Source organism: Mesitornis unicolor, unplaced genomic scaffold, assembly GCF_000695765.1.
Source record: "Mesitornis unicolor isolate BGI_N332 unplaced genomic scaffold, ASM69576v1 scaffold30772, whole genome shotgun sequence".
In the NCBI taxonomy this organism is placed as follows: Eukaryota; Metazoa; Chordata; class Aves; order Mesitornithiformes; family Mesitornithidae; genus Mesitornis; species Mesitornis unicolor.
The window spans coordinates 5,699-76,627 of record NW_010167661.1 but is presented as its reverse complement, the minus strand read 5'-3'; the positions used below and the strand labels follow the sequence as shown (position 1 = coordinate 76,627).

Sequence of the window (70,929 nt, the reverse complement as noted above, 5' to 3'; positions counted from 1 at the left end):
GCCAGAGTATATGGTAGCTTTTGGTTTTGTTTGAAGGAGGAGGTTCTGTTTGATATAGTACGTATTTTTGAAAGTTTAGGAGATTATAGTGAAGTCGTTGCATGTGATGACTTGTAAAACAAACCTTATCAAAGCAGAGATCTAACCTTTTTTAGGTTAAAAATGTTTTATTCAGAGCTAGACAATATTCTGGTAAGAAATCAAAATGCTAATCTGAAACATGAAACTAAATAACTAAAACCTTCCCTTTTTTTTCTTTTATTTTAGCAGCTCCACGAGACTGTGAAAAGAAAGCTTGATAGCGCTGCTTCCCCTCAGAATGGAGACCAGCAGAACGGCTACGCTGATGTATTTTCTGTGTCCAAGAAACTGCGTCGTGATGATGGCCTTGGTGGAGTGAGTGGTTCTTCCAATGGAATGCCCCCTGTGTCTCCGCTCCATCATCTTGACAAGAAATCTGGCAGTGGAGATACCTTACAACTTAATGGAAAACATCCAATGGGGCTAGATGGCATCAGCAAGAAGTGTCTTCCAGATTCCAGCCTGCAAATGAACGGAGGTGGTGATGCTGATGACTCATTTCCTCTGAGTCTGAACAAAGAGCTGAAGCAGGAGCCCGTAGATGATCTTCCATGTATGATTGCTGGAGCAGGGGGTTCCATATCTCAGAATAACTTGATGCCTGATCTTAATCTTAATGAGCAAGAGTGGAAGGAACTTATTGAGGAGCTTAATAGATCAGTGCCTGATGAAGACATGAAGGATCTCTTTAATGAAGACTTTGAAGAGAAAAAAGATGCAGATTCTTCAAATTCAGCTGCACAGACTCCATTGCCACAAGATATTAACATAAAGACGGAGTTTTCCCCAGCACCCTTTGAACAGGAACAGATAGGATCTCCCCAGGTTAGATCCACTTCTTCAGGCCCAGCATTTATTGGTCCTGCGTCTGTACCTGTAAGCACCGCTTCTCCAGTGGTTGGTAGTTCTCAGGCTATGTTTCAGCCTTCCAGTCAGTCAATGACTGAAAATCCTAATCAGCCCATGATGCAGGCATCAAACCACTCTCAGAACGTCCAGAGGCCTCTCCCCAATGTGTTGTTACCTGGGAAGGGCACAGGAAGTGCCAAAGAAATGTCTTCTGCTCATCAACTTCAGCAAATTGCTGCCAAGCAGAAAAGAGACCAGATGTTGCAGAACCAGCAGCAAGCTTCGCAGGTCCACCAAACAAATCAGATGTCTACGTGGCAGCAGTCTGGGCCTTCTCATAGTCCCTTGGCTGTCCCATACAGCATGGAAAATCCCACCAGCCCATCGGTTTACCAGCCAGACTTCAACAGTCAGAAACTCATGATGCCTAATATGGGAAACAAAAGCTCACCGAGAGCTGGAGGCAATTACCATGTGAACATTTTGGGTCATCAACAAAACAGCTTGAACCAGAACCCTGTGAACAGTCAAGGCTCTATGCTAGACTACGGGAACACCAAACCTCTTTCACATTACAAAGCAGAATGTGAGCAGGGGGTCACAGTACCTGGTCAGAACAAGACTCCCATGTTGGCATACATACAACAGCGCCAGCAGCCGCCGCTGTCTCATGTGAGCGATGACCAAAATGGGATGATCCTGTTGAAACCCAAGTCTGCAAACATTGCCTACCGACTACCGCACAGTCAGGTGAATGTTCTGGGCTTTGTTACCTTTGTTTAGTAGCAGATTTAAGGTTTCACAAGAGGGTACTGGATAGGTAAGGATAGAGTAGAGATTACTTGGTATTGTTTCAAAACAGTTGCCACATGATTTTAAAGAAGAAAATGATAAAATGCAATGAGCTGAGACAAGAATCAAGAACTCTAGTTTTCTGCTGGGGACAGCTTTTAATACTCTGTTCTAGGTTATGTGGTCATGTGTGATTTCCAGCTTAATATACTTTGTGGGTAACAAATCATGACACACTTCACAGAAACTTCTGCTTATAAAGATAAATAGATGCTTTGAAACTTTAACCTAAAATAACTCATGTAAAACTGTAGTGTTAAACAGCGTTCTCAAAGAAGCTTTGATTTCTTTACATTCTTTTTAGTCCCTGACTTGTGTCAGACTTGGCTTACTATAAAAAGACGTGCCCTCGGTTGCTGCTTTTTTGAAGAGAGATGGAAGTAGTGGCTGCATTCCTGATTTCTTGGGTGTTCCTTGAGGCTTTTCAAATCTAAGAATTTGTTACTGGTTAAGTCTCTGGGGATTGGGGAAGCATGGAATAGGGGAGAAATACGTCTTTAAGAATGAATAATATTAATATTTGTCTGCTTCAAGCAATATGCTTCAGGTTTTCCTGTAAAGGAAAATTCCAGACTCTGCTTTTTTTGCCTTATATGTGACTGGTACCACAGATATCCTGCAGGTAGAAATTTATGTAGTGGATGGAGGTACAGACTCGTTGGGATTCTGTAACGTACCTGCAGTGCACGTACCAGGGGGCTTGTTGAGAAAAAAGGTCTTCGTTACAAGGGCAAAAGCTCCGCTAGCAAAAACTGTTGGAGACCCAACTCTAATAATATGTTTTCTCAATAAAAAAACTGTTAAAAAGGTGTGATTAGTCTGTGATAAAGACCACACTGATGCACACAAAAAAAAAATCCAAGATCAATGCGTACTTCATAACATACAAAAATTAATCTCTTTAAAAACTAGCAGAAGTGAAAAAATAGCAACATTTTGGTGGAAGAAGAAAGGGAAGGGTAGAGATGATTGTGTGTGTCACATCTTCCCCTTGCTGAAAACACGAGTGTGACCTTCTGTCTACGCTGCCGTGCTTGCGCTGAATCAACGGAAATACTGATGAGTGCTTCTGGAGAATTTCTCTAAAGCTTGCACTTAGAACAACGTAGCACAGCATTACCTATATTTGTCTCGTGATTTCTTATGAAACTGCAGAGAGTGGGAACCAACAGCCAAACCCATAAGCTGAAATCTAAACTTAAAAGTAGTGTGTGTTTGCATAGTTAGAGATGAGGCTGAGCTGTGCTTAACTATGATAAAAATTGTCACATTTCGGATGGATTTGCTGGTACAAAGAGGACAGTATCAGAACTTGAATGGGAATCGTTCCATGTTATTTTCACTTATCCCAAGTTCCAATCCCCCTAAAAAAGCAGACTTATGAAAAATTACTAGCAGGCATATCTGTAGTAGTATTTTTCCCTGTGGAATGTGGTAATGATTGGATTGCTAGAAAAATAAGACTTAATTTTGATCAGTGATAGCCTTCTTCCCCTTCACCTGCAAATAGTAAATACTCTGATACTTAAAAAAGCAGCTTTAGGAGGGGAGGCATAAACAGTTGCTGAATTAAATGTTGACAGAAAAGGCAGGATTTAGATGTTTTATATAATGAAAATTCAAAAAGGAGTGTTTGAAAAGCTGCTACCAAAGTAAACTGAAGCTGGTGTGTGTATAAAGTGCTGTTTGTAACTGGCACTGTTCTCTGGCTGAGCAGCAGCACACAGAGCTGTGCACACCTATTTGAGCTGGGCTTTGGGAAGTACTTGGAGACTGAACGTTGTGGAGCTTCTGACCTTAACACCGAACTCTCGCTTCTCTGTTTGGCGCTTTATAGATGAGTTTTCATCAGCCAAACTGAGAAGTGTATCACACGTTGTCTTTTCTGTTAGAAGCTTCACAAGTGAAGAAGCTATTCCATAAAGATGACAAAGCACAAATAAGCAATAATTAACAATTTCTAATTTTTAGACATGTGTTATAATTGCCCTCTCTGTGTAGACTTTGTTTATAAAGTCTCTCTCCTTTATCCTGTAAAATGATAAAAATAGCACCAGTCATGGTCATCACTATGAAAGTGCCTTTCCTTGTTTGTGTAACTGCATGCAGTTTCTAAATTCTGGAGGGCTAACCTCTTTGTTTTCCTATGTTCTGCAGGATCAAAACCCTTCTCCGAACGTTCCCCGCGTTCCCGTTTCTGTCCCAGGTGCTGGTGTGGGTGCCCAGGCTCCCAACGTCTCTATGGCAGGTAACCACAGCAACCAGCCCTATCTCAGCAATCAGCAGCAAGCAGCAGTGATGAAGCAACACCAAATGCTGATGGACCAGCAGAAGCAGAGGGAGCAGCAACAAAAGCACTTGCTCATGGAGCAGCAGAAGCAGCAATTCCTAATGGAGCAGAGACAGCAGCATCTTCTGGCAGAGCAGGTGAGGGGGGCCAGCAGTCTTCTTCTCTTTGCACTCATTTGCTTTGGATGAAACAGCATTTGAAATTTTGTCAAACAGTTATCACGTTACAAAATAGGAGATGTAAATTACAAAGCACTTTGGTATCATAAGTATAATTTCTGGTTTATGTTTCTATGAAAGTAACCCAAGCATGTAGCGTTTGATTGCTGAGACTTTTTCTGTTGCTACAAGGCACTGTGATGAATGAAAAGAATAAATTAGGTAGAGTTGAAGACTGTGAAAATACAAGACAATGCCTACATGGAGAGGATGTATCATGTCAGTGATGGTGTAATTCTTTGTGAAAGAAGAAAGGCAAATGAAATCAGAGCAAAAATAAAAGATAAGGTTGGGATACTGTCGGTGTGTTCTGCAGAGCTTTAAAAATGGCAGCAGTGAGTAAGGGGCTCTAAGCTCATTGTCCCTTCTGCCTTTCTTCACTGTGAAATCTACAGCAGTTCATGTTTCAAATTTTAAAACATCTTTCACTTGTTTATTTGTGCAAAATAATTAGACATCTGCATCCAACTTGCGTCTTATCCTGCCAAAAGAATTTAATTCTGCTGTCCCATCAGACTGCCGAAAGCTGCTTTAACCTCTCTCAGGGAAACCAGCTCCTTGTGTGAACCTTTCTAAGCTTTAAACCTTTTGCAAATGTTTCGGCTGTGCTGAAACATCGGTGCTCTTCTGCATTTTAAAGAGTCCATGCAGGCATCCTCCAGGCACTGGCACTGTACATACAGAGAAATTATCAATATCTGATAACGGAGGAAGGGAAAGATGAATTTTCAAAGAATGTTTGAGACTTTGGAAAAACCCGATATTCAGATCTTCTGGAAAAAGTGTGATGATCTGTACTGCTGAAAAGTTTTGTCTTTAAAGATAATGAGGGGGAAGTCACAAGAACTGTTTTATTTGGGGATAATGGGGAAAAAAGAAAAGCTGGTGGCTTAATTAAAAAAAAATGAACTGCATCTGTTCCTTAGAATTAAAAAAAAATAAATTTTAAATGCTCTGGAGTCCTTCAACTCGTAACAGTTGAAAATATGTAGTTTCTTTAATTTTCAGCACTGTTAGAGGCTGAACTTTAAAGTTGGGAGTTGTTATCCCGGTAGACAGGATTTTCACTGTAATAATAGTTTGGAAAATAGAGGTGATTAGAGAAGGTCAGGTAATGGTTGTGTGAGAGGGGGACACCTTAACTTCTGCTACAGCAACTCTTGCTTTATTTAAGAAAGAAGCAAATGATACAGTTTGCTCTGAACTGAAGATACCTGAAAGCCCATTTGAGAGGAAGGGTGTAGTGGAATCTGCAGAGTTGTAGAGCTCTGGCCCTGCCAAGTCCTAGCAAATGGCTTTTTTTGATCACCTGGAGTCTCCAGTTAAAATCGAGGACTGGATTGAGGTGACAGAAAAGCCCCAACATAGATAAAACATAAGATTGTTTGGCAGTGTTTTAAAGAGAATTGTATGATGTTGGTAAAGATACTTTTTTAAAATATTTGGGTAGAAATTCAATTTGGCCTAGGGGAATATTGGGGTGGAAATGTACCATCAAAGACTGAAGGACAAAGAATGCCCAGATCATCTATAAAATAATGTGTTCTGTGTGAGTGCTGTGACCTGTACACTTACATAAACAAATACAGTACTTTTTTAGTAAATCTTTCAGTTTTTGATGACTCGTATGTGAATATCAAATGTCAAAAGTGACTGATCGTTACTTTCCCAAAATGTTAACAAGCAGGTACTCTTTGAAAGAAGGTGGGGAGAAAGGAAATACAGGGCATCTGCATCCTGCCTGTACTTCTGCACCACTGGTGAATGGAGCTTATCAGAGCTCTTAAAGCTGTGGCACAGTAGCTGTCCTTAGCAAAGCGATGGACTCGCAGACTCTCTGAGCAGTGGGCTTGCCTATTAACAGGGTGATAAGTAGCATATCTCAAACAGGGTTGAAATAGACTTTATCTTAATACCTATTTGCTGCTGCTTAGCCAGTACCCATTGCTGTAGTAAATATCAGCATTATGAAAGTATTTTATTCCTGTCCTATTATGGTAACTACAACTAACTTCTACAACCTGCGTCTCTGTGTAGTGATACTGGGACTCGGATCCCAAATACTGAGTGGCTTTGCGTTGGAGCTGAACAGACTTGGAGACTGCATTTGCCACGTGTCTTGGCCTTGTGCTTCCCAGTCAAGCTAGATCTTGGTAGCACTCTAATTTGATATTTATTTCTTTGGATGCAGAAGATACTGGATGTAGTTTTACAAAAAAAATTCGGAATCGGCTGATCTCTTATTTTGCATGACAATTTCAGTTTCAGGTAGCTTCAGTGCCATTTGCTGCAGCACCAAAGCTTCCTTTGCATTTGGTGTTCTGCATTTTTTTCCTTTCTTTTTTTTTCTGAGCCAAGTTCTGCAATTCTTTGTTTGTCTCAGAACTGTGGCATTTCTCGTTGCCTTCTGTGGTCAGCCTCTTTTCAGGTTTGACTGGTCCTGCAAGTAGCAGGTCCTTTCTGTCAAGCAGCCTGCCCTCTTCATTCCTCTGCATGCCTGAACAGCCGCTTAGTTGTAGACATGTGAAAAGGAGTGAAAAGGGCGGTAGTAATTTGTATCTGCCTGTTCGTGACATTGCACTCATCTCTTCTTTAAAAGGCTTGTGTCTTTTCGCAGCACTCTTGGAGGGGAATTTCTGTCTGCTTCCGTACCCTGTGCAACTTTAGATGTAGTTGTGTGCTGTGTCACTACTTCATTATCTCAGAATTTCAGTCTGGTTGAAGATATCTATGGAAGAAGAGCCAGAAATGCTGTGCCTGATATTGTTTCATATTGTAAAAGTAGCCTGTTGGCTGTTCGCACTGTCAGGATCTCTTAGTACACGTACATACACTCTTGACATTCTCGTCAAGACTTTAAAGCCATTTTGCCTAAAATTTTCCTAATAGAAGATTTGCTTGCTTTATTTTTCAGATGTTTTTTATTATAAAGTAGGAACAGGTTGAATGTGCCTTTGAAGAGGCAAGGTTATTTTGAATCATTAGCAGGGTTTGTTTCAATTGATTGGTTAAGGAAATTGTTTTGAACAGTCATGACAAAACTTGTGTAGCTTCTGTTAGAAACATAGTTCTCCAGTTTTCCATAACCTTTTAGGAAAACCTGTGGTGTATAAAAGTTTGGGTTTGTGTATGGTTTTTTTAATTTTTGGAAACAAGGGCTAGAAAATATTTACACATTCAATTTTTATTTTTATTTTTATGTGTAACATTGTTAATATTTATGACTTGTACTTTAATTTCCAAAGAGAGGTCTGGAATAAATTGGTGTCTAAAGATCAAAAAAAATTACGTGTGAATTATTTTATGCACACTCGTTTTTGTTCTTTTTGTACCCGTTTGTTTCTTCAGAGTATCGCTAAAAGTGCCTGTTTGTTACTGGTGAAAATCTGAGCTGTTAGTCTTTTAAATGTGTTAAGGGCTTCCGACATGCATTGCAATAACTTCTGTAATGCTTGCGGTTGCCCTCTTGTCTCTGAGTTTCTGATCTTGTCACTCATCCGATTAAACTGACTGTGTTGGGACCTTGAGAGCAAAGGTCTGAAGTGACTCTAAGGCCTCAGCGACCCCTTTAATTACCAGCTCTGCATTGTAGTGTGCAGATAGCTTGTTTTATCCAAGATAGTCACCCTTGGCAAACGCTCGACTTGTTTTCTAATTGTCTTGCATTGGACCTTTCCCAGGAGAAACAGCGGCAGCAGCAAGAGCAGCAGCTGCAGCGGCATCTGACTCGACCACCTCCCCAGTATCAGGATCAGCCACAGAATCCATACCAGCAACAGGTTGGGCAGTTCACAGGTGAGTAAACAGGGCAGTTGAAATAACGGCAGAAAAAGTACCAGGAGTAAACAAGGTGTCTTCAAATTTCCTGGCTTGGATAGCTTTTAATTAATTTATTACAACATCCTCCCACGTCACTGTGCCTTAAGACTTTTAGATTCAGTTGCATATTAACAGCTTCCCCTGTCCCAGGTATCTAGGACAACTTAAGTTTCTTATTCTTAATATTGCTTTGGAAATGGGTAAAATTCTTGAGTACCCTCATTGTTCTAAAGGCCTTTCTGTACTACCATTTCCCTTTACAATTTGTAAATTCCCCTTAGCTTTCATATATTAGGACTCAGCTTTGTTTTCTGAAGCCTAACATCACTACTTCTTGTATCTATCACAGGCCCTCATTAAAGAAAAATAAGTGATAATCCATCTACTAGGATGAGTTTAAAATGCTCTAGTTTTATCCCTGCTATCTTTAGAAGGGAGTGTTATTTGATTTCTCTGTTACATGTTAGTGTCGTACATGGGGTTTTTTGTAGGAGCAGTAGCTTGGTATACCTTCACTATATCAGTGCTGGTAAGTAAAAGATGTTGTTGCCACTAAGCTGAAGTATCTTCCTGAATATGGAAGAGCTAGAGAAGAGTAAAAACTCATCTCCTTACCTGAAAAATTACTTAACTGGGCATCAAGAAGCCACTTGTCTTTTTTCATAAACCTAAAGTACAAAAGTGCTTATTCCTTTCCTTTTGTTACCTTTACTCTCTGTGCTCCCTCCGAAAGAAATACTGAAAGAAAACGATGCAAATAGAAATGCAGTACCCTCACTCTGACAGTGTGTGTGACTATGCAGTGTCTGGCTGGTTTCTAGCTAGTGTTTATGACTGGGTTTTGTTACTCAACTCAAAAAACTTGGTAAGGATTGTGTGTTACACAGTGGTCAGTAGCATCCTCCGTGTTGCACTGGAACATTTTTTTTTTCTCCTGCCACTTTTCTGCAGGAATACAGTAGCACTCCTGTTAGAAATAGAGTATGTTTTTGCTATAATGAACATCAGCATTATTAAAACTATTTTTTCCTTGTTACGATGTTTGTAACTATTTTTGCATCTTAAATTCTAGTATGTGTACTACCTCTTCACTGTGCTGTTCCAGTAAGACTCTTTTTGCTTTAAGTAGGGGACTGTTTTTTCTACAGGAATAAACTTTTTTACTTAGAATTTGCAAAAACAAAGGACTCTTTGATTTGCTGAGAAGACTTATTTTTGCAAATCGTCGTGCTTGGTTATCAGCATTGCATATTAATATAGTGAATATTTCATTGTGGAAATCCAAAAGATAATGGACCAAAGATTTCTGAAAGTTAAATGAAATAGAAGAAATGTTTGGAATTGTGAAAACACGGGACTGGAAATCCTACAGTTGTACTACGTGAGGTACACGGTGTATGCACAGAATAACTGGCAATGTGCGTGTGCAGTAAATGGTACTTTTGAACAGCCTACCAAAATGTGGACGCACTTCAAAGCATGTATGTATACCTTTGCCCACAAAGAACTATGAGACACCTGCCTTTAAAGTCTTAATTTTTTTTCAAATTGATGATGCTGAACTCTTAGAAGTGGTATTCATATTTTTTGGGACTTTGGCATATCTGTGTTTGAGATCAAGGTGGAAGTGCTAACTGGAGCAACAATTGGTGCTCTTTAATTAAAGTGCTGCTGTCTGTGTGGTGGCTGCATAGGTTGGTTTATATAAAGGCAGCTGCACCTCCTTTCTGGATTATAGTGTCTACAAGCCTAGCTTGGTTCTGGTTGAACTGAGATATTTAAGGTACAAAATATTTCTTTGTATTTCAGGGTCATCTTCAGCCATGCCTGGGGTCAGTAATTTAGGACAGTCCAGCTCCAGTAGTCCACGGATGTTTCCTCAGACCCAGAACATGATTCAGATGGGACCTGGACACAGTTCTGTTCCTCCGCTCCAGTCAGGCTCCAGTCAGCAGGATCGGGGTGTGACTCAGTATACCAATATGCAAAACATTCAGCGAGGGGGATTATACAACTTGGCGTCTGGTATGACACAGATGGTTCCCCAGCATGCAACTCAAAGTGCCAATGGACAGCCACCGATGCAGAGACAAGGCAGCTTGGGCCAGGGTGCTGCCGTTCCTGCTGGGTATGGACAGAACACCTTAGCAAACTCGAGTATTTCTCAGCAGCACAATAAAGGTGCACTGAATCCAACCTTATCTAAGCCACAGATGGCAAGAGTACCAGCTGCTATGGGGGCTCAAAATCCATCTTGGCAACACCAAGGTATCCCTAATATTAACAGCCAGACACAAGCAAACAGTGGCTTAGGACCATTTACTGCCAGCTCCTCTTTCCACATGCAGCAAACTCATCTAAAGATGGCCAACCAACAGTTTGCCCAAGGAATGCCTCAGGTAAGCCTAAGCACCAGCAGACCAATGACTTCCATGAATGCTGCCGTCTCTGGGCAGATGTTGTCATCGTCTTTAGGTGCACAGCAGCGGACAAACCCACCTACGCAACAGCAGGTACCCTCACAGCAAGTCTTGCCTGGCATGAACCAGACTGTTCCAGATCTGAATGCTTTCAACCAGAATCCAAATCAGCAAATGCCCAACAGAGGTAATCTGCACTGTAGTCAAGGGTACCCTGTGAGGACAACCAGTCAAGAGCTGCCTTTTGCCTACAGCAGCCAGTCAGGCAGTAATGGACTTCAGAGCTTAACTGGGGACACAGATCTGATAGACTCTTTGCTGAAAAACAGGACTTCAGAGGAGTGGATGAATGACTTGGATGAGTTGTTAGGAACCCATTAAAATGGGGCTGGGGGTTTTTTAATGATTTCATTAAATACAAACAACACTTGGACCAAAAAACCTGTGACATTGAGGAGTCTCGCAGGCATTAGAGGGAGATGGTTGGGAAAGGGACTGGAGCTGCTTCTCAATGAGTGTTGATACATGGTAGTGCCGCACCAAGCAGGTCTGCAGGAAGAGTGCGCTTTATCCTGGGGTCTCTAAGGAGTCGCACACTTGAACAGGTCAAAACCAATTATGCGTATCCTAGCCAGCCTTTTGGAAACCTCACTTGCAGTGTTCTAAAATTTTTTTATTGTTTAAAAATAAAACAAAAATCCAGAGCAATAGTGCAGAAAGCAAGCAAATAGTTGCACAAATTGTGTTTAAGGCTTAGTCTCCTGCAGCTATTACTTGCAAACGTTATTTGTTCATAGCTTGACATGCTGTTCTAGTACTGTCCATCAGACTTCTGACTTTTTATTTGAGAAGGGGCTGTATTGCACCTGAGTATGCTTGCAAAATGTTTTGAATTGTTTCTTTTCCCCATTGCTGAAGCATTTGCCTGTACTCTCAATAAGCAAGTGATGTTTCACGGTAAATACTTCTAGATGCTGGTAATAGATGAAAGAAAGTATTAAAACCTGGCCAGTTAGTCTAGGTAGTCGTCTTAATAGATTGTAGTCTTTTAAGCTGCAGTTTGCACTCTGTTGTAGAGAGGCACAGTTCTTGGCTTATACCTTGCTGTGTTTAAAGGGGGAATTTCTTATGGGAGAACTTTTAAACTATAGTAGGTTTAATGTGAATTGTAAAGCCATTTACTTTGCACCTGTTACTTCATAACTTATTTCCAAAGGTAGTTGTATTTAAATGAAGGCTCTGCTTCACGACAGCTCATCTAGTTTTCTTTGTTGTAAAAAGTAAAACTAACTTTTGAGATCAGTTCATTCTCCAAAGTTAGCAGTGATGCAGTGAGCACAAGACTTTGTCACTTCAGGAAAAGAATGAGAAAAAATAATTTGGCTGAGAGGTGGGAAGTCCTTAACAGCAATAATAGCACAGGCAGCCTGGGAGAATACTTGTATCAGGGTTCCTCCAATATGGAAGTCTCCCCCTTTAATTTTTTTTTTTTAATACCGGGTTACGAGTTTGATAATCTTTCTATAGACTGGTGGATTTACTTCTTTAGTATCCCTTGAAGCAGGTGCTGGTTCTTCAGCTCAGCCCAAGGAGACCTCTTACCCATATGGTGGGGTCAGTCCCACGAAGGACAGAAGCCACAATGGGAGCAGTCAGTGTCCCAAAGTCCTTAATTTCTACCAAAAAAAATCCTCTGTCCACCAACAAACCATCTTGCCTTAACCTTTATTTTAACATGAAAATAAAAGTTCAAAGCTTTTGTTTTAAATGCACAAATACCTCTTCCCTTTTAAATCCACTTTTTTTGGGAAACTCCCTTAAACTTTCTAATCGAACCCAGCATTGTGATTTAAAAGCAATTTCCTTCGACACAGACTGGCTTCTTCAGGAGTTGTCTGCACTGCAGAGATGTGTGAGAGGGGTTTTTTCCAGAGTGGGTGAAGGGAAGCGAAGGATAACATTGATTTCAAAGAAGGAAAGTATTTTACTGTATCTGCAGCTCCTTTATGAGACAATTTGCACTTTTAAAAACTGCTTTTTAACACTAATACTTTAACCCTTTCCAAATATGCATGGCACATGGTTTGTCCAGCACACTTACCTAGTGTGGATGAATTACGCTCTGTTGAACAGATTTGATAGTGTATCACGTTGAACTGTTGGTGAAAGATGGGCGTTGATCAGTGGATCCCACCGTTGAGTGGTGGATCAAACTTCCCTGAGCCAGACTTCATCCCTCGTAGAGCTTTTGAAAAGATAAAGATTGTCTTTGGATGGGAAGACAAAGGTGTTAGTGACTTTGGTTGGTGACACTTCTGATATTTTCTAGAATTAAGTAGTTGAGATGCAAATAACTGATGCTAACTTTTCTTATGCTGGCAATCTAAGAAAAGAGCTAGAGTTTGGTCTACTGTTAAGTCAAAAACTGGTCCAAGCTAAGTGTCATTAGAAGAGTATAGATATAAACTAGCGATGGCAGGGGAAGGAGTGTTTGCTGTATTTTTATTTTTAAGGCTTAACTTTGCACCAGTGTGCCTTCCCTTCCTGTTAGGGGTGCTTGGGACCTCACAATTTCAGGTGACATCTTCCAATGTCACTAGTTTTTTCTCCCCCTTACAAACACTTGAGAGAAATAACAGGGTAGTAGGATTCAGCTTTTCTTTCTTCCCTGTTTGAGTTGTGGTGAAATCTGCTACGTTTTCCAGTAGGTTTTGCACACAAGCTTTGTTCTGAATAAGTCAAAATACAGTCCATCCGGTTGTGATTTCTTGACTGGAGGAAAAGAACATCTGCTGTTTGCATTATTACTACCAAAAAGGCAGTCCAGCTAAATGTGCAGGAAAATGCAGATGTGTGCTTTCCTCCGCTGTTTCTGGAAGCTGAGGTGGATACTGCCCTGCTTGACCAGAGGGTTTGTTCAGGAAGGTGTCGAGATTTGGTGACAGGGCCTTTTCATGGTACTGTTGAAGTAAAATTAAGGGTGATTCTAGGAAAACTGGCATATAATGCCCATCAGTCGTCATAAGTGAACAGGATCCAAACAGCATTTAACCTGATAGGAAAAGCAGCCCTTGCTTCTGGTTTCAGTCCCTGCCCTCATCATGCGATCAGACTGCTGGAAGTACGGTGTTGCTGTAACCGAGTTGAAACAGTTCAATGGAAATGAAAATACGGTTTAGACCTACATAGGTGCATGGGTAGGGCTGGGCTTTGCCTTCATGCCCTTGAACGTGTAGCTGTCTATATATGCACTTGGGCTTTCCATTTGCTGCAGCTTCAGAGCAATAAAATGTATCTCCCCTGAACCGTACCCAGCCGGCCGCCCATGGCTTTATTTATGAACTGCGGTTCCGGCTGGGGAGGAGAGGTGGGAGTGTCACTGTGCAACATCCACTGCCTTCCAAAAACCACGATTCAATTGAAAAGGGTGCTCAAAATTTTGTTATACACATTTCCTTTGTGTAAATAAATGTTTACAATTTTATATTAAAGATTTGAATAAGAGTTAGATCTTCTGACTGTATATTTTTTACTTTTTATAGATTTTAAAACTATAATTCTTTATATATGTGTTTGGGGGGTATTATGGTAAGTTTTATGCTTGTAAATGGAGAACAGTTGAATTTGATGCTAACCTTTATGAATTTTTGTCATTGAAATGTATAAAGAGTCCATTAATCCCCTTATTCTTTTACAACAATTACTGGTGCACACCAAAAAGAAATCCTTCACTTCTGTTTTATCATTATAAAATAAATATTTTGCTAGTGTATTAAACGTAACATGGTGTGACTTTATACATTTGTGTGAGCCGAGCAGAGTTCAGCACTGTTCCGAGTGAGACGGTTCCCTTTCTTCCAACACAATTTTGGTCAGCGTGTTACTAAGGCTCAAATTCTTCTGCTGTGTTTTACCCATTCTTAGAGTTTCAGAAAGTCCAATGAAACAGGGCAGGACTGGATAAAGAGGCCTTGGAAAACTTAACTTTGAAAGCAAGGCTTGATGTTACACCCGCAGCTTCTGGACACTTTCAAAGAAGTAAGTAATTTTTGTAATTTTAATGCAGTTGTAGGCCTCAGGCTGGGGAATACGATTGCTGAGGTGGTTGTCACTGGTGAAAAAGCTGTTAGTGGCTCACGTGTGCAAAATTTGTCAAGTTACAGAAATATGCTCAGATTCCCTCAAAATAACAGGCATTAGGGGTTCAAACCAGTTTCCTTGAGACTCGTAACAAGACAGATTATGTTTGATATAGGCAGATGGCACACAAAAACCAAACCGAGAAATGAGGAGCTCGTACTGCAAGCATGAGTTAGTGTTTCTGAACAAGGAACAAAATACTGACAGCAAGTTGCATGAAGATTTTGGCTTAAAGCTTGTCTGGTCCCTAAGACACTGTGTGGAGCTGGTGGGTTGAAGAGGCTGTGGAAAATAACGGCAAACCAGGTTTTTCAGACCCTGCTGGGATGTTGAGCCTCTTCGGATGGGCACTGTCCATGTGTGCTGGTCGGAAGAGGAGTACAGCAGGGGTCTGGGGCTCCATCTGTGCCCGAAGGAGCCTGCCCTCGGTGGCGTGTGTCTGCGTGTCAGGAGGTTCTCGTTAACGGGTTCTTACTTGACAAATTACTCAAAATCAGCCATTTCAAAGCAGTTCTCTTAGTGAATCATGCCATTTGCAGCAGGCCCAAAAATGCAATTATTTATGTAGCATTTCCTGCTTGTCAAGCGCGCCTTTTAACCGATGATATCTGGTCTTAAGTTCTAAACCAACATCTCAGATCTCTCCAACCACAGATTTAGCAGTAGCGATAAAGAAGAATTTGCAAAGCGTGACAGATCTGCTTCTTGCGAAGGCTGGATTCATTTTACATGTTACTGTAACTTCAAGCATCAGCCTATGTAATAAGAATTTTAATCGGCTTCAAACATTGAAGGATCATTCTCTGGGCATTGAATTTGGTGTGTTATTGTATAGCTGCCGTGCTTACGGCCTCACCTCAGCGCTTTTGGATTTCCTCACAAAGTGCCTCCTGATTTATCTGAGTGTATGTCGAGTATATTCCTACTCTACAAGTTCTGAGTTGTGTTTGAGGGGAGGAGGGGACACAACTTCAGAAGCTTATAAAGAACCCAATGTAATAATAAGGAGCAGTATCGGCATGAGCTGCTTCTAGCCTGTGGGGAGCTGTGAAGTTACTACTTTATTAACTCCTGCTTTATTGTCCTATCAAACGTGCTGCCCTGACCAGTGAACTTGCTGTGTCACACTGAGGAGAGGCTGTGGGAGCGATCGCTTCTTTGTGGCGTTGTGCAGTGTCTGCACTGAGGTTCTGTGTGTGACTGCAATGGCTCAGCCGTATCCTGTCCCCCCTTCATGAGAACGAAGGGAAATCCTTAGGTGATGATGAATTATACTTTTTTTTTTTCCTCTTCCATTCTTTGGTTTAAAAATCTTTGGAGTTGGAGAAGTCTTTTATCCATATTCTGTGTTTTGGAGCAACTTTAACTTTTCAAACTGATGCATATTTTGCTTTTGTGGACTGGGGAGTAAAGTTTCTCAGGGCTGAAACACTGCTGTTTTTCAAACTTTACATTTCACCTTTTAACTGCAATATCAGTATAACATTTCTCTTTCTACATCCTGTGCTGCCTTCCATTCGGATCTGAGAACTTTTATTTTGTATGTCAGCCAGGAAAAGGTTCATACTGCAGAATTTGAAAAACACCGGAAAACTACAAAAAGTGGCTGAGAGCTGGAAAAGAACCATGCTCCATTTGGTAAACTGACAGTATTGACTAATAGGATAAAATATCTGCAGGCTTTTTAAAAAATTCAGAATCCAGTAACAGAATTAAGTTATTCCAGCTGAAATCTAGAAAATCTTTCATATGGTCGGCTCCACTCCTTGGAATAAGAGCAGGAGGTCAACCCAGTCATTTGTAAATGCTTGTTAATTTTTACAACCTCGCGCATAATTTAGATGCTTTACAACTGATTAAACCTACCACTAAAAGGGCTGCAAAAATTCCCATCATCTTTCAATTGCTGGCAATACAGAATTCTCTCATGGTACAAAATCTGTAAATACAATTTGAAGAAGTTCAGAGTTTGCGCAGGCAAAACTTTTGCTGTAGCACAGCTCAGCAGAAGGCGCTTGTCTCGCATGGAGACTTTGTGATGGCTGCTTTGGGAAAGGGCTGTGGCGTGGGGAGAGTTAAGGTGGGGCGGAGGAAGCGCGTGTGGTGTGTGCAGGGCAGTGCAGGGCTGCAGTGGAGCTGCAGGAGGGGGAGGGTCAGAGAGCAGCTGCACCCATCACACCTGGTGGGGCTTTGGTCCACAGCCAGCACCATGAGAAACCAGATCGATCTGCTGGCCACCGTCACGGTTCTGGGAGTCCTGGAGCAAGGTAAATGTCCTTTATGTTATGCTCAGTAACATTAATCTAGTTATGTTGGACTTTGTGGAACTGTGTTTTGCTTGGGGTCTCCAGGGAGTGAAAGTTGCTGTTGTCCAACATGGTAACATGATGTTTGGCTGTTGACAGTGTCATGCCCAAGTATGTTTGTTATTTAATAGGATCCAAGATAACTTGCAGACCTCAAAGCCAGCATCCTAGAGGGTAATTAAATTTGAGTTTTCCTTTGAAACTTAAAACAATTTCAACAGTTAAAATGTCTTTAAAACATTTTCTTTGATTGAATTTTAGGAGGTAATTTGTAATTAGAGTGGCTGGCAAAGTAAAGGCAGGTTAATAAATCCGCTGATGAAGAGGTCAGTCTACAAACATGCATCGTATCTGTATGGAAAAGAGCATCATGTACGCGTGTATTTCTCCTCTGTGACCAGTATTTTTTTGTGCTAAGTTCATATAGCTCAGCTGCACGGAGTGGATGACAGATGAGTTGACAGCACACAGTAATCTGGAAACTAATGCGAGCCCCTCTGGTCAGAAATAGATGCAGACGTTTTCAGAGAGGCTCAGCGACTTCTTGCGATTTAAACAGATGTGTTTGGCTTAAACCGTTTAGAAAGAAGCAGTCCTGTTGCCGAGCTCTGCCCAGCTCTTGTGTTTAATTGTGGGTCCTTTGGGCAAAGATCTCTCCCCTTCTGGGCTTCAGGAGGGTCATGGAAGGGGATGCTTCCTCTGCATCCATTTTATTAAAATCTTCACGTCTCTCTGAGGGAAGGTTGGTTTGTTGCTTTAGCTTGGTTTGGTTTTTTAATTTTTATTACTGAATTAATTCACCGTGGAGCTATTACACCTTTTTGCTTACAAATGGATGTGAATCCCTGAGCAGCCTGAGGTATTTTTAGCCATCAGATGATAAATCTCTTAATGTAAGCATTATTTAAAACACACATATGCTACTGGAAGAATAGGGTTCAAGATTTCAGAATTATCAGTATTCCTCTCAAACAATTTACAGAGAAATATCAGCAACTCAAAATGCAAGATACATTTTTCTTATGTTTTTTAGTTATTAAACTAAGTGGGGATGGAGGGAGTGTTTGGTGCAAACAGGGAGAATCCGAGGAGAAATTGAAATTGAGTTATGGGAATGTGTCTAAGCTCTTTCCATGGGGAAACCCTCTAGCAAATTCCTAGATAGCAGTTTTGTCTCAAATATATTTGTTTTATGAAAACTTCAAGTATTTTTTGAAGGTTGCAGCCTAAGGCATTTTACTTTCCTGCTATGCAAACTATATGTAGGTGTGAAGCCAGCAGATAAATAGCAAGAATTGGCACCCTCTTACCTAGGTTAGATCAGACAAAGTAGCCTCTCTCATAGTCTCTGCGTAGGAAGCCATGGAGCAGTTACAAAATACTGTGTGTTTCCTTTCTGCCAGGAAGAAATGTGTGTGCTAATGCCACCTTGATGCCGAGCTGTGCAGCAGCTTTCCTTGCATATTTTGAAAGGACTTTATGTAGAGGTTACAGGTCTGAGACCCTTCTGAGAAGGCAGAGCACTGAAACACTGTGCACCATACGTACACATACTCTTCCATCACGTCCTGACGTAGGAGACAATTTAATGGCTGAGCTTAGTACAGTGTTAATTGATTTATATTTTTACTTTTGTCTGGATTTTCTGGACACCCGCAGTTTCCGCATTCTTTCAAGTAACTTCCCCTTTTTAATCCAGTTACGTTCAGTTTAGCAGAGCTCGGAGCGCGGCGCTCTGTAGATATGTGCCCCTGCGCCGAGCGCTGTACCAGAGAGCAGAGCAAGTCTACCACAGTTTTGGGTTCCACCCCCTCCCCGCCGCCTTTTTTTGTTTTCAAAGGAAGTAAAGCTTCTGCGATGTCACTGTCTCAGTCCCCACAGAGCTTGTTTGCCCAGTTCACTCAAATGTGGCAGATACGGGCTCCAATTCGGTTTGACAGGTTTGTGGACATAGTCAAATAGAGAATGGAGGTCTGACTGATGCTTCCACTGAGGAGCAAAGCACAGGGAGAGCCCAGCCCCTGTAAGCCATGTGGGAATCCACCCGGCTGTTTAACCCCGAGACGTGAATCGCAAAAAATGAGTTTGAAAGGTTCTGCGGGGAAGGTTGAACTCTTTTACCTACGAGTCCATGCTGAGAAAGCTGATGCAGTGTGGGTTTTTAAAACATCTCATTCCAAGAGCTGCTTTTGGAGGGTGATTCTACATTCTTAATGCTTTGCCCATGCAGCAGCAGGTCTGGAGGAGAGCTCGCTGGCCTCCAAGAGGTGAGATCTCGCTCCTCTTGGGTGGTGGTTTTATGCATTATCCATTGCTAAGCATAAGGACTTTTCTGAATGTGTGCTCCTGTACACAAGCAGGATGTTAAGCACAAAGTTGATGGAGAGGTTGAGTCTGAAATGATTCTCGCTATGTCCATCAGCCCTGAGGATGCTATGTTAGGAAGGGTGCAGATGACACAAAGCAGCATGAAGAGCATTGCCCAGTAGAGTCAGGCTCACACCATAAGCTAGAGCTGCGCACGATGCAGTAACTTCAGCTTGGTCCATTTTTTGAGCAGCGGCTGGGATGAGACCCTGAGAGCGTTAAATATCTGTGTAGGAGATGTGCATAGCTGGTGTGAGGAGGAGGTAATGGGATGGGTCACACTTTCATCATCCTTTTACCAGAGCTCTGGCAGCCACCGCTGACTTGAGCAGTTTGTTACTGAGCCCGAGCTGTCTGGTCTCACACAGGGGATGCTGTGCTGCATCCTGCCGGGTCTTGGGGAAGGACCATGTCCTCACCCTCAACCATAATCAATGTGCTATGAGTGAGTGGAGAGAACATGCTTGTTCCTCCCCACCTTTTTCTCCTAGCACCTCTCATTTAGAGCTGGGTCACTGCACACACCGTGGAAGACGCTGGAACGCGTGGATGCTTTCCTAAATGAACGCCTATGTGTACTTAAATGGATATTACATTGTGTAATATGCAAGTCATACAATCAGATTATTTACATTTCTTATTCCCTTTTATTCCACATATGTTCTAATGCTTTTCTGCAGGCACAAATGGATCTGTCTTGTCTTTAATCTTGCAACATCTGTCCCTACTTTCCCTTCTCTGTCCTGCTGTTTTGCTTTTATCTTCTTTGTTAGCACAAGACAGCACAAAGCAGTCTTGGCTTCTTGTCTCTTTGTTCAGTGCTCTGGAAATGTTGCTACATTAGGGCCTTGTTAATCCAAGTGAATCACTTAGCAGCACGCTGCCACAGCCACTAAAGTAATTGGTGTTATAATTTAGTTTTCTCCTAATGAAAATTCTCATTTTCAATCAAGGCAACAATGTAGTAGCACACCTAAACATAAACAGTTGAAACATCAGCAATCACCTGTGTGAGTAAAAACTTCCATCAAGTAATGGCACAGCCAGATCTTCATGTTAACAAGTTTTCATAGTTTTGTAGTGATTTTCGATGTCCCTCACAATTGGACAAAGGAGCGATGTAGCAGACACTAAGTTAGGACCTGGGCCCAAAGTGGGCAGGGGCTGATAGCAGCCACTAGCAGAACAACCCCTCCTTGAACTGCTCGAGCCTCAGGACCACCCTGCAGGAATGAAGTGGAAGAAATCATCACCCATTTTCTTCTATTGCCATGATTGTGAGCGTCTCTAATTGGCTTCATGATATCCCAGCGCTTCACAGTTCGGCTGCTGCTCTGTGACATGGGGCCATCCTCGTACAAAAGCTGTGCACCCTCTGGGTGTAGCAGGAGGTGTTACACATTATTCCCATCAGCCTGGCTGAGGGTGCACTAATGCTCCAAACACAGAGTGCAGGACTGAAGAAGAACAACGATCCTGTGGTGGGGTGTGGACTTGGCGAGGTTTCGGTGTGCGCCGCTGCCTTCCTGCAAGGCCTGGGCGTGTTTGATCTGTGGGGCAGCACCCAGGGCTGCGCTGCTGGGTGAGGCCATGCAAAGCTCTGCGGGGCACACTCTGCCGGGGTAACCAAATCTGAATTTGAAGTACAGGTGTGAAATAAATGGCACATTTATTTCAAGCCATGTGTGATAGCCCTTGACTATGAACCTAGACGGTATCAGCTCTTTTCCTCTAAACGCTTGATTCCAAGCTCGGTAAGGTTTGGTTGAATACAATGCTGCTGGACTGTTACCATTACCGTGTTATTCTTTTTTTTAGCGTATTTTGCGCTGCAGGTGATCTATGCCCGGCGAAAGTACAAGATCTCCCCTCCTGAGACAACTGGCCACCCTGACTTTGAGCGCATCTTCAGAGCTCAGTAAGATTTTGACTTTGTGGTAACTCCATCTTGATAACTTGAGTGAAATGTCACCAGGAAAGACTGAAGTTGTCCTCAAGTCACCTTTTCACTTACTGCTGCTGACACTGCATGTGTATATATATTAAAAACCAAAACCAAACCAAACAAAAACCAACAAAACAAAACAAAAACGCTTTATGTGCAGAGGTCTGAGTTTTGGAGCACTTTGCTCTGGCTGGAGTGTCTCTATCCCCAATAATCCTTCTCCTGGCATCGTGAGAGGCTGTCAAATTACAAATTAGTGGCTGTATGGAAGAGGTGCTGAGCATTAATGCATTACAATCATTAAATTTAATATTAACGTTGGCTACAAATTGTGACAGTAGCTGTATTAATAACCTAATATTTGCTTGTATGTGTTTGCTGATGAATTGAAGCAAAGGGCCATGCTGGCAGAACCAGCTATGAGGCCTTTTTAATCTTTTTCCTTTTTTTAAGCCATTGTACTGTGAAAGTCAGCACTCGTGGGCCCATGCCGAGGGCTGTTTCTTTTTGCTCTGTTCCTATAGAGAGAGCAATGTTGGAGCTAAACTGGAAGCATTCACAGATCCCTTTGGCTTCCAGCAAGCACCAGATTCAGTCTTTCATCTCAGTTGTGCTCTTTCGTAAGCGATTGAAAGGAATTGGCTAGAGGAGGTTTGAAGGGTTCAAGTGTGGCACTAAATCCTGAACAAAGCAGCCGCGTTTCCTTGCCAGCATGCAGGAAACGTTTGTGGAGTGACAAAACCACCCGCTCCGGTCCTTTTGCCGTGCAGCAAAAGGCCAGCCCGCGTGGGAGGCGTCAGCCTGTGCTAGCTGGTAGCTGTTGATGAGGCTTTTAATTAAATACTGGGCTGTGCATTACCCGAGCTGTGCTGCGGTGTGCCGGGAAGCCCTCTGCTGTGTTCTGTGGAGGACGTGATCCCAGGGATTTTGGGTTTGACAAGGTATTTCTTCATTGGGGGATTTTTTCCTCCCTTCATTCTTTTCCCTGTGGAAAAGGAGACAAATGGATAATTTGATTTGATATATTTAAAAAAAAAAAAAAGAGGAGGGGGAAGAAGTATTGAAGTATTGATTTCTTACTCACTTGTGGAAACCTGGCAGCCTCTCCTTGCTGAGGCTCAAACTGCATTTGCAGCAGAAGATGGTTCAGACTTTTTCCAGCTCCCAATCTGGCTCTCTTTCCTGAGGCTTGGTAAATTTTTGGCCAAATTTAAGATTAAATTGCCTAGGAAATGGTAAAATGTAGAAGAAATCAAGAAACAAAACTACTGTCTTTGATAGCACAGCTTTCAAAGCAAACCTGTATTTTTGACACTAAAAGAAAAAAGGAGGACGAAAACCTGGCTGCAGAGCTGATCACTTTCTGCTAAATTTGACCTAAGAGAAGGCTTCTTCTTGGAGTATGACTTGTGCAACACCCAAATTTGGGCTGTGCTCTCCTAAGGGGAAAAGAACGCTCCTTGAAAAATGCCAAGGACCTTCTGCCCATGCAGAGTTCCAATGGGTGCCTGTGCAGGCACCGAGCGTGGGGCCAAGGACGGGACCTGTCAAGGGTCCAGCAAAGACAAATCTCTACCTCGGCCATGACTCGTTGTTGCAGGGTCCATGTGAACCTGAGTGAGGTGAAGGCTCTGTGTTGTTTGGGTGCTTTTCTTCTCTAAAATACAGGTAAGAAATAAAAGGTTTTGTTCTCCAGAGCACAGCACAGCAATGCCTCTTATCGGCCCCTTCAGTTTGCTCTGACGTGCATTTCCAGCTCACCGGGTTAACTGATCTCAGATGAACGAGGATGCGATTTTAACTCTCATCTCTGGTTCTCACCAGGGTGAATTGCTCAGAGTACTTCCCCATCTTTGTCTCGCTCCTCTGGGTTGCTGGCATCTTCTTCCATCAAGGTAAGGGGCAGAGGGGGACCCCAACCCAAACCTCATGCACATACCAAGACAACCCCCCAAATTAAATCCCACTGTGACTCAGGCACGTGCCCTCTGTTCCTGTGGGGCTGTTATTCAGGGAAAGCAAATATCCCCTTTGGCTAGATGGACTGAGGAGCACCCTAATTCCAGTGTGCATGGAGCTGCTGGTAGCAGCTGAGCTGGTTCCTGCCCAGAGGAGAGGTTTTGTGGCATTGTCAGCCCACGCTCTCTGGGGCAGAGAAGTTTGTCCCTTACAAAAAGGGAAGGAACTAAGACCCATTTAAAGTCCCACAGTATTTTAGGACTCAGTCCCTCTGCATTGGGTTGTTGCAGCTGTGCCCCCATCTGCAGGGGGAAGTGGGAACATGGGTGACTGAGCCTGGGCTGCAGCTCTGGCAGGGTCCGGGGACTCCCAGCCCCACCAGGACTCGTCTTCTGTCTCCCCCGCAGGTGTGGCGGCAGCGTGTGGGCTGCTGTACCTCTACACCCGTCTCCAGTATTTCCAGGGATATGTGCAGGCTGCACAGGGACGGTGAGTACTTGTCTGGGGCTGTGGGCACCTCAAACCGCCCCAGGCAGGCTGTCTGCAGGATGCGGCCCGTGGGGCAGGTTTCATGTCTGTGGATGCGACTGAAGGCAGATTATCATCACCTTCTTCTCCTTTTCCTGCCCCTATGTGCTCATGGGTCCACCAGCTCTTCCTTGGCTCAGTCTCTAAGCGGGATGGGGGACACCAAGCCCCCCCAGCACACTTCATGCCCAGGGTTGTCTGAAGGGTTCTGACAGCATCTTCTCCCCATGCAGGTTGGGGCCACTGTACGCCAGCGCCCGGCTGCTCTGGCTGCTGCTGGGGCTGGCAGTGGCTGGGCTCCTGGCACATTTCCTGCTGCCCCACTCTGTGTGGACAGCACTGCTGGCATGGCCTCTCTGGCTGCTCAGCGCCTGGTGAGCGGGGGCGCAGCTCTCCCAAAATTCACCGTTGGTGTTCAGCAGAGGGAAGGCAGTTGCATGCCATGGTCAGCAACTGAGGATCTCCCCAGCGCTGCACTCACCTTTCCAGGGAGGTGGATGCGGGCACTCCTCTGCTCTCAAAGCTCCATTCTTCAGAGATGCTTCCCCTTCCAGAAAGAAAATGCTGCCTGGCCTGATGGCCTGGTCCCGTGCTGCTGGGCTTCACTGCCAGGTTTTGTAGCACGGGCTGCTCTGAAACCTCTAACGCCTTTCACTGCTGTAATGAGTTATGTTGTAGGCTCAAACCATGGATATACAACAAATAAATTCCTTTTCTCATTAGAAATCACCTCTGATTGTTAAAGGTACTTAACATTAAGGGTGTGAGAACATCTGAGGGTTAGGGGACTGGTCTGCATGGGAAAAGCTGCTGCGATTAAAACAAGCTTGAAAAGATTGGTAAGCTTGTCTAAAACCATTACCAATTTTTTTTTTGGAAAAAAGCCTGTCTCTAGGCCAAATGCTAATGTCTGCGTTTGGCACTGACTTTAATGATCTTGACTTGGACCTGACTTCACTTATCACTGATCTACCAGTCGGACTTTGACCTCTCTCTGGATTTCAACCTCCACTGCAAAATCAGGGTTCGCAGGTAACTAAAGCAAGCATCAAGCAGGCAGCTCCTTGCTAAGCTGTATGTGGGTATAGCTAAAAAAACCACAAAACCAAAACACAACACAAAACGCAAAAAGACCAAACCAAAACAAGTCATATTCTGTAAGAAACACAACTGTTCCACAATTGCATCCTCCAGTGTATGGGTGCCCAAGTGCCTTCCTTGCTATGTGACAAGGAAAGAGCCAAACAAATTTATTTATTTATTTATTTATTTTAAGAAATGGTGAGGGTTCCTGTGGTGCTGGAGGAAAGAAATAAACAAACCAAAACAACACAACCAGTCTCCCACTGGGCTGCTCTAAGTGCTTTCCTGAGCATGAGCAGTGCTTTGGGGTTATCAGGTGCTGGTGAGCACGGAGGAATGACTCTGTGTAGGGGCTACAGCCGGTCCACAGCCCCCAGGACCACCCACCCATTCTGGAAAAGGGAATGGACAAGCAGAGCCAGAGCAAGGGTCTCCCTGCTGCAAGTGACACTCACTGCTGCAGTAAAGGTTTAAATTTAGCTTTTATTACAGTGCACATTATTTTATATATTTATATATAGAGAGATGTACTTGAAAAATCAAATGTATCCAATAATAAAAAATACAGCACATTAAAGTAGTATAATGCATTCCAGTGTATAGCTGAAGAGACATTGGGATTTACACTAATCCCTACTATTTCTGAACTGGGCTACTTCTGCTTCATTTTTTAAGGTTTTTTTAATTTTTTTTCCAAAAAATTCACACCAATCAATAACTGAAATAGTTAGTTATTTAAAAAGGTGGTTTCTGCACTCAATCTCAAGGCTTGAAGACACTGGAGACTTCACCGTGAGTTAAGGGGCTGTGTTCAATGATGGCAGGCACAGTGTGGCGTTTATTTTTTGTTTTGTTTTCCCTGCCATACTCATAGCTCCAACCCCTTCAGATTCGTTCCTCCTCTGTAGAAGGAGGGTCCGTCTTCACTCTTGCTTAATCCTCAGCTATGGCCAGGACCATTGCCTGGGCGGAGGTGAGGCAGCCCTCGGTACCTGGCCATCTCCATCCCAGCACGTCTGCGAGGTCGGCCGGCGGGACTCAACGTGACCAAGCCCCCTGCACTGTCCCCAAATACAGCCAGCGACTGCCCTGTCCTGGGCTGAAGGTCCTTTTAGTCCCCACGTGTGCTAAAGCTTATCCCGACCCCAAACTGTCCCCTGTGTCGGTGCAGGCCGAGTGGTGGGCACGGCAGCCGCAGGCCTTGCCGCGGGGAGCAAAGCTGGCCCTCTGCACGGGATGCTGGGTTTTTCTGATTTTTTTGCTTTTTGCTCCTCTTCTGGAGAAGACGCTGTCCCAGTGGCAGTGCCGTTTGCTGAGGCCTGTCGGTGCGTGTGCCGCTGTCCTGGCGCCCGGGCGAGACGCCGGGGGGAGAGGGAGCAGGAGAAGAGGCAGCAGGCCCAGAGAATCCACGCGTGTGTCCACCCTTCCTCACACCCACGTCACTCTGCTTTTTTGATAAAAATCTGAAAGGAGAGAGGGCCGGGATCAGGGGAGGTGGCGGGGAGCCGAGGGCTGGGCAGGGTCATCCCTCTGCCAGCGAAGCCCATCTCACCTCGCTCAAGATGATCCACACCGGGGAGTCGGTCTGGATGGACAGCCTGATGGCCTCCAGCGGCCCGAAGGACGGGTCCACCTCACCCTCTGCGATGCCCTTGGAGAAGGAGCCTGGCAGGGAGAGCACAGGGGTGATGTGGGGATGGTTCCCTGGCAACCAGCCCTGCCAAGGGACCCACCAGCAGCCATGGCAGCCCCTGCCCACAGCTCCCCATCACGGGAGGGACAGGCTGAAATCCAACAGCGTGGCCATCAGCACAGTGCAGAACGCTGCACTGAGAGGAACAAAAATTCAGCTAAACAAAATAAAATGGGGAGTATTTGGCTACACACCAGTGCTGTGTGGAAAAGGGCAGAGGGGTCTGATGGCAGCACTGTCCTCTAAGAGACAAATTCTGGCTCAGGATCCATGCCATGGAGGCAAGTCTCACATTCATAGCACTAGCAAAGTCTCTGCTTGTTGATAGGTCTCATTTTTGAGTGATTTATTTATTTATTTGAAAAATGCAACTGGGAGAAACCAGACAGCATGCAGAGGAATGCTATAAAAGCTGTGAATGCCAGGGATTTTTTTTCCTTTGTCTACTTAAAATAAAAAAAAAGAAAACAGTCCTAGCAGAGACTCCAGGGCTTTACCACACACCAGTTGGTCCCCATAGGCTGCAGTCACTCATTCCTGTCCAAGAGCATGACAAGCACTAAACCAAACTCAGGCAGCCGGAGACTAAGTCCAAGCTGTAAGTGGTATGAGTACTGAGACGGGCTGTGGAGGGAGAGCACCAAATCACCTGTGGTGCAGGATTTTAGCAGCAGGTTAGGCAAATGGATAATCCGGATAATTTGGTCCCAGCTCTGAGCAGAGACAGGCAGCAATGTAGGACTGAGAATCACCTGAAGAGGACACCTCGTCTAAGAGGGGAGTGAGGGCAGAGGAGACAGTGACAATTAAATCCTCTTCCAATCTGGCTCCTGGCAAGCAGAAATTACTCTTTGCCAAGCAAACAGCACTAAGGGTCTCGATTCACTTGAAGGTGAGGATATGGGCTGCGTTATCAGACCCAGCAAGCAGCTCCCACCCCACACCCTACTGTACCTATCTGGATGTAGCCATCTGGCGTCCTGCGGTACTTGACAGCTGTGCCTCTTCCCTCCTGCAAGGCTTCCTTATCCGACTGCAGACTCTGCGGGAAGGAGAGGAGCTCTGCACAGGACCAGTGGTAAGAGCTCCCAGAAGCCAAAAGTCCCAAGCAACAGCAGCAATCCCGGAGCTGCTCGTGGCATCTCATCCCCTCGCTTGGTACCCTGAGCCTCATGCCCCAAAACAACAGGATAGTTGCTGCACTCAGGCTGCTGCTTGCACTGCACCGTCCTGGCTCCATCCTGTCCTCTCAGCCATCCCACCCATCTGAGCATCCCTGCTCCCAAGGTGGTACCATGTCAGGTGTGACACCCTGCCTCCCAGCCAGCACCTCTCCAAGGCACCTGAGTCTTGTAATGATTCTTCCAACAGCCTTAAGAAGTTCTCTTCTCTGAAAACTCTTTCACTTCCCACTCCATCCCCGTTTCAAATCTCAACAAAACACTTACATCAAACGGCAAAACTTCCACAGTTGTATTGAAGAGTTTGTCTTCTGGGTGCTCGATGTTCCCGCTGCGGAAGAAGAACCTGTGACCAAGCAGGAGACAGACAAGAAATTCAACATGAGCCTGAAGAGCAAAAGGAAAGTCTCCATATGCTCCAGGCATTCCCCACATTCTCCCCGCCTACGACTTCCCCATAGACACTGGCCTTTCGATGTGGAGTGGTTTGAAGAATCTGAATCTGATGAAGTCTCCGGCGGTGGGAGTGAAGGCCCAGAAGAAGTCCTCCCGCAGGTAAGCCTTCTCCAAGGTGAAGTGCTGGTAGGTTTTCAGGCTGGTGCTCACCTCTGCAGGAGGGTTGACGTGCTCTTTCCTCAGGGCCTGCTTGCCAAAGTCCTTGTCCTTGGAGGGCACAAAGCAAAAGGGCAGAAAAGAGTGATGAGCTGCTCTCGCCCATGAGGAACACGGGTCCCAGCAACAAGGCACATAATTCAAAAGCTCTCTATTTGCCCAGCACGGGAGCACAAGGGATGGAAGTGATCTGGGGAAGGCAGCAGACAGCGCAATGCGTGGCTGGATCCCAGGAGGACACAGCTTCAGGAGACGCGGAGCAGAGAAGCACCATTGCTCTGCCGTCTGATCTGCCACCAAAGAGCCTTTCATTGTCCAAGCATCCCCAGATGTGTGTCCCTGCCCCAGGAGCTCTGCAAACAGCCCTTATACCTGCAGGGAAGGCAGCTGGGGATTGGACAAAACTGGACTGAGCACAGCCCAAGGCTCACGTCTATGGGTCCCCCACATATAGCTGTGGGAAACTTGATTTTGTTGATGTTAAAATACTCACAAACAATTTAAGCTCTTAGACAGCAAGCTCTAGTTCACCTATCAGCAAATCCCAGGAATAAGGAGGAGAAGGAAGCCAGACCAACACAGCAGTCATCTCTCCAGGGTTTTTCAGTACATGCTTCAAAATCACTTGCCCAAATAATGGTAAAACTTTTCCACTGTGAGGGTGACAGAGCCCTGGACCAGGCTGCCCAGAGAGGTTGTGGAGTCTCCTCTGTAGACAATCAAAACCTGCCTGGATGCGTTCCTGTGTGACCTGGTCTAGGTGATCCTGCTCTGGCAGGGGTTGGACTGGATGAGCTTTCGAGGTCCCTTCCAACTCCTAATATTCTGTGATTCTGTGATTTTAAATCTTGCAGCAACTCTTGGTACATCTCACTGCCATGTTGAGAAGTAGGAGCCACATGAGCTCACTGTAATTCAGATTAAAACACAACCACTGCACAGAAACCCAGCTGCCACCGTCCCACTAGTTTCTGTGACTGATGTCCTCATCCCAAAAGCTGCTGGTTTCCCGCATGACTGCAGGCCAGGCCTGTGCTGGTACCCACCTTCAGCTTCTGTATCTTCCCAGCCAAGGAGGAGTGGGTTCCTACGTGCTGGAAGAGCGAGGGCTTGAAGCGGATCCTCAGGTTCGCCTTCTGCCTGTCGCAGTGTTTCTGAAACGAGACAATCCCACAGAGCCCCACGCTTACACCTCCATGGTCAACTGTGCCCCACAAGAGGAACAGACAAGGGCATGAGGAGTGATAAACATTGTATGCCCCTGCATCTCTATGCCTTTCTGTGTTATTTTGTCTTTAATTTGGCAAGAAGGCTTTTAACCGCACTCTGGAGGAACCTGACCGTGACCCTTGGCTGGTCACCCCCTGGCCTCTGCTGGGCAGCCAGGGTGCTCAGATTTAAGTCCTAAATGTCTCCTTGCCAAGCACAGCTTAGCAAACACTGAGCAAATCTCCTCTGGGTGCTGTCAAGTAGGGACAGCCAAGAGAATTTTTTTCCTTTCTCTCCTTGGCTAATCAGGAAAGCCTTTTTTCCTGCAACTCAGAGCTCAGGATCTCCGATGTCAGAAGGTACAGCAAGTTCTGGCATGACTCAGAGCCCAAGCGAACAGGTAGCAAGTGCGGGCTCTTTGCAGATGGGCAGTTTTCTATTTGTTGGCAGGTTTTATTGGACAGATGTATGGCACGTGTCACTGACTGCACTGTTTGACTGTTTCACTCCCATCCCACCATGTAAATAAACTTTGAGATGCAATGCCGATCCAGACAGTGATTTTCAGTGGGGTGGACGACAGAGATGATGGAGAAGGAATAAAGGACAAAGGGGGAAAACACCCAGAGTGTGGAGACAAGAGTTCACATTTTAAAAACAGTTCATTCCTCTCTGATTGGGGGAGCAGGACAAAAGGACAGAGTTAAAAACTGGAGGGAGAGGGCATTTGTTTTCCAAATGCTGCTTTTCCCAAGGAAAGAAACACATGCACACCCCTGCCACCACCTGCTCTCGCAACCTCCCACCCAACAGCACCCCCAGCAGAAATCCTGCTGCCGGGCGCTGTGCTGCGTCACCGGTGCCTGGCACCAGGCAGGGCACAGCAGGGGCACAGCCACTCACATCAGCGCCGGCGATGGGCTGCTCACCCAGGCCACCGCCACTGCACTGGGAGCTGGAACATTCCAGGCATGACCCCTGTGAGCTGCAGAGTAGATAATCCCCTAATCCAGCTCACGTTACATTAGAAAATTAAAACTAGCCATGCTAATCTGAGAAAGCCTACCCATTGCCAGCAATCCCAGATGTAACCTCATCAGGTCTGACCTCACTCAGGATGGGGAGAGGAGGAGAAAGGAGAACAGAGGGAGCTGCAGCATCTCCTGGTTTCCCTTTCTCCCCTTTTCCCCTTCTGCTAAAAAAGCATTTGCTGAAAGCAATGTCATTTCAGTCGAGCCAGGAGGGGAAATGGCTCAGTTGGTGGTAACAAGGTCATCCTTTCACACAGCTCTACCCCAGGTATATCTAAAATTAGTTAAAAAAGAAGGAATAGAATATATCCAGAACAGGCAAAGCACTTACCAAAAGCTCAGGTCAAACAAACTTTCATTCAAAAAGACAATTCTTCCCTGCTACCAATTTGATTCTGCACAGTGGGATTTGCAAGGGAAAGTCATGTTTGAAAGGGCACTGTGCAGAGTTAATCATGCAAACAGTGGGGGAAAGGAGCCAGAAATCCACACAGAAAGTAGGTTAATTTTTTAAAAGGCAACACATTTAAGAGGTTTGCAGTTTCTCCTGGGAAAACCTTGGCTCTGCCAGGTAGTAGAAGACGAGCGAAGATGAGCTAAGGAGAAGATGATCCTTTGCAGTGGGATCTGCATTTAATCAATGGTCAAGCTGATGATTTTACATCTGGGGGGGAACGGACAGACAGCAGCATCATTCCTCGCTCCATCCCAGCACATCACCACCACCCTGGTGTCACCCACGGCTGTGAGGACACTGGGGCTGCTGGACAGGCCTGGGATCTGCCCTGCCACACCTGAGCACACGGCCCGAAGTGCCAGGAGAACAAGACAGACCTCATCTGAGACTGGTCCTGCTGCACATGGGGGACTGGAGCCAACATCATGGCCTTTGCCAGGGATCAGGCCCAACTAAACCACATCCTTGCCCCAATTCTGCAGAGCCCTGAGGGTGCCCTGTCCCCTCAGCACATAAATACAGAATTTATCCCCAGAGCGACCACTTGCTCTGACATTTGCCACCACAAATGAGTTGTGGCCATGAGGTCCCTTGTAAGCAACCAGCTTCGAGTGCTGCACAGGGAACTCCACTGCTCATTCTCTGCTGGGGAAGAGGACAAACAAGCATATGAGTAAATACAATATGTTCAAAGAGCAGACAGAGAGTATCTGGTTGTGAGCTCATCTTACATGTGCTGTCACACACACTCCTCCTCTGCCCTTCCCACTCGCTTTACCCTCTTGCTGCTGCCGCTGCTGGGAGTCAAACACAACCTCCGCAGGGCACAGGGGCTCCTGTGCTGCCATCTGCAAGGCTTCATGCAGACAGGGCTCCGAAAATAAGACAGCATCATGAAAACAGATCCCATTTCACCTCTCCACATCCTCCTAGAAACCCCGACAAGAGCTTTGTGTGCTCTGACTTCGTTTTGGCACACTACGCACAGCGGGCTTGCTCTCGGGTCATCTGGGGTGAGCTCTCTGGGCAGCCCGTGTGTGCGCTCCAGGCGGGTACGGCACACGAGCCCAGAGCCAAAGGGTTATTCTGGGGTTACAGTCAGCGAGCGGGGAATGGCTTCAGGGAGAGAGGCATGCTGGAATGAAAAACAACACAGAAGAATAGGGAACGGCTACTCTCCTCAAGGAGTGGAGGAGGAATACCCTGTTAGTGCTCAGATGCAGAAATAATGCCTTTTCTGACAGCTGTGGACTACAAAAGCCTGAACTCCCAGGTCTTTGCTTACACAATCTGCAAGGACACCCTGCGGCACGCTCCACAGGGACAGCATGGCTCAGTGCAAAGCCAGTTAGCACCAGAGCTCACAGAAAAGCTCCTCTGGAGACACAGACCGAGCATACGTATGCCCACACATAAATGGTTTTCCTTCAACAGAGGTTGGTTACGTACCGCGTCTTTCTCGGGGTTGCAGACTTTCACCCAAAGGATGTGATCCAGGAGCCAGTCAATGGGTTTGTCCTTATAGAACATCAAGATGAACTCCACGATCAAGCTCAGATCCAGAGACTTGAACATTTTTCCTACAGCACAAAGAAAGGGAGAGGAGAGAGAGCAGCTACGGTATGAAACGGTCAAGAATCAGAGCTGGGGAGGAAAAAAAAGTGGGAAACTGGGCTGTGGAGGTTGGATGTGTCCATTTCGCTATGTAAAGGAAACAGCATGCAGCTCTGTTTTATTTACCAATACTTCTGGCGTTGCGAATACAGTTCTGGTTAAATATTCATTGCAAAATTAGAAAGTATTAGTGTCTCACGGGTCACAGCAGTATCAAAAGGTCTAAAACTCTTTCATTCAACAGGGAGAAGTAAGGATGAAAAACATTCAGCCAGCTGCAGGACAGGCCATTTCCTGCCCCAAAAACTACAAGTTTTAAGCCAGTCAAACCAGTATCCAAAATAACAAATCAAGTTGCTACTGCAACCATGTACTGCCATTCCCAAAATAGTTCTGTGCTGATGTAAACTTCCTTTTGCACACTCTTAGGCAATTCCAGATCCCATCCAGCCTCAAAGCTACTGGTCATGTCTAAGCTGTTTGGCTGTCGGCTGGGCCACCGACCAGGTTTATTTTTATTAAAAGTGATTATCAGCAGTACCAGCTGTGAGGATCTTTCTCCCCTGTGCAAACACAAGGGTCATTGCAAAAATAGGGAGGGATCAAGTCGAAGTATTTTACCATCTCGCGGGGACAATTTCTTGGACTGAGAGCATAAAGTGCTTGCAAGAACCAGCAGGCACTTGTGTGGGTGTCAGATGGGAGCGGGGTAAACAGGGGAGAATGTTACCAATAAATCCCAGCTGAGAAAACTCCAGGATCATCCACTCCTCAGAGGGCTGCTGCAAGGCAAAGTTCTTCATCGTGCTGAGATAGTTTGGTTTGGCCACAATATCGTCCTCCAGCTGCAAGAGGAAAGGACTCTCAGTGCCAATGACCCATCCAGGTCCCAGTAAGAGCCCCTCTGCGCAGAGCAATCATGCTGTAGACCGGAGGAAAGCTTTGGCACAGACCTACTTTAGTTTGGAAGATGCTCCAAGCAGATTTTTCTCACCCAGTCTAACAGGTAAACCAAACAAGGACTCCTGCTTTCCCTAGTTGGGAGGTCTCCAAGTCTAAAGCATTTCAGAAACCCAGCTTTCAAACCTATCTGGGTAAAACCCACTCCCACTCTGCTGCATCACACAGCTGGACATGCTCTTGGCCTTCTCTCAGCTGGGTACGAGCCACAGTGAACTCACAGGTACACGCATCTCCCCTCCACCCCCAGCACCAAACCCACCTGCACATAATATATGCCTTTGGACTGGGCATACATCATTAAAAAGCAGTAGTCGAGGTTCTGCTTCGTCCTCCACCTGTAAGAGACAAACACGATGGGAGTGTCGATCTCTCCTGGCACAGTGGGGTGCTCGGAGGCTGGGTTTAAGGCAGGAAGGTGACACAGTGTTTGGAGGAGGCAATGGCACACGGCTTCTCCCTTTCGGTTTCAAACTGGTCAGATAGGAGTTACTGGAAAACTCAAGGACTTCCAAAATTAACATAATCTGGGTTAAAATGACCCCTCCGTGTTGATGGAGCACAAGGCAAGCCCTGCAAAGCCAGCACCAGTTCATAACTCCCCCCGCAAGTCCTTCCAGCTTTTGGAAAAAGCAGGCTTAACGGCCTCGCCCGGCCTTGCAGAAGTTTTCCCTGCTGGAGCCAGGAAGGGAGATGCTGCAGTCACTTAATTCAGGGCTTGCTTGTTTTTAAGCTCATTGATTCTTACCTGACTCTTTCCTTGGGGTCCCCAAAGGATTCTCGCAGGTGGGAGAAATCAGGGTAGAAATGCGGAGATGGGGAAATTACCTCCAGCAGACCTGAGTGTATTTCCTTTGGGAATCTGAGGGAGAAAAGCAGCTGTAAACAAATACCTCCACGTCTGACACACCATTTCATAGACTAAATCGCTGGGTAAACACTGAGCCACAGAACCAAACAAAAAATATGGCCTCTAAAATAAAACTTTCCCAGCAGCGAGTGCACTTTCGGGCCTCACCAAAGGACATCAGAAGCGACTGCTACAGAGTTTGAAAGTTCCCACAGTCTCTAATAGCCCTGTGTTTGTGTGCCTCCCCCCAGCATCCCTCCTCCCTCCCGCATGTACTCGCTGGCTGCTGAGGACACGCTGGGCTGATGGCACAGAGCTATTTTGCAGGTGACCCCAAAGTGCTGCGTGCTGACTTCCCCAAATATCAGCAGGAGAAAATGATTCTTGCCACCGTAGAAGCAGCTGAACTATTTTCCCAATCCTCTGAATTACTCAGTGTCTCTGAGTAATTCATTACCTCTGCTCTCTGCAGTCCTATTAAGCTGGTTTGCTGAGAAAGTGGGGGACTGCCATAAGGCTGCTCGCTACGGCTGCAGAGGAGTGGCACTGCCTTGGAGATGGCAGAGTCCCAGCATGTGCTTTAAAGACAGCCAGACAGACGTGTCATGGTCTGTGAGGACATCCAGGACAGCTGAGGTAAAGGACCAGCAAAAGTGGAAACACTGAGAACCCGGTGGATTCACTTCTGCCCAAACACCACACAGCTTGTCCCAAAAGGCACTGCTCAACTATTGCACTTAGAAAAAACATGAGTCAGCTTTAGAGACGAGCAACAAACACCATATACTCTCTACAGGATTACACGGACCTGCAGACTCGAAAGGACTTGTGGCATTACCAGCATTTAGAGATTTTCCAAATGCATCAGTAATTAAAAGCCATTTTGCAGAGATTATGTTATGCATTTCTGATAAGTTATTTAAAACACTGCTGCACTGTAGGTACGTAGGAATTCTACCTAGTTCCCTTACACTGATAAAATCAGCAACTGTTTTCCCTGTAATGCGGTTAAAAACTCCTCAAAGAGTCAAACTCAAACAGAAAAAGAAAAAATGTTAACCTTCTGAAAAATATGTACCTACAACAGCCTTGCAAGCAATACCGAGAGATTACTGCAACTGTGAGAGATAAGCGGGAAAACCAGTTATTTTTATACTGCCCTTTTTGAGAACATTTGGTGCAAGGCTGATTTCCTTTGTTTGTGCAGAGCCTGCAGGATGGGAGATGGGGCAGAGGAAGATAAAGTAGTGAGAATGCCAGAAACTTCTCACTTATTTTTCCCTTTCTTGTTCCTTCCTCGGGACTGGCAAGATTTTCAGCTAACATCTTCAAATCTTCCCTTCCCCAGGCATCAGTGAAACAGAAGCTTCTTGTTGAGCTGACCAAACCCGCACCGAAGCAGCAGCGGCTTTCTCCGTCCTGCAATATGAGCTCAGCCTGCCCTGGCCCCACACCACCTCAATTCAATTTGGAAGAAAAATAATTTCAGTGAATCACAGAGGGGCGGGAGGCACTGGAGAGGGGTCGGCGAGAAATCGTATCATTAAGTCAATTAAAGTTTCAGGCCTTCTACGCAGAAGCAGTCTCTGCAGCAGCGCCCAGTGATTTCATCAGGATCCACGGGACAATCAGTCCATTATCCCCGATGAGTGCGTCCTCCTGCCAGCAGGCAGAAGGAGGGGAGCTCTGCCAGCTCCTGCACAGCAAGATGGAGGGAGGGCTGCGTTTCAGCTCCTCTGCAAGTGCCTGGGAACACAACCCTCTCCACGCACCTCCCAGCCCCTCTCCCATCATTGGCTCGGGGATGCAGGGCGCTGGGAGGATGTGCTGCCCTTTTGAGTCTCATGGCGACTGTGATCCGTTGGAAACATGCGATCGCAGGAGCTGGCTGGGAGTCGCAGCCTCCTCCCTCACCACCTTTTTCTTTTGGCCCTGAGCTCTGACGCTGTTAACGCCTGGACCGGCTCACGGTTCATAATCTGTCACCGGCTTCTGCCTAAACAGCCATCAATGAAGCTGCAAAAGCCACTAAGACTCCGGGACATAAATAGCAGCTAGCGTGAGAGGCAAATGTAACTAGTGCCCAGAACAAGGGAAAAACAAACAGGCTGGAGCAGGGAGAAAAATGGATCATTTTAAAGCAAAAGAAGGCAGGAGCATTTGGGCGTGCTCACCACGCTGCCCAGCTGCTCTGACTCTGCAGAGCAGGTAGAGGGCTGCACTAGACACAGAAACAATTGCCAGGATCACTGGAGATCTAAATAATCCATCTTCTCGGAGCGCCACAGGACAGAAAGAGCAAAATGAAATGGCATGACCGCGTGTGTTAAATACCGCCAGCACAAACAGCCTACTGGAAGCTACATATGGGATGCATTTTCGAATGAGCAGAAAGTGGAAGCGGTAATAAAGCCCAGAGTTTAAGAACAGAAAAAAACCTCCAAACAACAACAAAAAATACAAAAGGGAAGCAGAGAAGTGTGTATTTTCTCCCTAATGAAGCCATTCCCTGGCCTCGCTACAGGCACAGACTGTACCGCTGTAGTCATTTGGAAGTGCTTACAAGTTTTTGATATTTTCCGCCACTCCGGCTGTGTACTGTGGATCCGTCTGAAAACAAAAGAGAGGCAGTGTTAGATCCTTCAGCCTCAGCCTGTGCCCCCCATGGCTCAGAAATCACCTTCAGCACACCCCAGGGCACTGTCACCACCTCCATACCGCCTTCACATCTCCTTTTATCCAGTTTAACCGCTCTCCCTGTACTGACAGACTCCTAGGAGCCCTCCTTTGTGGCCACCACACACCAAAAAACAGCCCAAAGGACTCAAGATGCAGCACATCTTTCCCATGAGCTCTTCTGTCACTTCTGCCCCTGCCAGCAGGGGCAGCTTCTGCACAAAGTGTTAACTTCTGGGCTATTTATTTTTTTTCTCTATACATGCTGGCTTTCATCCAAGGGAAGAGCTTTGCCAGAAAAGGATCTTCACCCCTTTGGTGAAAAGAGGGGTCTACTTATAAGCGTGCATGCTTCATTTCAGGTTCATTTTGACTCTCATCTTCCTAAAACAACAGTTCGTTCCCACAATCAGCCTGGCAACCTGTAGCAGTTGGGAGGCAAACTTCAGCAGCGCTGCTCGCCGCTATCTGCAGGCGAGGTCAGCGCAAACACAGGGACAGCCACCAGACAGAAACCATCTGCACGCTGACTGGGAAAACAAAATCCAAGAAATCCAAAGAAACAAAGGGCAGGAGACCCAGGAGCAAAAACTACGCTGGTTTCCTGGTGACAGCATTGCTCAGGGAGGTTGTATGGATCATGGGACCGTGTTCCAGGTGGACCTGCAGATACAGCATTGCAGAAGCCAGGACCTGCTGCCGCTGTGCTCGGCACCGGGCAGAGGTGAGAAGAGAGAGGCCAAGGATGTGTGTCACAAGCCAAGGCCAGTGCCTCCATGCTGGAACGGTGTCAAGGGAGGGTTTTCTCAAGAGGAAAAAGGTCCCTTTCTCAAACAGGGCTCAGACTCCCGGTGCTGGATTGACTTCTTACCCCAGCACTACCAAGAAAATAGCAACAGGAAAAACACAGGCAGGAAAAAAAAAAGGCAAGAAAGATGCTCCTGGCTTTAGGAGCAAACACACAGCTCTGCTCCAAGCACCCAGCTGCCACCAAAACGGTGGGCTGGCAACAGCTGAGCTGGCCAGCTTGTCCTGGGGCTCCCCTCTGCCCACTGAGGAGCCCCCTGCTTTCCCAGGCAGCCCAGCTGCCATGGATGGTACCCATGATGGTTACAGAAATAAGAAGTCCCCATCTCAAAAAGGACATTCAGTTGCTCCACTCGTCCTGAGTCTCCAAATTACCACTCCAGGGTCATACCATCTCTCTGCTATTTACTTTTTATCCCATCCCATGCCTGAGGAGCCCTAACAAGCAACACCAAGTGCATGGACATCAAGAAACACCCTGGGAGGAGGCAGAGCAGGCACAGCGGTGGTTGACACTTGCACAGAAGAAAGATGTTGTGTAGCTACAAGAGCAAGCTCAGCAAAAGAGGACAGTGACAGTGGTGGTCTCCAACAACCACCATCACTGTTACTGGGCTATGACACGTGTGCTCCTGCACTTCACGGTATCAGAATTAAATTATTTGTTGTTCACTTCCTGCGTCACACACACACACAGAGAAAGTCAGGAGCTGCCATCACAGTGTGCACCCTGTTTTCAAGTCAACTAAAGAAGAAATATTACTGCCATCCTAAACAGAAGATGCTTTTGGTCAAGTTGCTTAAAACCTCTCATGCTTTAACTCACCCACTGTGAAAACAGTCACCAAACCTGTCCTGGCTCAAAGGGAAACAACAGCTGGGACCAAATCTCATCCCAGGCACTTCAGGCTGCACCCACCTGTGCACACCTTCTTCTACAAAATAGCAGCCAGAGACCCAAATGCCAAATGTTATTCAAAACATCAAGTTCTGGGTAAACAGGCAGCAAACCCAGACATTTCTCTTGGTTCCCCTCCCAGTAATATGCTACTGAGGTTTATCTTTCTCATCAGATTTCTGGAAATTAAGACAAATGCACTTCAAGCTCAAGAAAATAATCCTGAGGGGAAAGCCATGGAGAAAAATAACCATCTAAACCCATAGATAAAAGCAGCTCTTGCGGATTAATGTATCAGGGCTTTTTAGCCCTTGGATTCAGCAACTGATTCTGGGCTCCAGACACCAGTACAAAGAGCTGTATTGGCCTCAGCCCCGAATCAGCAAGCCCTTGGGTTTACAGATGGGGTCAGTGCTGTCTTACAGGAAGGCCGAGAAATCAAGTTGCTTCAGGAGTGGGTCGGAGAGCTCACCTAGACACGGCCATGGGGCTGCTCCAGCACATTTTGGAAACAACCACTCAAGCACTCTGCAAGGTTCAGGATGATTTAGATCAGAGAGATAAATGTACATGCTGCACTGGTAGCTGCTAATGTTTGTCTGCTTGCACCCGGACTTTCTGTGGTCCAGCCGGTGTTTCATTTTGCGCAGGACACACCTAACAGTCCTGGTTGGAGAGCAGCCCCAGCAAGCAGCAGAGCTGACCTCCAGGTGGGCAGCTGTCCTGTTTGGCACCTAGTTTGGCCAGGAAAACGGGACAAACAGGCAAAGCTGTCTTACCTCGGCAATGAGAACGACGATGACCGAGTCCTCCTTCTCCTGCTGAGTGAGCTCTGAGATGAGGGAGTTGAGGGTGTCGGTGAGGTAGGAATGCACCTCCCGCTTCACACTGGGGATTCCCATCACGACAGACACTGCCCAGGGCCAAGGAGAGATTTGAGAGAGGGGGTGTGCTGGGACAAGACACATTGCTCTGCTGCCACGACTGCCTCATGGTTCACCTGCTCAGTGCCACACTCTGTCACCAAAAGCCAGCAGCGATGAGCAAGCTGATGGTTTCCTGGGCTATGTAGGGTTCCCATACTCCTGTCCCCCAGCCCAGTACTGACCAGCAGCATCCCAGTGCACCAGGCTGGCAGGGCACCCATGGCAGTCAGACAGACTCTTTGTTTTCTTCTCTGAAGACTGATGCCTAAGAAAACACCCCAAAACTCTGCTCCTCCTAGGGGCCTTTTCAGCCTGTGAATGGCAACTTCTAGACCAGTCTTGTTCTCCTAACCCCTTGCATGGCCAGAAGCACCTCAGTTTAGGAGGGGTAAGTCAGGTCTTTGGCTTTAGGCTGGGATTTGGGAGCAGGATGGGAACTGTCTAGTAACCAAAGTCCTGCTCCAGTTGGGATCTGTCTTGGGCTAGAGTGTCCATGAAGTGCCCTGCAAACAGTGGTTTCATCTGACCACTGTCCAGGCAAAGTCTAGAGCAGTCTGGAGATGGAAGGCAGCAAAAAACACCTGGCAGAAGCATTGAGAACATTTCAGTGCCAGTCAAGAGCACAGACAGCACTCCCCTGTAGACTCGCAGATGTGACATTGCTTACCCACCCCACGTGCCACGACACCAAGGAAGCTTGCATGATGCATGCAGCCGTTCCTCCAGTCCTGCTTATCTCCATACCACAGCTAGGCCCGGAGGAAAGGGGAGGGACAGGCACCAAGGTGAGGAAGAGCACCAGAAGCAGCACTAATTCCCATTTACCTCCAGTGCGCCCCTGTCCCACATGCACGGCTGGCTGCAGACTGTTCTCCTTTGACAGCAAATGTGGCAAATGATGGAAGATGGTGGGAAGGTGCAGCACATTCTTGTTGGTGATATTCCACAGTTTTAACTTGGTTTCGTCTTAAAAAGGAAAAGGGAATCAATTGCAAGGAACTGTAGGTAGGAAGAGACTGCAAGGCTAAAAGCCTTTTTAGAGCAGCCTGGCCACCTGAGACTACTGCTGGGTTATAAAAAAATCAGGCCAACCTTTAACATGCTACCACAAACCCAATTAAAGTTCAGCAGGAGCCACGAGGACCTTAAAGAAATCCCAAAATATTTGGGAAGGAGGGGGGTAATGAAGATCAAATGAAGGTCAAATCAGATCTTTCTGTAGAGATCCAATTTTCTTCAACTGAGCGACTTAAAAAAAACCAAAACAAATAAATTGGCAGGGGGTGCTCAGCCAGCCTAACTCCTTCCTCCCTGCTCTTTGGATACTCATTTTCCATATGGATTCAATATAGCCATAGGAAACGGCATGTATGACTTGCAAGAAAAAAAAAGCTTGTAAGCAAGCAAATTGGCAAATATCCTCAGCAGAGGGAAATCTCAATGTTTAATGATGCGTATGCACCTCTAATTAAACAGGAGTTTAAGAGTTCTCAAGTCCCTCTGAACTCCACAATTTGCTGGTGCTGGGGGAGAGAAGAGCACGTCCTGCCTGCAGCCCTGCCACACGCACGCACACACACCTCTACCTCCTCATTAGCCACTGCTTCAAAACAGCCCGAGATCCTCAACTCCTCTCTTTATTCACCAGATAAGCTGCTCCAGGTCCGGTTGATATCCCGCAGGGCCTGCTTCTCTGAGATCGCTCGCTTGATCTCCTCCAGGACCAGGTTGAGCTCCTTCGAGCGCTTCAGGCTCTCCTGCTCGGCTGTGTGCAGTCGGTCCCGGAGGGCGAGGAACTCCCGCTGGTAGATGTCCACAACGTCACCTGGGGGTGGAAGAGAGAGAGCAGCTTTTTCCTCCATGCTCTGAAGGGTTTCAAGTTGCAAAAGCAACACCCATCACTCATACCTCCCCTACCTCCACAATATTTAAAACATGGATTTAAGGAGCTGTGGTCTGATACATATTCCTTAGCTGTGTTGGAGAGAGGGCAGTTTAAGCTGAAAAAACACAATTAAAAAGCCACTCCTATTTTTCTCTTTAGCTTGGGTTTCTGGGTCATACAGAAATACGACCTGGTTCTCTGTGACCAAAGCACACAGCAAAAAAAAAGTTTCATGATAGTTCTTCTTCACTACATACTTGGAAAAGGGGAGGCCACTGCGGGCACTAATTTTATGAGCAATATTGTGCATCTCTGCAGCTCCAGAAGTTCAGGTGTGTGAGATGGTGACCGCTGGAGTGAGCAGTGAGGAACTGGAGTCAAGTGAAAAAGAACTGAGAGGACTGGTGGTGATGGTCTGTTAAAGCCATGATAAACCCAAGAAATATCAGTATTTTTCATTGCCTTGCTCCTTGCTTTAGTGCCCTTGTGGTACACAACAGAAAGAGTTTGAAGAGCACATGTCAAAGAGTGGTCAAGTGGTTAATTTGGAAGAACTGGACAGCATCTCAAAGGCCTTTTCCAGGAAGCATGGAGCATCTCCTGTATCACCCCAAGTGATGGAAAGCAAGGTGCTGGCAAGAGGGACACTGCTCTGCAGCGAGATGAGGGCAGGCACAGGCACCTCCTCCAGCTTCAGGAGAGAGCACCAAGTTCTAATGGCCACAAGGGATTTCAGGAATCTAACCTCTCTGAAACAAGGCAGGATAAAGAATATCACACAGCCATAGCTGCCTGGATGTTTAAATCCAAGTGTTTGGATACAGACCTTACGGATGCATCATAAAATGCAATATATAAATAAGAAACTTTTGATAGGGTAATAAAGCTTTTTATTTTGAAACAACATCTTCTCACCATGCCCTTTTTAAGCAATAAAACTGTTGAGAGCCTTCAGCCAGAACTAACAATACAATAGCTGGGAGTGGAATCAGTTAGTCATTAATGAGCTGTCCCGGGCTGGATTTTAACCCCTTTTAACCCCAAAATAATCATTAAAAATACACTTTTCTCTGGGATCACTCAAAGATTTTCAGGAAAGCTATAACTCACAGGACTGTGAAACAGATTTATCCACTCAATAGTAGACCCTTAGCCCAAACACAACCAGGATTGTTAATGTCCAAAAGTACTGCACTGGAGCCTCCCAACACCGGGCTAAATATAAACCAGACCCACTGAAAAAAGATACATTGACTGCATCGACAACTTCTATTTTGGGTCCATAAAGAAAAAGGAATTTTGAAGATCACACATACCCAGCCCCAAAGCACTGAGTTTCCAAGACAATAGTGCTTCCCAGTGCTTCCCAGTCCAGCTCCCAGTAATGCTTTTGCCTGGGAAAAGTTTTCCCCAAGGGGTCTCTTCCCCCACCACCCAAAAAACCTTATTAAAGACTCACTGCTCCAACTCAAGGGAACCCCCTACCCAGCCAATCTGGCTCCTTTTAACCTTTCAGCATTATCTGCAAAGCCAGTGGCACGTGAGGAGGGAGCAGAGGAAGTTACACCCATTTGAACACTCCGTCCATCTGACAACAAGTTACTCGGAGAAAGTTGAGGGACAGATATAAACAAGACCAGTCCTTCCTTTTTCCTGTGCCGTGCCGCTCACTTCCCACTCCCATCAAGAAAACATTGAAAAATTCACAGAAAAACAGGTTAACACCCAACTTTGGGAGCTGCCATGGTAACTCACAGGAGGGGGTCAGGCTTTAAATTGACTCCACGATGAGCCAGACCTTTACCTTCTGGCACAGACATAAGAACATACCTTTCAGCCTCACAGTACTCTAGATACAGGTTTTCCTACTTGTATCTATTACCAGCTGCATCTGCAAACATCAGCAAGGAGCAAGTCTTGCTTCCTGTTTTTTGCACAAAATGACGGCAGGAACCGCGCTTGTGCAAGGCTGGAAGCATTTGGCTCTGGGCAGACCAGGAGGTTACTGTCCCGTGGATGCTATCAAAGGCAAATCGCAGCTAAAGGCTGCCATTAGATCTTGTTCTGCAATACCTGGAGCAGAGTAAAGGCAAGGCTTTGCACTTAATGGCTTTTTCCAGAGCACTGCACTCCGTTTGTGTCAGATTTAGAAGGGAAATGTCACTGATTATTCAGTCACTAATGACCTGCCCGCTGAAGCCAAGAGCTGTGCTTTTCATTAGACTGCAGTGGTGATGTGCAGTCAACCATTTGCTGCTTTTCTGGCTAATGGTTGCAAGTGAAATTGTATTTGTTTCCAGTGCTCTTGTCCTATGATGCTTTCGTAGGCTTTCCATTCTTTAATTAAAATTTCATGAAATTGAAAAGCTGATCGATTGTGACTGGTTCCGGTGACAGCTTGAACAGTCCGAGACAAAGCCCAAGATGGGTGTACAGTTTCCCATGAATTTCCAGTAATGCCATTTTGCACTCGTCGGTCTGCAACGACACACAGATGCAGGTCTGCCGTCCTCACAAAAACCCTCAGCCAGGGAGGGCTCTGAAACGCCACAAAGGGCAGCAGGAGAAAAAAGGGTGGGGAAATCGGCTCCCATCTCTACAGGCAAGGTTGGACACAGAAGTGATTTGCTGCTAATTAGGCTGAACAAATTTTTCAGCTAGTGTCAGTTCAGCACAGACCCTTTCCTTACCTTTCAAAGCAGCAGCACTCCCTATCTACATATTTATTGTATTCCCTCCCAGCACAAGACAGCAGAGCTCTTAGAATATCCCCAGACTCAAGCATTGCAGGACAAAAACTGCTAGCTATAAGGATATTAAAAAAAAGACTCAGCTTACTTTTTCTTGAGATGTAATAAACTGCTTGAGTAAAAATATACTGAATTAGTAAAGAAAGAAAGTCGGTGTTAGGTGAGGGTCCACAAGACAGATGTGGGAGACCACAAAGCTCTCAAACAGGGCCTTGCAGCGTTTGCAGCACAGTGTGCATGCCCAGCGCCCTGTTTCGCACGTTGCCATGCCTGATATTTGCACCCAAGAGCCTTTCGCAAGCCGTCTGTAGAAACGGGCGGGCTGTAGGGCTCCAAGCGTGCACCGAGCAGCTCCGTGCAGGCCCCAGCCGGCAGCGCTGGGCACGGCTGAGCGCCGGCCGCCGTCTGCCCATCCCTGCGCGCCGGCCGTGGCGAGCGCCTGGCTGAGCATCGCTGACCGACGGCTCCCCCCGCTCCCTCCTCTCGCCCCGGCTGCACCCGCCCGCAGCTGCCAAGCGTCATTTTCTTAGCTGCAGGCCGCCAGCTGAGATCCCTGCCCTGGGTTTGCTGGGCAGCAACGCGGGCCACCGGTGAAGCAGCAGGCAGGGACGGCTGGAACAGGCTGCGCTGCTGGGATGCAGTGGTGTGCAGGGGATGGGCACGCAGTGGTGGGGCTCACGGGATGCTCCCCAGGAGCCTGACAGGGCTCTGCAGGGCTAAGCTTCTGCAGCCTTCCCAAAGGTTTTCATCCACGCAATACAGCATCTGTCTAATAAAAATTATTTCTCCTTGATGGAGAATTCTGTGGCTCTGTTCTCATTTAAGTGACTATTAAGTGCAAATCATGTTTGCCAGCAGAGGTGAGGGCTGGGACATCTGCGTCCACTTTGCTTATCCATTCTCAGTTTTTAAGTGAACACAAAATATGTGATCCTAAAATAGCAAATGGGCACAAAATCAGACCAGTGCTGATAAAACCCCTACTTTAAAATCTCACATAGTCATCCATAAATATACACATATGCGTATATATAGATATGTAAATACGTATATGTGTGTCTATCTCTACATATAGTCAGTAATGTTGTCATTCTGTATTCTGCATTAGTCTTTCAAATCATACTCCAACCTCCCAGTGAGCCCACAGTGCATTTTAAACATGTTCATATTTCAGGACCAATTACTTTTGGTTTGGTTCTTCACAGATAACCTCTCCCAGTAGAGCGGACCCATGGCCAAAGCCAGAGATTTCCCTCCAATCCAATTTTTTCAAAAGCAAATGCAAAGTCTTTGCTAGCTGAATTTGCCTCTCATTAGGAAGACTGTCAAGAGACTTTGTTTAAAAACTAAAAACAACTCCCAAACCTCTAGACCGTTTATCTTTATAAAATCTTGGCTTCAAGAGCACAACTGCACCTTTTATTGCTGCAACAGTTCCCAGGGCCAAAACAGCCAAAATAAAGTGTCATCAGTCCCCAGTTCACAACGCAAATGGAGTTGGAATAGGAAACTAAACTGCCTACAAAAAATTTATCTGCAATGACTATTTGCCTTCGTTTTATTTAAATCACCCCTTTAATTAATAACTGTTCCCTCTCTAGGACTTGCAAGGGCCTAGGGGAACTCCAGAGCACACAAACACCCCTGTCCCCATGCTACAGCATCTCTGTTATCCAAAAACGTAACTGGTGCAGCATGGGATCCAAGTTGGGTTGCCATCCCACCCCAGTTCGTCACCGTCCCTGTCCCTGCGCTGCCCGTCCTGGCTTTGTCCCCAGCCATGCACAGGCGCTCCTGGAGCTGGATGATGATTAGGGCATTTTCTTTTTGTATTTTACATTTTAATGTTTAATGATTTATGTAATGCTGGCACCACTCCACACATTACACTCTAGATTGCCCTGATCGCAACATTCATTAGGTATTTTGCTAACAGAATTTCACTGGACCATTAAAATGGATATAAGGAGTTACTGTGCCATATCAGTGAATTAAATTCAGTTCCTAAGCTGTGAAAACAGATAGTCCTGCTTTCCATGGAAACCTGATGGCTAGTGTAGCGTGCAGGTGTTAAGACACTTTGCACACAGGTACACAACACCACAATAAACATTTCATACCATTAAAACCAAAATCTTGCCCTTTGCTTATTTGGCTGTAGAAGGAAGACACCAGCTTTAGAGACTCACCACAAACAAAATCCCAAAGCATCCCCAAAAAAGGCACCGGGAAATGACTCTGCTGGGATACGTGGAGCTACAGGTAAGTTGTAACACAAAAAATAGTCTCTTAAGCAGCAGAAAGAAAAAGAGTGGATAGTTCAGCATCCAAAATACGCCCCAAAAGTCTCTGCCCTTGCCAGGTAGGATGAAGATTGAGCAGGTCTTTACTTTCAAATCTAGAGAAACACTAAAGATTCTCCTCTAAGATGAGCAAGATGAGATACAGCATCTGCCATGAGCCAGAGGACAATTGTTCCCAGTCTTAAACTAATCTTTTAAAATCATAAATATTTCAGCAGCGTATGATATACACAGCCACCGAGAACTTGGTTTGCATTAAGAAACTGAGCACCAAGACACGCTGAGCAACAAATCAGACACCGTCAAGACCAAATTTTGGGGAGTGGATTGTATCTGACAGGGTGGACCTTCCAACAGGCTCCAGCAGTTGCAACTACTCCACTGGGGGCTGATTTGTCTCTACAGAAAGAGAAAGCATTTCAGCAGTGCCATCACCACCCAACAATGCTTTGTTCTGTAAACACTATGTGACATTTACAGCTTCACTGCGTCCTGCACCACCTGGATACCAAGTCAAAACAGACATTTTCTAGCTGCTGCTTATAAAAATACACCACAAGTTTCTTTATTGTAAGTTTCTTTAAACTATTTTTAAAAGAAAAAAGGTTTTTAAAGCAAAAGAGTTTTTAAAGAAACTTTTTCAAGTCTGTGTATTTTTTTATGTTAGAATTTGCGGTTATCACCAGGACAGAAAGTAACGTCTTTACCACCACCAGAAAGCTCATGATTATTGGGAAAATAGCTGTAGGTGTGCAGAGGAGCAGGCAGGGCAGGGACCAGGGAAGGAAGGAGGTGGCCTGAGGGTTTCCCAGCTCAAAGGATTCAGGCTGTGTGAGATGGTGCTGGCCCTGGCACTGATGGGACAAGTCCCAGAGTCACCATAATCACAGACTGGTTTGGGCTGGAAGGGACTTTAAAATGATCCTTCACAGCCAGCGCTCTCCCAGCCGCTCAGCCCAGCACCACAGAGGCTCTCATCCTGCCCCCGGGTCGGCTGCTGGATTTGAGCATCCCCCTACACCCCTGTCACGCTAAGCCAATGCGTCAGCTGGCACGAAAGGCTTATTAAAAGTCAGCCTGTCTGAAAAGATGATCCTCAAATAAAGAAAGTGCTTCCACCGGCTGCAATCTGGCACGTGTTTGTGTGGAGTTTTTTTTAATAGAGCCATTTAATAAATCTGTGGTATATTTAACAGCATTTCAACCTTCAACAGCTCAGCGTAATGAGATAGAAATGCAATGCATCTCTGCACTGACTGTCTCTACCCAGGGAACTCAGGCACCCTTAAGTCACTATTTTTTCTGCTTGCAGCAGTAGGGTTTGATCAAATTCTTGTTGCACGTATCCTCAATGGAGTTTAATGTTGTCTCAGCACATACGTCCTCAGAAGGAGAGAGGAAAATACACATCCCCTGCGCTGTTATTATTCCAAAGTAGGAGCAAGTGATTGCATTTGAGATCCAGTTCAGAAAACATTCACACAAATCATTCAAAAAATAAACTTCATTCTTCTTTTAAAGTCCTAAGTAGTAAGGGTTTAAGGATGGGGATGGGTAGATTTCCCATTATGGGGATGGTGAACATTATAATTCCCCTTCCAAGAAGGAGGGTGAGTCACAAGGGTGCCCGTGCCCAGACCCAAAAAGCTCCCCCAGGGAACTGCAGGAGGGATGCAGGCTCCAAAGCACGAATGCAGAAACTCAGAAATTGGGAAAGCAAACAGTGATGCCCATCACCTACACCTAAAATATCTCAGATCAGGGCAGAGGAGTCAGCAGAAGCCATCAGACCGCTCCCAGGTACCTGCAGAGCAGGTTTGGGATCTCTTTCGGCAGCCCAGCTCCGTGGATGAATCACATACAGAGAGCTCAGAGATCACTGCGAACCCCCTGGGTTTTACCACGCCGCAAACAAAAGCGCTGGCAGGCGAAGAAATCCCCAGTAGGTATAAACCACTGTCAGCTCCTGCAAAAGGCACCAGCTCTTCTGAATTTTGCTGGGGTTTTATCAATCCATTCAAGGGATTTAACAAGATGGAGAAATTAGATGGCAATTCATTTTACTGCAAAACAGCTGAGGAGGGGAAGGGAAGAGAGCAAACACTGCCATTGATCAGAAGAGAAAGAAGACGGAAATTAAATAGTGAATTTTCATCATAGCAAAAGGTTAACTACCCAGAAGAAGCCATACAGACAGGTATTAAACCCACTGTCTAATAGATTTAGTGAGGATCTGGAGAAGATGAATTTGTGGAGTAGCCAAATACAGAGCTGACATGGAGAGAAGTTTGTCAAAGTCAGAAAAAAAGCAAACCACCAGGAGAAAAGGGAACAGAATGGCAAATTAATGCCAAAGCTGATAGATGTAAATTAATTGGGGGAAATCAAGGTATTTTTCACATGGTTCTTAATTAACAGCATTAACTAGGAAGGAGACCAGAGAGCATCAGACTGTCTTGGTGCTGCTCTGCAGCCAGTAGCAAGCCAGGGAAAAATAGGGGGATGAAGGGAGGTAAACAAGATGTTAGTCTGCTTAGTGAATGGGATGGGGAATAATAGTATGAAGATTATAACATTATTAAAATGATGCTGCCTAATCCCAGGATAGTTTTCACCTCATCTGAAGAAAACAGTATTATTACAGACTTAAAAGGGACTTTAGAAGAGGGTGATGAAAATGATCAAAGGACTAAAAAAAACCAACCCTGCTCTGTGAGGGAAGAAAAAAAATATATGAGATTATTCATCTTAGGATGGGCATAATAATAGGGTTCATGATGAAAAGCATGTAAAATAGAGTGATATAATGAAAATATCTCACAGACTTCAATTCTCATTGTCTCAAAATATAGGAGTAAGTAACTATTCAATTCAAATATTAATTTGAAACTGATAAAAGGAAATGTGTTGCACAGAAAAAAGTATATTATTTCTCTGAATTCACTGCCATGGAAAAACATGGAAATGAGGAAATTAAACTACTCAAAAGAGTTGGAAGGTACTGCAAGCACAGAGGCACCATGAGATGGGGCTGAGACTAAGATGGGGTAAATCACTGCCCCACCGTTGGTCCCTGGCTTTGTCTGGGTTGGCAGTCCCTTTTTCCCCGTGATTTGGGAGGAAGACCCCAAATTTCTGTGTCTCTCCTCACAACTTAATTAGGAACACTACAGCTTTCTTCTTCAAAGTGAAGCTAATTCATTAGCAATCTTATTATTTACCTGTGTAGCACAAATACAGCTTTCGAAGCATTTCTTTCTCAAATGGAAAGTGAAGGCTTTGTTCTTGGTGAGTTTTTTAATACTCTTTATTTGATTAGGGAATAAAAACATGCTGAAAGTGAAAAAATAAAGCATTACAGAAATTGTGGGCCATTAAACCTTGAAATAATCACAGCTCTACAGGATTTTTAAGGGAGAACATCACACAGGCAAACTTGGGTGAGGTGGAAAGAAACAGTGAAAAAGGAAAATGGCAAAGCCTGGGAATATTTAGACGTGGTCAGTCCTGACCAAGCAACCCTGTGCGTGGTTTTAAAGGAGATGCACTTGTCTAATGCACAGTCCTTCCATGGCATGGGCAGGGAAAATGCTTTCGGATGCACCAAAGGGCATTGGGAACAGTTGCAGTGGAAAGCGTGTTGCTCCCCTGTGCTGAAAATGCTCTCACAGGAACCTGCAGCAGCCTCGTCCACTGTCTTTGAGGTCCAAGCACATGGGTAGTGGTGCTGGACATGCCATGGGCTGTTTTACTTGTCACTTGTGGCTGTCAGCTTCATGCTGGATTGCAAACCATCATATGCAATTAAAACTCAAATCATATTTGCTTGGCTCTCACCACTTGCAAACCTCCAGACGGGATTTCCTTCCCTTTCACCTTGTTCTCACAATGAGTGCCAAAGCTAGCGAGGAAAATCTTATGAACCAAAACAACCCTGAAGAAACAGCTGATGTCCGGAGTATGCAGGACCATGTTCTTGTGGGTGCTGGTAAGGCCCAACTCTGGAGCTTTAAAGATGCAGAAAATCCCAGAGCAGAGCAAATGCCTCACAGTCTAACAGAAACCCCCTTTTTATTGCAACCTAATTATGTCAAATAACAAAACAGAGACCTTGTTCTACCAAACTCCAGAGCACCCACACATCCCGCCCTGTGCCATAGTGCTAACAGCTCGCAGGTCCATCCGAAAGGAACCTCTCCAAGAAGGGAAGCTGATCTCTGCAAAGGTTACTCTGCTAATCATCACGCCCTTTCCCTCGCAGCAGCTGTCGCTAATTGCCTGTGAAGGAGTAGAAATTAAATTCTTGTCAATCCTCCTCCCAACATCACCAAAATCCAACATCATCATCCCCCCCCCAAATGACCATGAGCCACAGGCACTTTGCAACTGATGGACGAGCTCTGTCCATATCAGGAGAGATGCGGCAGTGGAGGCTGGAAAAAGCAGTTCCACTCTGCAAATTGAAGGAGAGCTTATTGATCAGCAGTAATAAGTGCTGGGATGCTGTATTTCCCCATCTCCTTGTACAATCGACCATCACACTCGTCATTCCACTAAAGTTACCACCAGACGCAGAACAGCCGAAATCCTGGAACAGAGGGAATTTGTTTAATCAATAACATATGAAGCTTTTGGCATGGCTGAGTGTATGAAAGAATTTTACAACAGCAAAATGAAGTGATGCTGTGTTATAAATCAGAGCACGCATATGGAAAAGCTAAAGTGATGTACTAAGTCACAGGGATATCAAGGAAATCACGGAAGTCCTGGCTGGAGTCCCTGGTTCCACTGACAACCACTGAGAACTTCAATGCAAGTCAGGTTTGACTTATTTTTCCAAAAGAGTAACTCACTTGCAGTGCATGTGACTGTATTAGAGTGAAAGGATATTTAGAGTGCTCCTTTCGCTCCACTGTCTATGTAAATTGTACATCTTATCTACCTACAGATCCGTGGCAGCAAACAGGTTACAATTTCCCCAATGCCTGATCCGGTGCACGACTGTGCTGGTGGGTAGAAGCAGGTTTTTAGATCACCACATACTGATCACAGGATGAGCTGATCTGAATTGCATTTTGTTTCAGTAGTACTAAATAATTTGCAGAATGCTTAAAATAAAAAGCATACAGAACCTTTTAAAAATTAGTCAGCATTAATATTTGAAATATTTATCCCCCAGGGTGCAGGCTTGTAGCATGAGCACTTAATGGGGTACATTTTCTTCTCTCCAGAGAAAAAACAAGACATTGCCATTAAATAGCACACTTAGACCAACTAAAAGTGTTGATGCTGTCTGAGGGCTCTTGTTTCATTTTATATGCTAGGATAATTCCCAGGAAGTAAAACATACTGCTAAGAGGAGGAAGACCCGTTTCTCCCTTTTCTCATTCAGCACCCAAGAAAATATGAGAAAGGTTTATCAAATAATGCTGACACCCCCTCACACAAAACCACACCAGCCTGCATTAGAGCAAAAAAACCCTTATTTCTTGCCCTTGCAGAAAACACATCACTGAAGTACAAAAAGATGGAGTTCCCAACTCTCCAGCAACAGCAACTGCAGTAATTTAACTTTTCCTTATTTCAAAACGCAGGGACTAACCCAGAGCTGAGAGACCCTAGGTCCACATCCAACACCGGCTCAGCTGCAGAGCTGCACAGTGTTATCCCAGCAGATCTGCAACGTTATCCCAGCACATTGGCTCTGCTGCGAGGCAACACAGATGCTGGCGATGGCACAGCACGAGGTGGGGGTTGCAGGACATTTCAAGGGTAGAAAATAAACAGCTGGGGGAGGAGGATGCTGACTACGTGGGTGTCCTACTGCTAAGACTTTTGGCTGCTTATTAAATGATGCCTGAAAGCTTCTCAACAAGCTGCTGCTCTGAAACATTACTGGCATCTCCCACTGCCCCATGCCAAGCTGCAAGCAGGGTGTCACGAGTGGTTTTTGGTGATTTCAAGCCAGGCGTGCTGACACTGGCAGGGTGCTCCCTGCGCTGGCCTCTTTGGATGGCACCAACACCCATGCAGCCCCATGGTCCACCATATCCATGGGCTGATCCAGATGGAAAATCAAGAATCCTCATTGCGGGCTTAATTTTTGGCCAGGCCATCCTGCTGACTGAGCCATGGGAACTAGGATGCCCTTTTGGACAACAGCCCAAATGCAGAGCAGTTTAAATGGCTTGTGAAACCACATCCTTGGAGGTTTTGCTTTCTTGCAATATCAGGTTTACCTAATGGCTTAAGACAATGCACCAAGCCTTACAGTACACTGTTTACCACCTCCCAAAATAGGCATTTCCTGTAACCCAGGACTGCAAGACCATGGTATTTATGCTTAATTTCATGGCTATTCCTAAAGTGCTGTTGAGTCCTGGAAGAGGACACTTTACACTCCCTGTGAGTGGAGATGTGCAGTTCACGCCTCTCATTTCCTTTGAACATGCCTATTTAACTGGATTTGGGCTTTCAGTATTTCACACACCGTTACCTTTACTGGTGGCATATATAAGGTAACGCTAATTGCTATGTGGGCTGCTGTGGCTCAGTTTTCCAGACTTTCCACCCAGAGGGAAGCTATTTTACAGAAAGATTCAATTTGACATGTTTAGGTGCTGCAAGGAGAATGGAAGATGGATGGGCTGCCTGCTGCAAGAAGAGCCCTCGTCTCCTCACAGGAAGCTGCACCCAGCAAATGGTACCAGAGCCCACAGGCAGAGTTTCCCATGACTAAATAGTTGTATCTTAAGTGGCCCAGAAAGCACCAGTGCAGCCATATGTCCTCGCAGAAGCATGTGCAGGACGATGTCGAATTGGGCTGTTCAGAGAGCAAAGTGCTGCAGCATCCAGCCACAGCTCCTCTGGCAGTGCCCTGTCAGCCCCAGCCACTCCTCAGTATGGAATCAATTGAATGACTGGTTTTATAACTGGACAGGAGGATTTGCTGAGGCTTCAGACCAAGAGCCCAGACATCTTTAAGCCTGGGGAGGTGTAAGAGGGAAACAAGAGAGCACAGAGCTCCAGAAGGGCCATGGCGGCTTGGCAAAGCTGCAAGAGGGAGAAGGGCTTTGCATGAGATGAACCCCAAGCACAGTCGGGCAGAGCCACAGCCTGTACTGAAGGAGTTAAACTGCACAAAATCACAGCAAACTACACCAGTGGGAGTGGCAGAGTGCAGGGCCTGACTCCACTCACTGCAATCCAGCTGTCCCAGGGGTGCCAGGAGGTCAAAACTCAGAGAAAATCCTATCACAGGGGAGCAAGGCTCAGCACAGCACAGGGAAAACAAGCCATGTGAGTCACCGTGATGGAGACTGCCCTTAAAACTTGCAGCATGTGTATTTAGAGCTCAATTTGAGCCTCTGTTCCCTCTGAACACAGAGGTTTCTGTACTTAGGTGCTTTAGGTACCCCTGATGCATCCAAGCATCGCTTTGGAAATGGTCTCTCACCCGTCACCCAGACTGCTCAGCACCACTTCAAGTACTAAAAGCTGTCATCTAAGCACATGAAGAAATGTTGAATTATTAGTTCACCCTTTGGAGTGCCTTTATGAGATGTCCACAAAGCAAATCACCCTGGGTGATTTGGGTGAGTGCCCTGTTGATAACTTATCTTCATACCCAGCTTCCCGTGCACAGATCAGCTTCGTTACCCAGGATCACTGCTGTGCGTTGCTGTGAAAAAGCTAATCCAATTTTCTTCTTCTTTATGGATAAAACATCAAGAGAGAGCAGTCAGTCTGTCAAATACAGCAGCTATGAGGAAGAAGTGGAGGCAGATGTGCCATCACCTCCATCAAACCCTTGTCTAAGCAGAAGCAACGCAGACAGGTGAGCCCCACCTCCCATGGGCTGGGAGGAGTCATTCAAGATACACCACCTCTTTTGAGGAACTCATTGTTTAGTTTTATGACCATGGAAAAAACACAAAATGTATAAAGTATAAGATGGTGACTCCGAATAGAGGTGTATATGACCATGAAGATACTTGCATATGACTCACATGGCCATATCCAAAGCCTGGTGAGAGCAGGGGCATCCTGACAGCCTTATAGATCAGTACACAGGAAGTAATATTTGAAGTTTTCTTTTCTTAACAATCCAGAGTAAGCCCTGCTAGTGCAAAGATACCAAAGGGATCCTGGTTGCTGCAGTGTGGGTTGAGGGTTGCCTTGTGTTGGCACAGACCGGGGCAGTCCCAGGCAGAGCTGCCCGATGCTGTGGGGTTTGTCCAGGTGTACAACCTTGGACATCGTTCAGAAGTGGCCAAACCACTTCAAAAGCCACAGTGGGGTCTGGATGCCACAGAGCGCTGCTTTGGCATCGCTGTGCCCCAGCAACCTCCCTTCTCGGGACCGAAACACACCCTCTGCCAAACCACCTCCAGGGTCCCTATGCCTCTGGCACTATGAATTTACAACTCATCCAGTGCATGCTGGCTGTAGTTAATTTGCTGTACGTGTTCCCCAAGGACAAGCCTGGCAGCTGTGTGTGTGTGTGTGGCATACCAGATTTCAGGGGGCAGCATTTCTGCACCCCTTCCCTAGCACAGATTTGGAAGGTGTTGGGCAGGCACCCAGGAATGAGCAGGACATGAGGGCTATACCAGTCCTGCACACCTGCAAAGACAAATAAATTCTTTAACATCAAACAGAAGACTGTAAAATGAAGCTATAAGAGCATATCATTGCACACGAAGGGAAATTCATTCTGCTGCTAATACCCATAACTTCCCTACTGAGAGTAATGGATGTCAACAGGAGAACAGACGTCAGAGTGCTAAAACGTGCACTGATTTTTCTAAGCTTGTGCACAGCACACTACTTGAAATACAGAATCGCTCAGCTCCTCTTTCTTCCCAGCCCGCAAGCTGACATAAAATGCCCACATTTTAATAGTAAGTGTGATTAACCATTAGCATAAATTACCAGGGTTATAAGGAAATTCTCATTAAAAAGCTTGATTGTTTCTTCAGAGCTGTGCTCCAGTTACAATTCAGTTTCAATAAAAAGCAACTCCTATGATAGGTATTAGATAAGAAGTCAAACTAAATGATGCTGGAGGTACTTTCCACCTTTGAAATACACAAACATATGTGTTATTTATGATCAGCACACTCTGGGGACAGGCTGATCCTCCGGAGCTGCAGAGGAAGAGCCAGATTATCTTCCAAAGGCAAAGGGAGAGGAGAAAAGTCAGTTAAATTTCCCAGCCAGGGCAACGATTTATGGATAGGAGCGTTTTCTAACTTTGACTTCTTCAGCAAGCAGACCGTACACTCACGGCTTGCTGTTCAAAGGACATCTTGTGCGTATGAGCAAATTTGTCCAAATCGTTTTGGCTCCGGCCGTGGTAGTATGTTTAGTACACTATTTCCAGATGTGTTTTGTATCCCTGTCAGTCCGGCTGCTGCCTCAAGCCAAGAGAGTTATATAAGCTGCAAAGCTTAATTGGATTATTTAGCCCAAATCATTGGCCGAGAGGCAGCGGGGCCGGGGAATGGGCCAGGCAGCCTGGAGAGGACCTGCACCACCATCACCGGCATGGGGGGGTAAAGAGAGAGAGCATGAGCCAGCAAAAAAATTAGAGAGTTCATAAAGCAAGACTGGCCTCCCTATCTCCCTCAAATGTTTTCTCATGCCTCCCATCCTTTTTAAAGAGGGTGTATTAGCTGGTATTTTATTTAGAGTTATGTTTTCCTATTTTAACAATTAAAAAAAGAATGCAACAAGCATTTAGAAGACACGAGCATTTCCTCTCCGCACTAACAAGCATTTCCTGACCATGCAGCTCCACAACATGGCATGATACATCCAGCAACTTAGTTTTCCCACAATAATAGTCTTTCCTGCTGTGGCAGCTTATTTTCCATTTAAGGGCATATTGTGGGATAACTCATCCCAGTGGATCTTCACAGAAGTAATTATTAGGGCAAAGTCCTAAAAAAGAAAAGTGTTGCAACTATTCTTGGGAGTAAATCAGGAAAGAGAAGAGAGAAAAGCTGAAGAGTTTCCAAATGTAGCTATCAGAGTGTGCCAGAATGATTTTGTTCCCTTTACCTTTAATAAAGCTGGACAGTCAAGTCAGAAGTTGACACAAGTATATAAGCTCACACTGGGTACGTGCACACTTGAGAGCCACTTAAACCCTTGCCATGAGGCCCTGCATGGACTTTGCATGGCTTCACTACAAATAATTAAAAGGAAAAAAAAAAAGCAAAAAGCAGGCTGGCATCCTTCTCTGCCACTGCTGACAGCATTCCCACTGCTCTCCACCAGGCAACGTGCCATGGATAAATTCAACAGATTAAAACAACCATAACAGTACAACAGGCAGGGATGTGCTCAGTTCTGCTGGAAACAGCTACACAAACACTGCGAGGCACACGCAGTGCTCGGGGAGAGAAGATGCCTCTCACCCACTCCAGCTCTGGTCCCCAAAGCATCACACACACAACAAACCTCCCAAATCTGGGGCTGCAGAGCTCCACCGCCTGCATCCGAGCTGCACTTCATTATGATTATTCCTGTGAATGAGGAGCTTCAATTACTGTGCTGTACTGAGTAATAGTAAACAGCAGTGGTGAGCAAAAAGCTATTTACAGAAGGGCTCTCTGCTATGATCCCATGATTACTAGTTATGGAAATTTTTCAAAAAAAGGAATACAAAGAGAGATTTCCGCAGGGCACAGCAAGCCATACAATTTGTGCTGTGCTTGGACTTTGTAAATCAAAATCCAAGCGATGTTTACAGCACTCTAGTTGTTCTTTAAACTTTATTTTTCTTTACTGAGTGCATTTTATGCCCTCAGTGAGCTGCAGCGTAAAGCGTTCTGTGTGACTGATGGGAAGCAGAAAGTTGACATAGGCTGATTGGGCAAACCAGCTTCAGCCCCCCCTTATCTGCATTAAGAGCTTCAACAAATTTGTGTAATACCCAGCATTATAGAAATGGATTTCCAACCAGAAGAGCAGTTGGCAGGATTAAACAAGTAGAAAAGCACATGCACATAAAAAATCAGGAGGTCTGCACACAAGCTAATGGAGCAAGCAGGAAATAACTGGGCATGCTCCCTGGGCTCAGGGACTGCTTCCTTTACGACAGACAGTAATGTCTCATTACGGGAGAAACAAATACAATAAAGATGAATATTCCATCTTCCCCTGGCTACATTTTAAGTGTTAAGCCAATGCAAATGCTCAGGTTATATTTCGCAAGAAAAGCTACTAAAAAAAGACCTAAAACCTGCTGGCAGCACAGCAAAGCAAATTTCATTTGAAAGATAAATCCCACATTCTTCATAGGCTGATGTGAAAATCTATCAGGCTTTATGGTAACAGCTCCTCCCAGGACCAAAAGAAGCCACAGAGTAAATTTAAAACAAGAAAGTTGTTTCTTTTGCCCTTCTTCCTCTATATCGCTTAAGCCAATACAGACAAATTTCCTAGCAAGCCAGCAGTTACTGCATCTCATAAACAGATGCTACACCTTCGCAGCGCCGCAGCGCTCTGCAACGTCAATGTGGAATCAACCCAGCACTTGGGATCATCAGTAAAACACTTGGACGGTGAAACTACACAGATGCTGCAATTACTGTCATCACAAAATGACCATTCAGATCCACTTCTCCACTGAGGCCAGACCGTACCAACCCTCCGCTAACAAACGCCGCCTTGTTGGGGTGTCTCGGCACGAAGGCGCCTGACACCAGCCAGCGGCTGCCAGGGGATTGATGGCAATTTAGGGACATGCTTAATGCTGAGCTGGACCAGGACGCTGCAGGACCACCCTCTCTAGCTGATAAAAGGGCAAGCTCAACCTACCTCTACTACAGTTTTGTGAAAAGTCCTACAAGCTGACACATGAAATGGTCTTAATGCTGCCCTTCAGTGCAGGATGATAAATCTCGATCAGCATCGTCTTCCCTCTCGCAGCACGAACATTGCACTGAAGGACTCTCATCCATCTCTTAGCAGGACGGGACATGGAGCAAAGGAAGAAGCAGCATCTTTAATCAGTTAAATCCCAGCTTGGTCAGAGCTGGGTGATTATTGCAAAGAACAACCCTTGCTCGCTCCCCCAGACAAAACGAAAATCCCTGCACATGCAGAAAGCGTTGGAAATGAAGTGCAGAGAGACGCACTGTACCCAGGAGTGTGCTGGGTGCTTAAACTTAAAACCTGTGGATCTCTCCAGTTCTGCACCTGCAGTGCTCACTGACCCATGAGGAGGGGATGGATTTGAGGAGGGCACAGTGGTAACAGGAGCTGGACTTGTCCCAGGCAGCAGCAGCTCCAGGGGACTGAGGATGGCTTCCAGTCTTGTACCTCTTGCAATCTGAACGCCACCTTTCTGGATTCAAAATATTTTTAATTAGGACTAAATAATTATGTTTAGTAACTTTAGCTTTAAAAAAGTATGAATCAGCCAATCACTTTTACCCCACTAACAAGGAAAAAATAAAATCAAATCTGTATCTAAAAGAAACCTGCTGAACTTGGCAAAACTTTTCAGCTGCCTAAGCCAAGGCAGGAGTAAGCTCAGTGATGATCTGGGGTGCAACAGAGCTGTGCAAGGGCAGCAGCTCCCAGGTTTGTAGCTTTGGCCAAACCCTGGCTGCAAACTCCAGAAATTCTGCTGGCCCGAAGTCCCTTCGATTCAAGCACTGGAGGCAAACCTGCACCAAGCAGCAGCTGTGGCCATGGATCACAGCTTGAGAGAGAGCTTAGGCTTCTGGGTTTGCTCTTCTTTTTTAAAAAAGTTAGTTTCCCACATATTTATTCCATTTATAATCTCCCCTTGCCTTGCATCTCCACTTTGAATTATTTATCATCAGGTATCACATTCATTTGCATACTTTATGAGGTGCAAAACAAAGGATTAGTCATTACATATTAGATTTTCCCAAATCATCTGTGCCAGGCTCTGCAGCAGTTTTGTTTTGTTTTTCTCTAATACTTGGCCGGGGGGGGGGAATCCAAGGGGAAAATATTGGATTTGCTGGAAACACAGAGTAAAATAGTTTGCATGCTTGCTGAGAGCAAAGGCTCATTACTCTGTTATAGCTGTGCTCTGCAAGGAACGCACAGACTATCATCTTCAGCGTAATTTAAACGGTGATATAAATTGCAAGCAGTATTATTTCAAAGACATTTATTTATTGATTAGAAACAAAGTCCTTACCCTCTTCCTGCTCCCTCCTTGAGTCGTGCTGATTGCACACAATAGAAAGCTATCACTTAAAGAGCCAATTAAGTCAACTTCTGAAAGGTAATTGAATAGCTGAAATTCTTAGTGCAATATTGTACTGCATTATCTTGATTGCAACCAAGAAAAAACAGAACAGTCAGAGCAACAAAAATTAGAGAACGAGGCATTGGCCATAGGTAGGAATACAGAAATGGATGGCCCTATTAAAGAAAAAAGATACTCTTTTATTTCTGTGGTTACTTCTGAGCCTTGCTGGAGTTGTGAGAAAGGAAAAAACCCAACTCATTGTCTTTTTATTTTCTGCGCTTGTCAGGACTTCATGAGGGATCGGCTGAGCTGCTGACCCAGCACAGAAACCAGTGTTGGCCACAGCCGCCCCACTGCACCCCTCCCTGGGAGGGAACTCAATATCTGGGCACACTGTACTCAACCAAAAGCTTTGATTAAAGCATTTCTTGCGGCTGAGACTTATGAAGATAACACCTTTTGTATGAATTCACCCACACCTGATGGAGGAGTTCACCTCTGGATTTCCATACCACAGCCCAATTGGGCTAAAGTGAGACTAGGAGTTCGAAACCTGTTGGGAAGAAGGACATAGCTTCAGTCCCTCAGAAAAAACAAGCTTAAAAAAAAAATAAGTGGAGAAGTGATTGTATGCCTGCCAATACTCAGAAGTTATATCAAATCAATCATTTAAATGCAGTGAAAAAACACATCACAAACTGAGAGCAGAGCCCTCAGGAACTTGAAGACACCGGCTGTACGTGGTCAAAATTCACCATTGATTTCTCAGGAAAGTCACAGCACTCAGGCTATAAAGCATTTACACAGGCACATAAAAAGGAAGCTTTCTCCAAAGAAGGAAAAGAGGCGCCACAAAACATAAAAACCTCCCTCTTTCTTCTGCGCTGACAGCAGACTGGTGTGACCTACCACCCCTGTCCTCCTGCCCCTTCATCTCCCAGGGCTTCCACAGCAGCAGAATCAACCCTCCCAACCCAACCTCTGAGCAAATTGATGGCCAACTGCTGCTTTCCCAGGACTGCTCTGGCACCGTCTGCCTCCCCACACATGTATTTTGTCTAGCACTGCAGTCTCGCTGAAGAACATACAGCTGAGCGGGGTGAGATGCTGCAGCACGGATGCTTTCTCCAGCTGTCCCCTCCTGGCAGCTACTGCAGCGCTCGCGGTCCCTGCCTGGAGCCTCGCAGACTTTCCAGCCCCATACAAGCATAGACCTCCCAGAGCAATGCAATAAATGCCATTCAAATGTGCCAGCACAGAAAGGCAAACCCATCCTTCTGTAGGCATGATGGCTTCTGTGTTTGAGGAGCTGCAGGAGGGATGGTCAGAGGGAGGTTTCAAAGGGATTTATGCACCTTGCAGGCTGGGAACCCTTCCTGTGCCTTGATTTCTCACCTGTGAAAAGGGCTGAATGATACCCAGCCAACTCTGTAGAGGGCTTTGCTTTCCATCAGTCCACTTCCACATCTAGAAGGTCAGTGCCATCACCCTGACCCTGCTGCTTTGGAGCCTTGGGAGCTGTCAATCTGAACCAAAATGTCCATTAATGCATGGGGAATCTGGCAGTATTATGTACCTAACCTCTGAAATACATGTGGTACCAATGTTTGCCACCATGCCCCAGAAATACAGCATTAACACACACCACCAAGTCCTGCTCAGACTTCTGCCTTACTCATTTTTGTGAGTTGCTCCCCAGGTTATTTTGCAATTCTCTCTGCAATTCCTGCTGAAAGGCAGGGCACAATTTAAAGAACTTGAGCAATTTTTTCAAACCTGAATGGTCTTTACCCAGAAGAAGCCAGAAGGAAGCCTAGGCACTCAAATACACCCCAAGAGTCCCAGTCCTCATACAACACTCCATAAAATGGGAGCTTTCGTTTTTTCTTAATTCAGCAGACTGAAAGCTCATCAAACACAGCAAAGCACCAGTCTGGTCGGTCTGTACTCGAGATTTGTCCTATCTTTTCAAATGCTCTTTTCAGTTACACAATCAGAAAATCTGTAAGGACTATATTGAGAATAGCTCTAAAATGATTTGTACTTTCCCAAAGAGCTTACGTCAGCTCATTGGACAGGGGAGCCAAGAGGAGAACAAGTATTTCACAGAACAGCCTTTGCACATAAATATTGCCCCTGACACAGATGCATCCTGAATACAATTACATCCTCACATCAATTACCAGTACACTCCAGAAACACAGTTCGTAGAAGACAAATAAACAAACAAATATTAGCTTGAAACAAGGAACTATCTGACATTCTATCAAGCCGCTTCACCTTACAGTCATTATTTCCCAAGATGCGTTGTGCTGGTTCTTATTCCAATATCACACTCGTGTAACTGCACAGGTACAAGGGAAGCGTACAAATCTTGTCTCGCAAAACAATGGTTGGCAAAGAGCAGGATTTGTGTATTTACTGCTCACCGCTGAACATACATTTTAATTCTGACCTCAAACACAATTTGGACCACGGCAGATGTTTCCTATAGTGCAGGCTTCCTTTGGAAGAGAGTTAATTCAGTTTGAACACGGCAGTGATGAAGAAAGGGATTTAAACGACTATTTTCTGCTTCCTCTCTAAGCTTAATACTGCAGAGGTAAAAATGAGGGGGATACTCGAAGAGCTTGACCTGTCTGCTCCCAGCCCCAGCTCTGAATTCAGACCAGCCTGGTGAGGCTGCGCTGCTACCAAGGACTCCCCTCTCTGACACCAGCCTGTGTTGAAAAGAAATTAAATTATTTTAATGAGGTTCTCAGGGGTGCACACTGATGTAACCGAGAGGAGAACATGCCTCTTGTTTTAGGCTGCTGAAGTTTCACCAAAAAAGAGAGCATGCTCCTCTGCAAAACTCTTCCTCCTCTCCCCCTGTTATCCTCAGCAGCTTCTTCCTGCTACTCGACATTAATAAGCAGATCATTATTTCACCAGTGGCAATCAAAATCTTCCATAAGGTAAGATCCAGTTGAAGTTTTACATTCATGTAGTTGCCCATACTGAAGAGCCCTGGAAAGCTCTTAACGAGTTGTATGTACAGGGATCGTCCTTTCACTGATCAGTGGAATGGGCTCGGGAAGTGACAGCTGCTTAAATAGCGCACACGCAGCCAAGCAGTTTAAGGGGAAAAGAAATACTATAAATAATTGAAATCACAGCAAGAAATGTAGACAGAGCAGGGGGAAAGAGGGCAACTCGGAGGAAGCTGGTAGCAGGAGAAGAGATAAGGACTTCTCCTGGAATCCAAACTAAAGCAGAGCACTCGTACAAATACCTCCACCCCTTCTCACCTGTGTGCCACACCACACTTCAGCAGACAAACGAGCCCTCTCTTGCCAACATCCTCCCCTTTTCTCCTCTCCACTGAATCTGGAAGCCGGACGCTCATCCCCAGCGCTGCAGCAATCTTGGTCACCAAATGATGCTGATGAGTAGATGTGGATTTTAAATGGCCAATTCTGCCATTGATGTCTGCCTCACCTACACAGGTCCACTCCTCCTGGCCCAGCCTTTCATGGTGAAGTCATGTGAAAGGCTTCCCTGTGCACCCAGCACCTTCAGGGCACATCAGAGAGGATCCTGCTCTCAGCTGTGGCTTCTGAGCACCATTGGCTTACTACCAGGGGGTAGTGGCAGAAATGACCACCTTTGGTTTGAAGGCTTTAAGAATAATTAACCAGTGCTCTGGAACAACAGATGAATGCTTGAAGTTTCAATCCCAGCAGTAAGACACCTCCTTTGATGCACACAGCTGCTATGAAGGGCTAAAGGTCGTCATTTTGCCTGACCTCGAACTATTACAGCAACACTTCTTGACCTGCATTTTAGAAGTTATGACCCACAGCCCAGACAGCAGCACTCAGGCTAAGCGATCTGCCACCGTCTTGACAGATTTCCAGAGAGATGTGAAATATCTGCCGTTCTCAAGTGATGTGCACACTGCATACACAGAGAGCTCTGCAGATATCCAGAAAAACACACTGTTCCTCTCTGGGTACAACTCACCCGAGCAGGAGATGGTTTATTCAGCTCTGTGGAGGTAACGCTTGGCACGTCATCTCCAGGTACCACTTCACTGCAGCCACAGCATTGAGGAAAGCAAACTTCAACCAGCAACTGGGCTAACCAGACACCTTTCACGAGGAGCATGTGATGAGATTTCTTAGCGAGGTTCATTCAAAGGGCACACAGTGACATCAAGAACCAGGTAAAAATTCCCAATAAGGTCTCTGTGGAAGTCAAGAGCATGTAGGACGGCTGGCGTCCTCAGAGATAAGATGGATATCTTGCCTTACATAGCAATCGATCAACTTTTAGGGGTCAACTGCCAGATATCACTAGACTCCTCTTGCAGAATGTCAGCAGTTTTCGGGCAAAAGCCTGTGTCAAGCACCACTGTTGAAGTTCAGCCCTGCTCCTGGAGCCACTGGCTAGGAACTGTGACCAGGAGTTGAAGAAACCTTCATACCAACTTTTCAGTGTGAGCAATTCAGTTTAAGAGCTGCTGTCCAAGCAGCATGTCACCAAGATGAAGGGTGACCACGTTTTTTAAATGTAATTGATGCCTTAAAGAGCCTTCCAAAGGCAGCAAGGATCCCACATACCCCCTTCTCTAGGCACAGTCCTACTAGGCAAGTGCCTTATCTGGATGTGCCTTGCAGGCTACCTGTCCCAAATCAAAGCCTAGTATGGGAAGGCTGCACTTTATGCACCTCTAAGGACATCACCTTACATCACATGCACCTTGGGTCAGGCAAGTCAGAGCTCATGGTCGTGTGAATGGCAAATCTGGTGTCAAGACCAACTTCCAATCCACAGCAAAAACAGACATACCAACTCCTTGGATTTCAGCACAAGATTGGCCCTCATAACCTTTGTGTCACATGAAGGAGATTGGAAACTCAAGTCCACCTTGGACAGGACAGCATTTCTTGTTTGTCTTCTCATTAAAAGCAAGGAAGACCTTCTGTACTTCCAGAAGACATCTGAACCTTAACTGCACTGCCATGCCAGCAAGAAAAAGATGGGAACCTTGTGATTCGATGGGAACTATGTCTGAGAAAGTACATTTGGGCACTCTCCACGTGGTGAATGACAGAGTTATTCCCCAACAAGACAGCCATGCACAGCACCTGTCCTCCAGTGTGCAAGGGATGGCGCTGACTGCCCATCCTCCTCCTCCAGCTGGAGGATGGATGGCTCGTGGGCAGCCACCTCAGCTGAAGTCCCCAGACCTGGCTCCCGTTGTCAGATGCCTGGCCCGGCTCACCAAAGGATGCTGCAGGTAGCTCAGGAGTGTCTCAGTGCTTAGTGTGAGGCTGGGTCGTAGAGAATAGAGATCCCATAACACAGACCTTTGAATGCTGTTAACTGATCCAACCCCACCCAAATGTCATGATTGCTGTCAATACAGAATCAATCACAGAATCACAGAATCGCTCGGTTGGAAAAGACCTCCGAGATCATTTCGTCCAACCATTCCTGTCTACCCCCTAAACCATATCCCTAAGTACCTCGTCTACCCACTCTTTAAATACATCCAGGGATGGTGACTCCACCACCTCCCTGGGCAGCCTGTTCCAGCTTCTGACGACCCTCTCAGTAAAGAACTTCCTCCTTAGCTCTAACCTGAACCTCCCTTGGCACAGCTTGGTGCCGTTTCCCCTTGTTCTATCCCCCATCACCTGGGAGAAGAGACCAGCACCCACCTCACTACAAGCTCCCTTGAGGCAGTTGTAGGTGGTGATGAGGTCTCTCCTCAGCCTTCTCTTCTCCAGGCTAAACAACCCCAGTTCCCTCAGCCGCTCCTCATCAGGCTTGTTCTCCAGAGCCCTCACCATCCTTGTGGCTCTTCTCTGAACATGCTCAAAATTGTTCCTTTCTCTTCCTACCATCCTCGACTTCATCCATGGGGCAACCATTAGGTTCAAACACATAGGCAGCAAAGAGCCTACAACAAGAGCCTCATTAACTGACTGTACAACTGGATTTGTTTTGGAGCGCAGTGCTGTCCCCTGCACTGCAAGACAGAACACTCTTGCTGGGGGAAAAAAAAATAATTAAATTTAAAAATATCTTGTATACCTTAATATTGCAAGCAGCTCTTCCATCAGACTTAAACCAGCACCATTACCAGCTGTAAAAGGGAAAAAAACCCCAGGAAGTCTCTCAAAACAGCGGACCAAATTAAAAAAGAAAAGGATGAAGGAGGTTTCAAATCTGCCCTGGAAAGAATGTGTCACAGCATTAACCTGCTGCAGGGAGGGGGAGAAGGAAACAGGATAACAGAGACCAGAAATCAGATTTATTAGGACCTACCAGGTAGATAAAAGATGATGGCTATTTTGGAATCAGTTAAACTACTGAAAATGTCTAGTCAGCTTTAGCATTTCATACACATGAAATTAGTGTCCACACAAGAATACTCTCCTGAAAGGACAGGATTTAATGTAGCCGAGATAATTATCTAGATCCTTCTTTATCCCATTAGTGGTTTTCATTCGCATCCTGGAACACCATAAGCGGATTGTTCAAGAATTATTTACCATCCGCTGCTTCAATCCCGATTGGAATTATCTTTATACCTGGGTACGAAGAAAAGAGATTACATCCCTGCCAGGGCTTGCTGCAATGCCCTCTTTTCTGAGGCTCCTGTTATCATTTTTGTTCTATAAAGTGATGAAAAGAATCAGAAAACAATTGTCACAGACGTGATTTTGCCCTCTCCTGCTCTTCCTTCCCCACATGAGTTTGGGAGGAGGAAGAGATGCCTCTCCCACCACATCCCCTGCAGAAGTTGCACCACTGCACCCGCACAGGGATGAAGCTCAATGGGACTTAGACGTTAAGTTACCCAGGATAGGAACCAAAAATGCTCACAGCTTCCTTTTGTGCCACAATCCACTAATAAAAGAACAAGGATGAAACTGTTAAAACCAATTAAACATGTCACTTGATGCAAGAGAAAGAAAAGGGATTCATTGCACTAGAGGTCCCAGGGGCGTATGCTAAACGTTGCGTTTCGTGCTCCCTAGTAATAGATGTCACTATGCAACCTTCGATGGAGATAAAGCCAACGTCACTCAAACAGCCAACACAATCCCTTGCTTCAAGGCCTAAAACGACAAGAAGACAAAATTCCCCACCCAGCTGCTCCCACCGCCTGCCAGGCTTTGTGTTAATGGAAGAATTACATCTCCTTCCAGGCATGGCGAGGACACGGCTCGTCTCCCCTGTGGGCACCCGCGAGCCTGCCCAGCAGTGAGGAAAGATGCCTGGATGACACAAAACCTCTCCTTCCTCTTTACAGAGACGAGACATAAGGAGACTGGTGTTCAGACCTGACGTGAACTGGAATGAGTGTATTTGTTTTAAAGTATGCTTTACAGCTGCACAATGAGATCTGTAGGAGAGTTATCTTTATAAACAAGTTATTAAAAGAGGGAGGAGGGACACAATAATAGCAGGTGCCAATTACTCAGCTCCCAACAGAGACTTTCCAATTTCTCACCTCCCCCAAAGCAAGATGTGCCGCTGCACGGCAGCGCATTCACTCGAGTGTAACACCCTCGCGGAGTATTGCTTCTCTCCTGCACAGCCAAGCTGCCACGGGAGAGGGGCAGCCCCTTTCCCCACCAATCCTGCACCAGAGTCGAGACCAATAACCGCATGAAATTAATTTGGAAAGACTGAAACAGCAGAAAGTAAAGAAAATGATCTTTTTATTTGACTCCAGAAACTGGCCACTCCTTCCACCAACAGGAACGGCAAATCTGCGAGCTAATTGCCACTGCCAGGTTTGCATCTCTGCAAATATCTGCTCAGTTTCAGGAACAAAACACCAGTAACGATTTTGTTATTTTAAGACAGCGGCACAGTTTCAGACAGTAAATGTCCACATTGCAACTGGAGCCATCAGAGAAATCCCACCCTTTGAGGCAAGTGCACCAAGGTAATGATTAATACTACAAAAGTAATCTGAGCCTTTAAAATCATTATTTCCAAAATCAGCAAATAATTACCAAGGCCTTCAGCAATCAATACCCAAGACAAATAGACAATGAAATTGCAAAAGAAACAGAAGAAAGTAATATTTGCCAAACACAAGCCAAATACACTTTTTCTTGGTAACCAAATACTTCCAGTAAATAGATATTTTAGCTCGCTAGAGAGGCACTTTCAGAAAGTAATAAATTAATCTAATAAAACAGACAGACAGGGTGGAACCAGACATTAATGAAACACAAACGGATCTTTATGGAGCCAACCCACAATCCATGTCCTGATTATGCTCATCCACCATTCTGGGTACTCGCCTCCTCCACCCAGGTCAGCTCTTTAGCTCGGGAAAATACGTTTCACGCAGATTCACTGGCACGACAAAGCAGAGAATTTCAGCCATCAAATGACAGAGTTTGTGCTCAGCCAGAATCTGCACGTCCAGTTGCTTTTTTTTCCAAAAAGCCTTTCCTAAGAAACCTAAAAATCTTTTGGTCTCCAAAGTCACTAACTTAATCTGCTTTTAAACACAATTCTTGCTTCACCTTCAATGTACTTTAAGCTCCATCCGTGAGGTGGAGGATGAGCTCTTGCTGCCAGGCAGTGCCAGCCACCCACGCGTGATGCCCATGTGAGTGTCTCTGTGGCACATCCCCACCCTGGAGCCAGGAGGGTTTGTCCTGGAGGCTGCACCCTGCCTCATCACCACTCCTGGGACCCGGCAGGACCCGGTGCAAGGACCAGCACCACCTCCTCCCCAGGCAGCCCAACCTTCACCAGCTTCTATCCACAGTCATTGCTTGGAGTTAACGAAGCCACGTTAATTAGGTGAGCATCTGGTGAAGTTTCTCAAATGGGCAAGTGTTCCCAACTGGGCAAGATTAAGAGAGGGAGAAACATGCAAGATGTTGTCCGTCCTGGTCATTTCTGCAACATGAAAGGAAAAAAGAAGAGAGGAAGCCAAGGGAAATGGAAGACAAAGAGGGAAGATTATCAAAGCCAGCTCTGGACAGAGCACAATGGGAGTTGGCACAAAAAAGGAATAGTTAAAACACAGAATGCAAGATCAAATAAAAGAAAAAGATCACAGACTGGGCACAGAGAGGAGGGAGGGCAGACCACCACACCGCTTTTGCCAGCATTAACTGAATAATTAATTTGACAGATACTTGTCAGTGGCAGCAGCTGAGTCAGAGAGTCCAACACCACCCAGGTTCATCCATCTACCAGGAACACAGGCAGTCAAATACTGTTCTTGCTCTTCACATCCACCATGGAGACACCTGCTAGGGACACCGCACAGCGGCACTGCTCCCCGAGCACCTGTCTTTTGGGGAGAAATACAGCAATTTAGTCCTCTCTCAGAAAACTTCTCCAGCTTCCATATGAAGTCCTTGGTACCAGCAGGGTTACTGCTGCTACTGTGCTTTCACTGAAACAGGCTATACAAACATGCAGTGCTAGTACACGTTTCTTAAGTAGCTCATATCTCAACATTGGAAGTGTTTCTCTGATCATTTACAAGGGCTTTTGAAGGCTACACAACTTTTTGGGTACCACAGTCCTCCTATCTAAGCCATGAAATTCCTCGGAGCAGTGACAACAAATAGAGGATTTATTGCACCATATGTACAAGTGAGTGACAAAAAAGGGTCTCCAGGTTAAACCTTATTTCTAGAAAGCTCTCACCATCACAGGGAGAGAAGAAAAACCTATGTGCTCTAAGGCAGTCTTGAAAATGAGATCGGGATGGCCTAAAAATTTATTGAGGACCAGGCAGCATCACTGACCCAAACCAACACTGTGCTCTTCCCCCACTTCAGCATCCATCCCCCTACCAACAGGTCCTAAACCACCAGTGCGACCATTATCATCAAAAGTAAATGGACACTGCAACTCCACAAAACTCATAACGAAAATAAGACAGAGGTGGAGATTAATTTTTGCACAGAAGCTTCTTTAAAGCCTAATGATTTACATTTTAATGCTACTGCTGTCCACTTTAATATAAGCAGACATGAAAAGATCTTGCACAAATGCGTCTGGTCACTTCAAAATACAGATTAACCTTTAGGCAAGTATTCACCCTGTACGCAGCGCAAGAGGGCAGGAATATTTAATTTTTAGGGGAGTCACTCCAAGGCAGGGGCAGCCAGGAGGGAAGATGGAGTTACAGAGCTGCCTCTGTGCCCGAAAAATGTGTCCATGCTAATGCACAGGTCCTGGAGACTTGAATGTGACTTGACACTGGGACAAAAACGGAAAGAGAAGCGGCCACGCCACAATTAACACAGAAAGAGATGATTTAAAACAGAAATCTGGCCCTCCCAGATTTTCTTACTTTGCAAGAGAAGCCTGACATGACTCAAAAACAAACCCAAGGAGGGCATCACTGAATAAAAAGCCCCCTACACCTCAATTCAAACAAAAGGCAGAAAAAATGCATTTCCCTCCATCAAAGACAGCAATCCTTTCCCCGAATCAGGAAGCTGCTCATCAGATGCTTGATCAGCACTCCTCGACAAGCCTCTGCTCCTAACAGCATTAACCTCCAGCCCCCACCGAAGCCCTTTGCTCATTTTAATAGTTTCCATAAACCTTTAATTTGACCAGGGAGTTCTGCCACCACGGCAGCTCTCTCCACCCACCAAGCCCCATTGACCCCTTGGGCTTCTTCTCATGAAAAACAAAATGTCAAAATTAGAATTGGCACGATAACGACATGGAAAATCTTCCCATGAAACACAAGGCTTCATCTCCAAGTACTTCTGGGCAGGTGGCTCGGCCCCACCTCTGTACAGGTTTCCTGCAAAGCGCCGGGTGGTCATGGATCCCTGTGCCAAGCCAGGCACCCCAGGACAGGTATGTTTGTTTGTTTGTTTACACCATGAACTGAGAAATCACTTTTTGAGGACTGGTTCGGGTTTTGTGAACAGGAGAACCGTGGATAACCCAAGCCTACTGCAGCAGCCTGCCGGC

General features: G+C 45.7%; 3 protein-coding genes across 3 annotated transcripts; 2 read left to right on the top strand and 1 right to left on the bottom strand.

Moving 5' to 3' along the window:
• Positions 1 to 267: 267 nt before the first annotated feature.
• On the top strand, positions 268 to 10,912 carry MAML1 (mastermind-like 1 (Drosophila); the record flags this gene model as incomplete). Its single annotated transcript, XM_010178773.1, has 4 exons — positions 268 to 1,680; positions 3,940 to 4,209; positions 7,971 to 8,085; positions 9,919 to 10,912. Coding segments are annotated over 4 exons (2,790 nt in total), but the record flags the coding sequence as incomplete, so codon positions are not given.
• A 5,966-nt stretch (positions 10,913 to 16,878) lies between these two features.
• LTC4S (leukotriene C4 synthase) lies at positions 16,879 to 24,152 on the top strand. The gene is made up of 5 exons (XM_010178771.1): positions 16,879 to 16,936; positions 21,161 to 21,260; positions 23,112 to 23,182; positions 23,654 to 23,735; positions 24,008 to 24,152. The coding sequence occupies exons 1-5, from the start codon at positions 16,879 to 16,881 to the stop codon at positions 24,150 to 24,152; spliced, it is 456 nt and encodes a 151-aa protein (XP_010177073.1).
• A 2,144-nt stretch (positions 24,153 to 26,296) lies between these two features.
• On the bottom strand, positions 26,297 to 44,928 carry MGAT4B (mannosyl (alpha-1,3-)-glycoprotein beta-1,4-N-acetylglucosaminyltransferase, isozyme B). The gene is made up of 15 exons (XM_010178770.1): positions 44,677 to 44,928; positions 41,417 to 41,636; positions 40,597 to 40,737; positions 39,625 to 39,758; positions 37,028 to 37,074; positions 34,363 to 34,476; positions 33,877 to 33,952; positions 33,385 to 33,499; positions 32,490 to 32,620; positions 29,390 to 29,497; positions 28,201 to 28,394; positions 27,999 to 28,077; positions 27,505 to 27,592; positions 26,410 to 26,522; positions 26,297 to 26,320 (listed from the first exon to the last, which is right to left on the bottom strand). The coding sequence occupies exons 1-15, from the start codon at positions 44,926 to 44,928 to the stop codon at positions 26,297 to 26,299; spliced, it is 1,836 nt and encodes a 611-aa protein (XP_010177072.1).
• Positions 44,929 to 70,929: the final 26,001 nt, after the last annotated feature.

Coding starts and splice junctions, on each gene's coding strand:
- LTC4S (XM_010178771.1), top strand. CDS start 16,879: ATGAGAAACCAGATCGATCTGCTGGCCACCGTCACGGTTCTGGGAGTC. Junction 16,937..21,160: donor TCTGGGAGTCCTGGAGCAAG/GTAAATGTCCTT, acceptor TCTTTTTTTTAG/CGTATTTTGCGCTGCAGGTG. Junction 21,261..23,111: donor GAGCGCATCTTCAGAGCTCA/GTAAGATTTTGA, acceptor GGTTCTCACCAG/GGTGAATTGCTCAGAGTACT.
- MGAT4B (XM_010178770.1), bottom strand. CDS start 44,928: ATGACGCTTGGCAGCTGCGGGCGGGTGCAGCCGGGGCGAGAGGAGGGA. Junction 41,637..44,676: donor CTCTTGGGTGCAAATATCAG/GCATGGCAACGT, acceptor GAAACCCTTCAG/AGCATGGAGGAAAAAGCTGC. Junction 26,321..26,409: donor TGTGGATCATCTTGAGCGAG/GTGAGATGGGCT, acceptor CTCTCCTTTCAG/ATTTTTATCAAAAAAGCAGA.